Source organism: Anas platyrhynchos, chromosome 1 (assembly GCF_047663525.1).
Source record: "Anas platyrhynchos isolate ZD024472 breed Pekin duck chromosome 1, IASCAAS_PekinDuck_T2T, whole genome shotgun sequence".
In the NCBI taxonomy this organism is placed as follows: domain Eukaryota; kingdom Metazoa; phylum Chordata; class Aves; order Anseriformes; family Anatidae; genus Anas; species Anas platyrhynchos.
Genome location: NC_092587.1, coordinates 54,825,982 through 54,892,307, shown reverse-complemented (window position 1 = coordinate 54,892,307; position 66,326 = coordinate 54,825,982). Strand labels below are relative to the sequence as shown.

The following is a 66,326-nucleotide window of genomic DNA, read 5'->3' as shown; positions in this document are numbered from 1 at the left end:
CCACTGAGCGCAGAAGGACGGAGGAGGAGGTGACATTGGGGTCCCTTTTTTTTTTTTTCCTCTTCCTTTTCTTTTTTAAACAGAGTGCCTTCGTTGTGGGAGGGACTGTCATTCTTCTCTCCTTGGATTTTTTTTTTTTCCTTCCCCCTATTTCTATATATTTCCTAGGATACAAGAGAGGCTTTGTTTTCTCCAAGGACAAACAGCGGTGATGGATGGGGGAGCAGACTCCACCTCCCTAGGGAAAGCGGGATAGGGCCGGGGCTGTGCTCGGGGCCCTGCCTTTAGCGGGGTTGAGCTGGGAGGATGGGGCTGGGAAAGCCTCGTGTAGCACAGGTTTAAACCCGGTAGCCTGTTTTACACGGGTCAAATGCGGTCCCATCAATGCACAACTCTTTATGAGAGACAACAACGTGCTGGTTGCGCGATCTTCTGCAACTGGCGTCTCTTTATTTCTGCTTAACTGATGGAAGAGAGAAAAGCCCCTTCTTGTTTCCAGTGGAGACGCCTCCAGCCTGACCCGACGTCCTCATCCACCTCCCTTTGCCAGGCTCAGCATCCGTGCGATCTGCAGAGGAGCCGGGCTTCCCTCTCCACGCCTTCTTCGCTTTCCTACGACCCTCTTGCAAGCCCCTCGCTGATGTTCCCTCTCCCTTGGAGCCCCAGCGCCTCGTTTCAGGTCCCTACAACCAGGGGTGGCTGCTGCCCATCCGCCGGGCGAGTCGTATTTCGGTGTCAGCCCCGCTGTGCTGACCACGCATCGATTTTGGAGGGCTGCCCCCGCCAGCAACACAAGCCCTTAGCAGACTCCTCCTGCGCGCAAGGGGCCTGAGCGTGGAAAGAAACGAGTGAGAGGTGCCAAAAAAAACAAAACCCGCTTTGAGGACAGCCAGCAGCCTTCTAGAAGCTCTGAACCTCCAAGCTTTAGTCAAGGCTGGTATGTTATTCAGATAGAAAAGGCGTTTCACGAATCGGCAGCTTCACGGCCGACCCTTCGCCTTTTTTCCGTCATCCCTCCGAGATGAGTGACGCCTCTTTCTTTCTTGCTGAGGTTTTGCCAATTTTGCTGCCGGAACTATTTGCAAAATCGACACCGTGGATTCCCAAGTTGACTGCACAGAAGCTTTCATGTAGCTCAGCTTCCCCTTCCACTAGAGCCAGAACGCTGGTACTCATACCAAGTAAACCATCATGGAAATGAAGGAGAAATCAATCCCCCCTCGTCCAAAGCAAGCGAGTCGGGGAGAGTGAAATGAACGGCAAGAAGCCCCCACGCCAAAGTTCAAGCTGCAGACAAGCAGAAAGCCGGGAGTTCTTTGCAAAGAGGGCGGCACGTCTCTTTAATTTTCCTAATGAGCACATCAAGGAGAGCAAATCCATCCCATCGCTTACGGCAAAGAGCCACTTCCTTTCTGCCACGTGCTTTGGAGCTTTTTTTTTTTTTTGTCTTTTTTACCTGTGGTGTATGACAGTATGAGCATTTCAATAAATCCCGTATAAAGCCCTCGAGTTCACTTTCTCCCCTCCTTTTCCTCTGTTGTTATTTCCGTTTTCTCACTTTCTCCCTGCTTTTTCTCCTCGCTCCCTCTCCACTCGGTCACCCATTTCCCCCTCCTAATAGCCCTTTCTTCTCGGTTGGAGTCTTCTCTGCGGGAAGCCACTCCTCTGTGTTTGGAAGATTTGCACCTCTTTGTCTCTCGGGTTTTGGTTGTGGGAAGGGCTCTAGGGCCGGAGGGATGGAGGCAAAGGTCCTGGGCTCCTGCCGGGAGCGGGCGAATCCACGTTGGCTATGGAAGTCTGAACGTTTTCTTGCTACTTACCTTTCAGGTCTCTCCCAAGGAGGCTTGAACAGGTTGTTAGGTATGGAGGTGGTCAAAAAGAGGTGAAACTCGGGGTGGGAACCCCCCTTATATAACCTCTCTCGCTCCTTCTATTTTCGGCAGGTGATACCCACTCCTCAGTGGTATCAGGTATTCAGGGATTTTGGTGACGGTGTCACATTTATCTTTCCCTTAAGTAATGAAAGAACACTATTAATAATCCTTGGCACTCACCTTCCCCTGGCTGTGAAAACCTGTTACCTCGGCAAACCGACGAGGGAACTTTATTGATAAGGGGAGAGGCAGGAGGGCCCTTGAGCTCCCATCAGATGAGGGCTGCCTCCGCACCTAAGGCTGCAACATTCAGTTCTCTCTCCTGGCCTTGGCAGAAGGCAGGAATACTTTCATTTTTAATTTTATTTATTTATTTATTCTTGTACAGGCCACAGTCAAGATGTGGTCATCTTTACCACAGGGTGTTCAGGGAGATGCTTCCTGAAGGCAGCAGCAAGCTCCGTTTGGGTAGTGCTGGTTGTTCATCCTCCCAGGGGCATCCAAAATCTCTGATCTGGGCCTTATTGGACAAGAAATCTAAAAAAAATTTACAACCTGAGCTTACCTAGGAGAGGCCGAGGGCTGTAAATGAAGAGTCACAATCTATACAGGCATAATAAGTTTACTGCGACCTTTTCAGCATATGAATTCTCTTTATGCCGAATTGCTTATTTGGGGGAAACATACCTTTGAAGATGCTTCTATTTTCTACTCTATCAAGCAATAATAACAACAATAAAAATGCCATTGAGACCTATTCGCCGCTCTGTAATCCACCTGGGGACACTTTTCTTGATCTTTAATGTCTTTTTTTCTGGCAAGGGGAAACGTTTTACAAAGGACTGTGAATCACATTTATCTGGAGTATATTCTTAAGTAACAAAATATCTTTTCAGTTGCAGGATGCAAACCCAACAGCTGGTAGGTTAAAAAGTGACCACGGCTATTGTGATACAACTGAAATTATTTTGCAGGAAAGGCAGGTGCTGAAAAACTGAGATTTGACTTTTCTATCTTGATTAATTGATCCTAGAAGGGAGGAAAGACAATTGAGGTAAGTATGGGATAAGAATATTTACAGATATTTTGCTAATGCCAGCATCATTTTGATGCCGAGTTCTGTGAAAAATTGGAAATTCTCCAGGAGCTTTGGATAATTTCAGAAGAAGGAAGCTTTATTGAATCAAATATGACAAAGGTTAATTTAATCAGCTTAATATTCTCTCTCCCATATATGTGTATTACATTTCCTTTAGTGGTCTTCGATTTTTGCTTGTGCTACAGTTAGTGGGGAAAGCGATATTACATTTCAGGTAGCCTCCTTTCTTCCTCACTTTGACAAACACTGTCTCTGTGCCCTAGCTTACAGCAGGTGAGACTTTGTATTTAATTACCTTGAGAAATCCCTGACTCTTGTGGTTCCACAAACGGCGTGCTGCCTTTGGAGCAGTATGATTCATAGTGCGCTCTTTGCTATGTTCAGTGATGTGGAGTTTGCATTACACTTTCACACATCATACACCTTTGATGTAGTACCACGATTAGATTCTGGTTTAGAGATACCAGCGTCTCGTGGTTATTAGCAGGATGCTGCATTTCCATGTGGTAACAGGCATAGCAATGTTTCCCTCTTATCTTCTTTTGGCAGCTTAGAGGGGATATGGATTGTAGGACTGTCTTTTCGTCCACCGGAGTGTGACTTCCATTTCTGTCTGATCCATTGGAATTAGTGCATTTGTCCACTGGTGAAAGGAGAGCAAGTGCAGAGCCAGCATGATTCCTCTGTGTAATTCAGCTGTGCGAAAGGATTTCCACTAATCAGGATAGCTTTCTTTAGCTTTCTTATCCATTTACTTAGTTCCCGCTAATGCTTATTTACAAAGAGAGAAGCAGACTTATGACCTCCTTGGGCAGATAGTGAGGTCTGTGTTATATGTCAAGTAACTCATTAATTATTTTATTTTATTATTATTATTACTATTATTATTTTTGGTGAGAAAAATACAATCAAAATCTGATCCTTCTAGGTTATTATTACAAATTTAGCTGAAGCTGAAAGACAGCATCGTGGCAACAGGGCATATGATCACTGAGAGTTCACCTATGTGAAGTGATAGAATTTAGGGAGGATGTTTGTCTTACAGCAGTCATCATCTCAGGATTAATTCAGGAAAAAAAAAAAAAAACAAACCAGAACTGTGCTTCCCCTTTGAGATACTTATCTACTGCAGAGCTAATTGGACTCTCATCCATTTTCACTTATTTTTTTCACTTCTGCCACACATAAACAACTGTAATCTGAGGAATAAGGTGCTTCAAGTCCATATCAGACAATGTACATGAAAGTTTTGATGTTAGCGTCATGGTGCATTACTAGCACTTTAAAAGTAAGGATAAAAAGTAAGGATATGCTTAAAAGTAAGCAAATCCTGCTTCTACCTTCTGTGTCTAGTACATGTAAGCCATATGACATCGCTTATTTGAAAGCATATTCTAAAATTCAGAGGTTTCATTGATAAATAACAGGTCTTGGTTGCCAGTTAACATTTCTCCTACATTTTTAGCTTACCAGTCTTTCATATAAATTTCTGTATTAGTCTTCTTTTTGTACTGACCTTTTCACTGTTCATGCCTTCCATTTGATTTTACAGTTTTAATATCCTCTGGTCCTTGGGTTAGGTAGCCTATGCCCTCTATACAGAATTATCTGTTTTACATCTTTCCTCATGAATCAGTCTCTCTAAACCTGTAATATTTTTTTTCCTGTTTCTTTTTGGTATTCTCACAGTTCTGCTGACATTTTTGTGGTAGTGTGGTGCCCAGCATAATACAGAGTTACTTTGCTGTCTGATCTTGTAAAATATTCTAAAATATCTGTTATAGTCTCTAACCTGTTCCTAGGATATAAGCCAAGAATGATAAATCTGGTTGAATTTGCTGCAGCCCAAGACACATACATGCCCATCCACATTGTATTTAGATTTGGAAAACAATTCCCACAACCATTTAAAATCTTAAAATAAATAAATAAACAAATATTGCATGCCTGCTGTATATTTTGGTTAAAGAACATTGAAGCATTTATAGTCATCATTCATTATATGGGAAACCCTTCACCTTCCTCAAAACTTAGCAAACCTCACCTATATTTAGAGGAAGCATAGGAATCTTTACATTGGCATTATTTTCTTTGGTGTTTTCCTTGTACATTAAGATGTAAGTGGATGCTTTTTCCTCCTGCTCTTGCTGTTAGACTTGCTCCTTCTTACAGTATCCCTGGTATATAGTCCTCTTTCGTTTTCTAAATAAAGGAAGGAAGAAGTGTCATAGTGCTGTTTTTCTTAATTGAAATGAGATACTTTAGCTGCTCCATATAACCACAAACCATACAGTATTGGGGTTCTGGATTCTAGAAATGCTTTACCAAAAGTCTTTTGGAGAAGTGGGAGTGAATATCAGTTTTAATTAATATAACATAACTGGGAGTTATTAGAAGTTGTCCACAATTTTAAGGCAAACCTCTCCTGGAAAAAGGAACACTAAACCTTTCATATTGGTGAGTACAACTTGCAACTTTTTCAAAGGATGCATATACACAGTAAAGGATGTAGCACCTATTAAATGTATTCTGGCAAACTGTTTGCCAAGGATTCTGTGGTGCTGAGAGCTTTAATGTGTTGAAGAGGGGGATAGTCAGATTTGTGGAAGAGAGCTCCAGTGAAGGTTACCAATCTTATATAGGCCACATCCAGCCTGGGAAGTTCCCGAGCAAATGTGTTTGGGATTTGGAATAGAATTAGGGAAAAGTTTCATAATGTGTTTGCCTTTTGCTTACATTGTTCCAAAGGTTTTTGTATATGTTCATGGTTAGGGACACAATTCTGGGCTAGAGGAATCCCTTCCCTTCCCTTCCCTTCCCTTCCCTTCCCTTCCCTTCCCTTCCCTTCCCTTCCCTTCCCTTCCCTTCCCTTCCCTTCCCTTCCCTTCCCTTCCCTTCCCTTCCCTTCCCTTCCCTTCCCTTCCCTTCCCTTCCCTTCCCTTCCCTTCCCTTCCCTTCCCTTCCCTTCCCTTCCCTTCCCTTCCCTTCCCTTCCCTTCCCTTCCCTTCCCTTCCCTTCCCTTCCCTTCGTTCGTAACTTATTTTCCTTGGTGTAGTTTATGACAACCACTTGTGTGAAAAGTGGAAGGTTCAGGTGGAAATATGTATGTGAGAAATACATCAGATAAAAGAATGACAGTATCCATAGGAAAAAAATGTTTGCTTCCTAATAAAAAACCAGGAAACTTCAGTCCTTTTTTACTGTGACTTTTTGCTTATATGCTGCTTTTTGCTTCTTATCCGTGTTCTTTAGGCTGCATATGAGCATACCTGTTCAGGTACACATATATTTTATGATACTACTCTGTGATTGAAAATGCCAGTTGTTTTGTATACTAATTATCACTTTGTCCTGCCAGATGTAGCATATCAGAGTGCTTCAAGCTTTTTTTAGCTTCTATTACTTCTTAATAGTCCTTGCAATGGACTGTTCTTTGGTTTGCCTGATAGAAGTTTGTACTCCTAGGATTCAGGTTTAGTGGTTCTGTTTTTACATGACTCCTCTGATAATTGGCTCAAAAGCTGAAAATAGCAAATGGCTACAATAGACACCCCAGAGGCTAGAAGTAGGTCACTAATAGTCCATGCCACCATTGAGTTTTGGGAAATCCATAGCTTGTACTGCAAATGATGTGGAAAAGAAAGTGAGATGTCATGAGCTGTATCACCCAAAGGAGATAATGCAAATAAAAACCAGTGATGGGTGTTTCTATGTAAACCCCCAATGAGAGCTAGGCTCAGATTACCAAACAAGAAAAAGCTGGTGCTGAAAGAGCAGGTCTGTGCATCGTAACACCTTCTAGCAACTCTCAAATGGATATTTACAGCAGGAAAAAAAGCTGTTAGTCCCAGTGGGAAACCCTGACCCCAGGTTAAGAGAATGGAAACAGTTGGTTTTCTTTACAAGACACTCGTGGGTATCAGACATTTGTCATAATTGACACTGGTGTTGTTCACACTGGGATGGATAAGCCCATGTAATTATTACCACAGGGGTTATATTCTAGGAAAAGTAGCACAGCAGAAAGATGGCTTCATTACTTATTCCCATTTATAATAGGCTGCTGGTAGGAGAGCAGTCAAAGCATTTAGATCAGGGTAAACAGCTTTTGGGGGAAATATGACTTCACTTTTAGCAATTGGAATCCTGTGGTAAGCCAAATTTTGTTAGTTATTTTCTAATGAATCTGCTGGTTTTTGTTGGTGTTTGTTTTTGTTTTTCTCTCATGCTTTTATAATTTGTTTCAGAGTTATTAGTGCACAGTGAGATGTATTTAAAAGTCAGAAATTTGTAAAGGATTTGTATATTTCTGGGTAAACTGAGTAGAAATAATTCCATAGCAGTGATGCTTAAATGGCAAGTTTGGGCTTTCCCTGCCAACCTCTCAAGTGGAAAGTGCTGGCTAAGAAAGTCTATAACTAACATCAGAAAAGGAGCACAGTTGAGTCAGCTGTTTGTTTATTGTCAATATTTCATTAGAAAAACAATTCTTCCATTTACAGAATTGGTAAATGGGATATCTTCTCAGCTTTAGGTCATGATTTCAATCCAGCCAAGGAGAATATCAGTAAATAAAAGTAATTATTCTGTAATATTGTTCTAGTCACCCTGCTGAAATGAATTCAGCAATCCCACTTCAGTTGTTAATATACAGATGCACACAAAACAAACTTACTGGCACTGAAGAAATATCTCCATGTAGTTTGCAGATTGAATCAGACTCAGACACACAATTCTTCTATACTTTCTCTATCTCTTTAGGTTGCCTAAGGGGAAGACTGCAGGAAGAAAATCTCTGGTTTTACTACCTGTCCTAAACTTCTCACATGAATGGACCTGCACTGGTGTTACTGATCCAGCAGCATTCTCTTCTGCTGAATCTGGGATTCCCTTGGTTATATTTCAAACTGAAAATTTGAGTTTATCTTTTGTAACGTCCTCTGTCTTCTCAGAAGAAAATTTATCAAAGAAAGGCTCACCAGCATATTCCTAGAGGTTAATGGCATCTTCCCTGCCATTACCAGTGCACCACAACTTCTTACAATTCTTTTTTAGACATTTCTTTTGCTAATAATTTCATCACCTTGTTCATAATCTTATGTGGGGGGATTTCATTTTTTCCTAGATGATGCAAAAAAGTTTATCTCCTTGATTTAAAATAGTATTTGAAAAAAAAATTACTGGACTAAACTATGTTATAAAAACTCACATTGCCTGTTTTTTTTGGTATTCTCCACATCTGAATTGATGCTCATTATGGGCACATATTTTGTTCTTTAATGTTAGTATTTTTTTTTCCAAAAGTGGTTCATGGTGGCCATCACTTATATAAATTATTGCTAGGCCTTCTTGCACCTCACCTTTCACAACGTTAGTCTTCCATGTTTAGGGAAAAAAAAAAAAAGTAATCTAGAAGTGGAGCATCAAATGTAGCATGCGGTACAGACTTGACTGATATACAACAGAGCTTTTAGCTTGTGTTGTGGTGTTTTCACAGCCATTTGTAACAGGCAGTAGCTCCTAGGCCCTTTGAGTTTTGATCTCAGTGGGACACAGAAGCTGTTGTGTCGAAGAAGAGTGAGATATTTTCAGTAAAGGGATCATTAATATCTTGCTTTTGGATCAAGCAGAGGCTTGCAAGATAAAAGTGATGTGCTGTTTGGCAGCATTTTGCCTCTTTGAAATGTATCATCTCTGCTATTTTTCTGCACTTCTGTTGACATTTCTCCCCCCTACTCTGGGAAAGAAAAAAGGAAGTAGCAGGTCATACTGAAAACCCCGCTGATCTCTGAGCTAGTGTACCTCCATATCTTCCTTTACTGTTGTTTGACTGTCTTGGATTTATTTTTCTAACACTTTCTCCTGTTAAAGGGCAGAAAACAGAAACTCCAACAGATTAACTGATTGCATGAAACAACACAGTATAGTGGTCTCATGCAAGGAATTGCATGTTCCATCCTTTCTTCTGACAGTATCTTCAATAATGAAGCATCCTTTACTTTCTTTGTTGCTTTGGCTCTTTATCATGAAAAGTACAGCCCATCAAGTTTCACTTGGGTGGACGAAGGGTATCCTCTTTCACAGAGAGGATCTGTTTGCTACTCAACTTCTTCTCTGCTACCAAGTTCACCCTGTGTACCACACAGAATATGGTTTCTTTTCGATGGGGCTTCCCTTGCCTTTTCTTAATAGAGCTGGATTTTTTTTTCTAACCATTAACATTAGTCATAAGCATGTATAGTATAAAAAAGCTTAAAGCTGTAATCTCAAGAAGCAGGGGAAGGAAAGTGACTCTTCTTTATCTCAGGAGAGAGAAAGTTTGCTAATGCCCTGTGAGGGAATGACAGATGATTTCTCTCTCAGGTTACACACGCTCTAAATCCTCTTCACCATTTCTCTCCAGCAATGGGGAGACCAGATGCTACTGTAACAGCACAGAGCTTGTGCGAATCCCTTACAAGGACCTTTTATTACTGCTATGAGTAAAAACAAGTGACTTGCATAGCTGTTCTCTATTTTTAGAGGGGTTTATGTTTCTGAAGGACATATTTGGTCCCCTTACGTGGCTTTGGCTAGTTTTCTGTTGTTGACTTCTCTTTTTTTTCGTTCTTTTAGTGATATGGGAGGACGAAGGTGGGAGAAAGCTAGCGTCTGTTTCTGAGCTGTTGTGATGGAATTTGTTAACCTGACATTTTGTATGCTGTGATGTGCCCAATTCCCTTTCTAGCTGTTTCTAGTAGCTATGGGGATACAGACAGCAGAAATCACACTTCTCACACACACTTTCTCTGCTGAAAAAAAAAACTGATGAAAATGATAGACAAATGATTTTGGAAACAAATCTTTGATGTATCCTCAGAGTAAATGCTATGAAGTTTTTAGATATGAAGTTTGTCTTTATTGCATCAGTATACTATTACTTGGTGTGCAAGAATTGCTTTTACATCTAAAGAGCTGTAGTATCTATTCAAATGTCTTTTTTGGACTTGAGCCGTCTTCCACAGTTGTCACTGGAACTCTTTATGGTGTTTTTAGTGGAGACTTGACCAGGCCTCTCTTCTAGACTTCTAGAGATTTTTACAGAAATTGCAGTGAGATAGGGATCAATTAGTAGCACTGAATAATTACTTTGTGGAGAGAGGAACACTTTGTTATGAATTTGATTGAGACTATCAGTCTATGTTGGTACTGATCTCTTGTTAGATACTGGTGACTTATGAAAATTACTGGCAGTTTAGATCACAATTAGTCTTAGAGGTGAAAAATCACTGTCTTATGCTAATTCCTCTTAAGCATTCATTTTTTTTCTATATACTTTTTTATTTTCTTAGAAAGAGCAAGTCCTTTTGTCCCTTTCTATGTTTTGTTGGATTTTGTTCTTGCAAGGATACTTAATAGTCCCACTTTTGCTGAAAGTACCATAGAAGTGAAAAGTTCTGCAGTAATAGGGGAATGTGATGTCTTGTCATGAAAACTAACCAAGTATTGATGTTGACATGCAAATTATTTAAGACTGTATTTTCCTATTCATCATAAGAGCAGGAAAGAGAGCAGGCGGGGTATCGGTTCTGATAAATACTTCAGAGTATGAGTAAGAGAACAAGCAAGGGAATGATTGATTGGGTGAGGACAAGGACTGGGAACAGACACATAAACACACACACAGATAAATACATATTCACCGCATGTATGGGTTGTAACAAATGTCTCAAGCATGCATGCAGCCTTAACCTAAGCGTGTACACATACCTTTTTGATATACGAAGTACACACTTGTAGAGGAAAATGTGTACATCTGCAAAAATTTAGGCACGTGTGACATGCACACACCTGATACAGAGGTAAATGACAAGTTGTTTCAGTAATTCATTTCTTGCTTTTATAAAATCAGGGAAATTATGGTGATCTTGAAAAATCTGAGGAAGCTTCAAGAAATGATGAGAGAAAAACATGGTTCTCATGTCTCTTCGTAAGTAGAACATTCGGAGCTTTCTGTTCCACCTCCCCTACCAGAAGTGCATCTGATACATTGTACAGAGATTTCAAAGTTTAATTTAGCTTAACTCTTGGCTGCAATCAACTGCTGATAAATTTAGTTGGGGGATTAGGGAACCCAAAAGTCTAATAGCTCCTTAAAAGGAGCCTGAGAATGAGAAAGCAAAACAAAAACATCTGCTAAGAGTCTCCCTTAAAATGGTGGCACACCATACAGTAACAGCTTACAGAAATAAGTAGTTCATTTTATGGAGAGAAGGGATTTTTGCAGATACAGATGCTTGGAGGAAGAAATCCAAAGGTGTAAATATCTAAGAGAGCTGTTTCTTTTGAAAAGCCAAGGGATATCCTGATTGGATCAATAGCATGTAGCAAATATTCTTCTGTAGTTCTAGATAATTTGCTACTGCAGGAAAAAAAAAAAGAAAAAAAAAAGTGGGAAAAAAAATATCCGTTGTTAAATTGTTAAATTCTTTTGCCTGTTACATCTTTTGTGTAGACTGTCATGTTTAAGATAAGGTCTTTGCACTTGTGTGGCAGCATTAATTCAAACGTGAATTCTTAACCATAACTACCTCATCTTCTTAACACAGTCTGTGGATAGTAAAGTAGATGTTTTGACCAGAATTTTACATATACAGTCAAAAATGCAGACTCAGACTAAATCAATCCAAGAAAACAAAGTCAGATATTTATTTGAAGGATAGATTTATTATAAAAGACCAGATGTTTCTTTTCCTAGATACTTCTTTCTCATTTGTTTTTATACTACCTCAGTTTTTGTAGATTCAGCTGTAACTAGGGCCTTTCGTAAGTATTGCACTTACATATCTCATAGCAAGAAATAACTCTTGTGCCAAAGACACTGTGATCTTTCACAGCCTTATGCATATGTTTTACTTTTCAACTATGAATAGTCCCTCTGAAGCCAGATCTATGGCCTAAATGAGAATCTTCAGTAACCATTTCTTGCCTACCCCCCTTCTTTTGCTATATCAGTTACATTTCAAGTTGTTCCATTGTCCTAGGGCTCAGGAAAGGACTTAGGTGAGAAGAGGTTAAAAAAAAAGCATTTGAATAATTATTATTTAAATTAAGATGGAGTAATCATTTGATAAAAATTAAATCTGCTGAAAAAAAAAGAAATGTCCCTTCACACAACGTTTAATTATCTTGTGGGTTTAGCAGCTGGATGGCTATTATTTCAACAAAGAGTTTATTGAGATTTGAAAAAGGATTATATGTAAAAGTAGAGTATCTGGTGTTAGCCTCGCTAAATCTGGTAGGCTTTGAAGCATAAGACAATCATCAGAAGGAGTAAGTATGTGAACTATATTGCCAAAGCAGGCAAATGCATTCTGAATTCATTTTTTTTCTACAACATATGAATTAAGGAACTATTGGAAAGAAAGTATTCAGAGCAGGATTACAGGTTTGCTTTGAGGAATCAAGAGAGGAATTCAAGAGTGGGAGAAACTAAATATTTTTCCGTGTAAAATTTTCTGATGTTCATAAACTCTTAATATAGTTACATCATGACATAGGTGGACTGGTAAGTATTATGTCTGCCATTCAAACGTGTGAACAGTGGGTTCTGCAGCTGAGAACAAAATTATACCAAAGTTTCAAATGATGTCTCTGAAATACTAATTAGATGTATTTAGTTATATGGTGAAAGTGTTAACCTTATCTGATTCTTGTTGTCTGAACCAGTTATATGTGTAAAACTCTGCAGCCTTTCTGCTTGGTTGCTAGTCAATGGCTGTAAGAGTTCAATTTCAAGTTGTATAAATTTTTCTTTATCCTTTTTTTTTCATCATGCCAGATATATGGACAGACATACTAAGTTTATATAAATTATTTTATTTTTTACATTAAGTATCTTAAGCTCTAAGGGCCTCAGCACTAACAGGAATAAAGAAATGTGAACCAAACTTCTAAGACAAAAGAATAACTGAAGAAATACATTTATTGCTAATAAAACTAGTGCAGGTCTAGTGCTTGTGCAGTGCCTAAGTTTAGTCACTGTTCATTTTCATGGTGGCTATCTTCCCCTCCTCCTCTAGTTTCAAGCAGCTTTCTGTTCAGGTTGTCAATATTTCTGTTATTTTGGGGGCTTGAAAACTAGCAATAGTATTCCAGGAGAGCACTATAAGCATTTACTAGAGAAGAAAATTAATTTCTCATGACCTACTCATGTTCAGTTTGTTCTCCACCAGGACCTTCCAGGTCCTATTTTGGCTACTTAGCCAACCCATCCCCACACTCCTTCTAACCTAGGTGCAAAACTTTACATTTGCTGAATTTCATGATTTTACTGTTGGCCTATTTCTCTAGCTTGCCAAGGGCCTTCTGAGTGGCAGCCCTGCCCTCCAGTATATCAAGTGGATACTGAAAAAAAAAAGTGTTTTAATCAAAAGTCAGGTAAGAAACAAGATATAGATCTTAATACCTCAGGAAAATGCTAAACCCAACAAACAGAAGTGCAGGCATTTCCTACAGGTACAGTCCATGCAGCCTTTAACATCCCCTGGTCCTGGCAAATCCTTTTTTTTGTCAGCTAGCCAAATGCCCTCATAATGATTCTTTTTCTCTAACAGTACTCCTCTTAGTACTTTTCTTAGTAAAGAAATACTTAATACTTTTCTTAGTAAAGAAATAGTCTTTCTCCAGTAAGGTACATAAAGAACATGTGAGAAATCAAAATGGAGAACAGTAAGAAGAATGGAAACAAGCAGATCAAAAGCAACAGAATAAGAATACATTTCAAAACTGGTTTTAGATTCTCTCTTTGGGGCAGAGATGGTCTTGCACTCTATTTGCAGCAGACCGTGCAGATTGGAGTTCTGATGCCTGTTAGGTCTCTCAATAAAATTTCTATACAGAGAATAATAAAATAAAACAAGAAAAAAAAAGTGCATGTACGGAGAGAAATAAGATAAGCAAGAAAGGTATATGAAAGAAGAGGAAAATGAAAGGACTTGAGCAAAGCCTGGTCAGCAAAATTGCTGGTAACATGGAGCTGAAAGTGTAGTTGCTCCATGCATCCATGCTGTCAGGCAGTAGAAAAAGGCTCTGATCTATTAGTTTTTATAACAGACAGGTCTTGGCAAGAAGTATAATCACCTCAGGATACCTGCAGATTTTTAGAGGCCAACAGAGTATATCTCAGGCAGTGGCCAAAGAAAGAGGGCAAGGGGCATGGTTCTTACTCCTTAGTCTTCTCTTCCTCTCTCCTAATGTAAATCATCCTGTCTTATCTAAGAGAAGTAATTTATGGCCAGCCTGCTGGCTGGTCAGCTTCATGTCTCTCATAAATTAGATAGTCAGACACATGTGGGTCAAGTTTGGAAATGCAATGCGTGTCTTCAGAGGACGGATGGATTCTTCCCAATCCTTCCTTACCTTTGGTTGTTCTTACACATCCCAATTTATTCCCTTTACTAATTTATGTTCCTCTTTCTGCCCACTTTCCATTGCCTGTATCTTTCCTCTTTTTCTTCAGTGAGCGTGACAACTATACTAGAATAATATAAGGAATTAGATTACTTCTTTGCCTTATCTTTTGTTTATCTCACATTGTAGATACGGAATAAAGGATTATGTTTCTCTTCCTGGTCTTTCCTCCTTTGTTCTCTCTACGTAGGCACATATTTCATGCTGAGAGGAACTGCAAAGAAAATTGTCTGGACATCAAAGCTCATTATGTTCTATTGCAGCTGAACACCAGTAAATATCTCAATTCTTCTAAAATTCTCAAGAAAGATTTTATTTTGTCTCAGCTAGAGCTAGATCTCTGGGCTATAATAGCACTTGCTGTGCAGATCTGCTGTACAGGTCTGAGATTTTTTTTTTTTAACTTCTTAAAACCAGGTCTGTAGTTAATACTGCTGTTCAATGTAATTATACCAGGAGAAACATTAGTGAGGATGATATCATGCCATCCAAAGAAGTCTTTACACAATGGAATTAATTTTGTTCTGGCAAAAAGTGTTTTCAGTGAAGTTATTGATATAACTGTTATCAAGGATGGCTTTTTTTTTTTTTTTTTTTTTTTTTTTTTAGCTTAGCTTTTTAGTTTCTTTGTTCTTTCTAACCTGTAGTTCCCTTTGGTGTCTATTGGTTGATACAGTCAAGAGAAAGGAAAAAATGCAGCTGGGAGAAGACAGTGGTATGGGGTATTCTCCTTCTGGCACTATCAGCACCAGGGTAGAAGTAAGTAGTATTGAAAATGTGTCTAATTCAATACTTTCTCTGCTGTGGGAGGTGATAATTCCACTAAATAGCTCCAGCAAAAGTTGGTCCAGTTAGCTGGAAGCATGGAGGGGTATCTGGCACAGATGCTTTTCTAGTCTGTTAACAGGAACACATCCAGTACAATCCCCTTTTGAGTATGACCAGGCCAGGTTTTAAAGGTTATTTGACCATTCTCATTTTGTTAGAGCCTTGTATAGTAGAGAATTTGTCTTTGAGATGCAGAGATATCAAATAAGGTGCAGAAAAAGAGATACCAGCTTCACTTTTAAAACCTGATTATGATCTTACAGTAATCGCTTCTTCTTCTGTATCATTGTAGTATTAAATACGCCTTGTGGCCAGCAGCCTGATGTAGTATTACAGCAGCCAGACAGAATCTATATGGGAAAAAAGGGGAGAAGTGAGAGCCTTGAGTTCAGTGAATCTTTGTAACTGCTGTCAGATCCACTGGACTAGACTGTTGACAAACAACACAGGGAGAGCTGAAGAAAGATCCCTGGTAGATCTGGGAGCCAAAAATCAGCTAAACACCTCTGAGAAGTTTAGGAGCTTGTTGCTTGTTTGGCTCGTTTCCACCTGCCTTTCCCCATTTCTCTGCAGCAGAAGCAATGTTGGAGGGTGCGTACTCTGGCTGGCAGGCTGTTGGAGGAGACTCTGGCCTCAAATTACACAGCATGAGAGCTCTGTGCATAAAATTAGCAGCAGAGTTCTGTGTATTAGGCGCCAGGGAAAAATGTCACATTCAGCAGAACTCAGAGGCGAGAGGTGGAACGGAACGAACTGGAACAGGACATCAATCCCCCTCCACTTCTGACTGGTTTGCAGCAGACATATCTGAGGGTGTCCTAACCAGCTAGCTTGGAACAAAGTTGTTTAGATAGGAAATGTATTTTATGTCTTAGTAATAAGATAGCTTTTTTTTTTTTTTTTTTTTTTTTTTTTTTTTTTTTTCCCATCCTTTCCCCCCTTTCACTTGCTCTTTCTCCTTTTATCTGAAAATGTCTTCCTTGTGTCTGTTCACAAGGAAATCCCCCTTTAGTCATGAGGAAGTGCTATTGACATAAAGTTTTCTGCCCTCCTTTCCACGCTTCTGTTGTCTGATTCCCAGTGAGAAACATACTGTGGTGGCATTACATTCAAATTTTATAGTGGATTCCACGAGCTGTTTGTAGTGAAGTCTGGAAAATTAAGTAAAGGGCTGGCAGACAGGGCAAAGGGACTAAAGCAGAGAGACAGCTATTCAAGGACTGGATTCTTCAGATACTAACTTAGTAGCAGATATGTCATTCAGAAAAACTATTACAGAAAAGGTCATGGCTAAGGGTGTGTTTTGGCTCCTTCCTTACATCATAAAACCAGGAAAATCCTTGCTGTGCCAGTCCTAGGTTGCCCTGAAGCACATGTGTTGGAGACTGCATTGCCGTCTTTATGTAGAGATGAATTGCCAAGAGACATAAGTGTACACTTGCCTGATTGTTTGGAGATGTACGTGTACACATCCACATCCACTCTGTACTCAGAGTGTGTTTTCATAAGACAGAGTTATCTGGCAGCAATGCTGGTTTGATGCATTCTTCCCCATTTGTTCTCTATATTGATGTCTGTACTGTGAGCTGGGCTGGGAAATCGTTCTGTGGTTTAAAAAGAGTTTTAACAGCTGGATCAGTCAGCTGATGTATTTTGCAGCACAGCCTCATGTGTGCCTTCCTGTGGTGCAGGAAAGAGCGGGATTATGTGTGGACAGGGAATATCCTGAAATACATCACTGTGTGATCACAACTTCAAAGTCCCCCATTGCTTTTGTTGGGCTCCGATTATTGAAGCAATCCACAACCAGGGTGATGCATTCCCTGATTAGATAGCATTCTTGGGCAGAAAACTGTTCTTCATTTAATGTTCTTGTTCTCCTTTTCAGTAGTAGAGCAGGCCCATTGGCTTCTGCTGTTTAAGATATGTGATAGTTTAGCAACTATATTCTTTTGGAATGGATTGGGAATAAGTTCTGATGCCTGGCATCAGAGCATACATTACTGGCATGTTTTTATGTTCTTATATTTTCAATTTGAACTGTAGGCAGTTTTGAGTGCAGGTGGGTTGCTAAGGATGATAGATGTAATTTATCACTTTTCACCTGACTTTCCCAAAGAGTTATTGCTCTATTAAGCCTTTTTCTTCCTCACTATCTCCCTATGCTAAAAAAAAAAAAAAAGTATTATTGTCAGCCCCATTTTGCAGATGGCAATGCTGAGGAATTAAGGAATCACATAGCAAGCCAGTGGCTGAACTGAACACAGTTAATTGAGAGCTCTCTTATTTAGACCCAGCTTTATGTTACAAGGCAGCTTTCTGCCTGTTGAGGTGTGAGACACACAAACTCTCCACTAGAAATGGACAGACTGGCAGGTGGTTTGCGATCAGATTACTTATTTGTACAGTTACTGCTGGGCTCAGTCTGCGGGTTTATCTTTCAAGGAATAAAGGCTGAGTTAATGGCAGCAGGTGAGGCAGCTGTAAGTGTACACTAGGAGGAATACTGGCAGAGCAGAACTTTGAAATTCATAGCATTTTGATATTTATTTTCTCTGCGTTTTCCACTCACCTTTCTATCTTAATCTCTAACCCCCTTACCCCCCGGTTTTATTAGGGGATATTGTCCCAGTTTATGAATCATTAGTAAATGAGCCTTAAACTCTCTGTAATAAGCAAACTGGATATGTCTGCACCAGAAAATTGTGCTTCTTTGACTATATCAGTGTTGCTAAAGTAGTACAACTCCCCTAGGGTAAAGACAATTATACCAGTGTAAAAGTGCATATCCAAATATAACTGAGTCCCTAATGGGAAGGCACCTCTATACCAGTAATAACTAGGTCCACAGCAAGGCACAGATTTATATTCCTAGCCTTAGGAACCTGAGGTGACCAAATCAGGAATGTAGCTACTTTATAATTTACGTATAGTCCAAGGAGACAGATACAACCTTTAGAGGTGGAGTTGGCCCACTTGAGGCCTGATTTACTGACCAGAGGTGCCAGTCTCTCTTCATTGTCTATTCAGAGAACTTCCACTTAACTAAAAACACTTATCTGAGGTTTCTAAATTAAGTCAGAGAGATTTGGTCACAGGATTTAATCAAATGGATGGGGAAATTATTAGGAACTGTGTAGGATGGTTTGAATGTAGCTCTGCACAAATTTTAGCAAATCCTAACCCTGTTTTGAGATTTGGGAAAGTTCAGTGAAAAAAAAAATTTGAGTAATTTTGACAGGTCTTTGAACTTGTGAAACAGATGAAGCAGAAATTTCTTTGCCTTGAATAGCAATAGCTGTGACTGACAGATTTCTGACTATCTAGAGATTAGGAGTCTAAAACACAGAGAATCTCTTGCCACAAAGGGTCACTGCTGCTGTGCACTTAGAACTATGTTTGAAGGTTTTGGAGGAATGGCTGTAGGCATGTAATTCTTTCAGAGCTTCTCGAATGGAGCCATTCTGCTTCTGTGTCTGCAATAGCTGGTTACCAGGCTTTGACGTTGGTAGTTAACTATTCCATATTGGTCCACCTCCAGCCCACGACTGTCATACACAGTAGTAGTGACAGTGTCTGCCCTCTTTCTTCCTTCTTTGCCTCTTTTATCCTGGAAATCATATGCTAGCTGGTTAAAGAAATGTTCTGTTGCTGTTTCTGAGCTTCCATTTCTCTCCGTTATCCTAGTCTTGGGCATGAGTATCCACCTGAGCTCTGCAAGAGCAAAAAAAAACATTGCTCAGGAAGAAGTTACTATTGTTATGGTAAGACTTAGTCAATTTCTTCTTATCTCAAGTGATCATGCTATATCCAAGAGAAATCTTGCATCTTTTTAAATATTTATAGTAAAGGCATAATTGTTTTCCATAGAGAGGAAGACCATAATATTACATGTGATACTGCTCTGCATAAGAAAAGCTGTGAAGATCTGGCTATAGCACCCTGAATTAACAACACACAGAATGATACTGTTGAGTGCAATTAGCTGAGAAAGACTAAGCAAAAAACTCATTTTGGGGGGGTTATTTTTTTGTCTTTCAATATTCATTCCTTCATGAGTGGTTTTACTCAAGCAATTAAGGTGCAAAGAACAGATTTAATTATAGGATTTAATTTGTTATTCCAAGAAAAATTCAATTTAAAAAGAAGGCTACTGTTTCTTTCATTTTTGGCTCTGTAAAACCTATTCATGTTGAGTACTAATTTATTATATAAATGACATGATTATGTTCACTGCCAGGGAAGAGTGGTAGATGCTGACCTTTAAATTTTTTTCCAGTTCAGGATAGATTATGTAGTCATGTTTATGTCAGCAGCACACAATCATAGTCTTTTTTTGCAAATTCCTACCAGTTACTTTTCACCCTTAACAAGTAGTCACAGAAACTACATCCAGCTTTAAATCAAGGAAAATTTTCAAAGTTTTACTTATCCATAATCCTGTGCTTTTTTTCCCCTCCCAACTCAAAGTGTGACAGGAAGAGTATCTGTGCACTCAGCTGGTATGGATTGAGCAATACCTGCAAAAGAGCAACGAAGATTACAAGGCAGACACGAGTAGCTTATTTTATGTAACTTTTACAAAAAAGTTTTGTAGAGCCATAATTCAATATTAATGTGCTATCATGATACAGAGTTTAAGCATGACTCTATTTGAAAATGTAGTAAATGTGTATCAAAGCTGTACAGAAGTACAGCTGATGGTAGCCATAAAAGCAAAATCTGTACAGGTGTGTAATATGAATGGAAAATGGAATATAGATCCAAATCACTTTTTCCCAAATCAGTGTGATCAGTTACAGCCCAGCATCAATCAACCATAGAAGAAAAGGCATTCAACAGCTAATGCTGCATGTACTATAGAAACAAATATTCCACATATCCTCTGAAAATAGTAGGTTTAATGAAAGTGTTGTGCAAGCCAACTCTGCTGCTTGTGTTTCTGTTTGATGTTCAGCTCCCTTGCAGTGTTTGGTACAATATACTTTCCTTTACAGATTGTTACGTGATGAGACTAGACATCTTTTAGCAATATTATTCTTGTTCATTTTATTCAGTTACTTAACAAATTCACTCTATGACTAGTGATTGAATGTAATTATGCAGTACTTTTCTAGGAATGGGAACATCAGACAGAAGTTATTTTTCTAGAGCTTACTGGTGTGCACAGTCAAAATTATACAGTAGCTGCTGCTCTAATAGACGTGATATGTAGTGCTGTCATCAGAATTAATTCAGCTGAGGAATTTTACTATGTTCCTTTGATTAGTGGTTCACATATCTTTAGTGATTTGGAACTACCTCCCCATATTCCATGCTTGTTCTGGGTGCTTGGTTATGGGTGATAATCTTGGATTTCCAAGGTGTTTATGTATCCTTACAGAATTATATTCTAACAACATGTACATCAGACAGAAGACCACAATTCCACAGTTCACAGACATGCACAGCCAAAATAATATAGTAGGTGCTGAACTGGGAAAAATATATGTAATGATGTCAGCATAAGCTTGTAATTCAGTCATCTGAAGATTTTCTTAGTAGTCTCCCATAATTAATTAATTGATTAGTATTTCTTGCACATATTTCCTCTTACACATGGATAAATCAGCTATCCAGTCTCCTGAGGTGGTAATCTGCCTTTATTCAGAAAACAAGGTCTTTGACTTGTTTTAGTTCAAAACAAGAAAATATTTGCAAAATCAGGAACTTTCATAGCAAGTTTACCATTATTCTGTCAGATCAGTGTTATTACTGGTTACAGTCTCTAGTAAACAGAAGTGTGATGGAAGAACTTCAATCAATTTTTCTTTTACTCAGCCTACAGCAAAGCAGTTGCATAGACAATTTATCTATGAGGTTGTCTATCAACCTGCTCTTTGAAAACCATGTCTTGGAAAGAGAAATAAACAGTGGGAAAATATTTTTGCACTGTCTCTTAAAAGATGTATCTGCATCATATCTAGGTTATCTTCCAAGAGATTTGAAAAGATTAGGATATCCTTTTTATGATTTTCTTATCAAAACTATGATATCCATCTAATATAAATAGTGATCTTAAAAGCATCAATCCCACCTTTCTCTTCTGTTAAAGTTTACCTGGTTCTTGTGCCTTCACAATCTTTTTGCACACCAGGAGGGCCCCTCTGAATTTTCATGAGTACATATATATTGATCTTGTGATGAAGAGTTCTGGTGAATCTTTTATAATATTGTATTATTTCTTTCCAAACGTCAAGAGAAAGCAAGAAGATTGCAGTTAGAAAACTTTGTTATGGTCACACTCATTCAAGGCAAAGGAAAGAGAATAATGAGTCTGCCTTCAGGTTACATGAGAACTGCCCATTTAGCAGGCCTCATCAAGAAAATGAAAAACACAGTGGAGTGTGAAGATCTAGGGAGATACTTATATCCAACATCACCATCTTGAAACTACTCTGCTAAATCTTCATGGATAGCACAGGGTAGCAAATCACTCAGAAAATACAGTACAGAAATTTGTGACTTCTGTTCCCTTTGATCAAGAGACACTATACCCCCTCTCAAATTCTGTAATGCCTTCCACTCTCCATAGGAACAAGATAGGTGAAGAATTTTCTTCATTAAAATGCAGTAAAATGAAGTTTACTCTTAAGTTTGATTATTACAATTGTCAATAGAAATGGTGAAGGATGCTAGTTGACTTTTGCTTCATTCAGATAAGATTTTTTTTTTTTTTTGGTGCTTGACAGCAGAAGGATGAGAAGGAATGAAACCTGTACCAAACATGAAAATGAAAGAGAGTTAAAGACGGAAATGTGGAGGCAAAGATACTGCACATGACAGCTTTTTGACTAAAGCGGATGAGATATGCTGCAACTTATCCACAGTGTTAGGAAATGATGGTTTTCTTGTCACTTTATCCCTTTTGTATTCTTCTTGAAAGATTTTCAACTGATGTTACACAAGTGCTATATCACAACCCTTTGAGTACAGGGCAGAGCAGTTAGGATTCTCCTTGGCTGAACCATTACCTTGTCTTTGTGGGTGGCAAATGTGGATTGTTTGGAGCATATGAAACTGAGAAGACCTCTGCTCTTTGAAGGACTCATGTTTTACTTGTATTGTTACATCCTTCAGAACTCACTTCTTAACCTCTTGTACATGATTTCCTGGTACCCATGTGACTGACAAGGTTGAATTTCCTGACCATCCTTTCTGTTCCCTAATGAAAGTTTATTCTTTAGCTTCACCTCCTCACTCTTGGTCCATGGAAGGGAGGATCCTTGGGAATCACAAAGGCTTAAGAAGGCATCAGAGGTATTCATCCTAGCTTACAAGCACTGTTAGTGTAGATGTGTACTTAGAGTCATTAAAGCTGCGGCAAAACAGAATTTGTTGAGTCCACTCATACTGGCTTTCCAGAGGCAAGTGTTTCTCTGCAGGGGAAGACAATGGCTCACAGTTTCTGCTTTTTGTTGGACTTTTGGTTTCTCAACTGTGGCAGTTCCGATACATGACAGACATCACAAAACAGCCTTTCTCTATGACTTTTTTCTTTAGTACTTCCTCAATTTCTTGGGGGAGGGGAAGTACAGAAGAAACTGGCACTGAAAGATCGGAAAAAAAGATCTCTGAGGCCTTGCAGAGGAGTTTTGATTCACACAGGGAGAAATGCTTTGACCAGGCTCATCCCATTCAGTCAAGAACTGCCTAAGAAGCAGAGGAACAGAGCTTAGCCATCTGGATTTAGGAAGCTGAAAAGCATGTCTCTTCCCCGACAGCTGCGAGAAAAGAGGTAATATGTCTGTCCCTCCTCCCACAGGCCTCCATGTAACTGCTACGATCTGTGCATTTCATTTTGATGGTTCTAACAGGCTGCTTCTTATCATAGCTTCCAGACTATTAGGTTTCTTAGTGTGGAGCAGAACATTTGTTAAGTTGGAGTGGATTTTCTTTCATCTTTTCTGAGCAATATTTACTACCTAGGACAATAATGAGTCGTTGTCCTCTTTATGGCTGCCAACAGATTCCCTCTCGCTGTTTTTTTTTGGTGCTGCTAGGAGTGTTTGTGATATGACTAGTTGTATTTCTTGATCTCCATAACCACATCCCTCTTCACTGTAAGTGGTGGTATTTAGGGTATTGTGGGTGGTGCTGATTCATGCTATTCTCCTCCTAGAGCAAGTGATTGCAAGACTTTATATCATTACATCAGCCCTTCTGATAGGCTACACTTTGTGGAAACCCCTGCTTGGGATATTCTTACAGCAGAATAAATTAAGCCAACTGCTGTGTTTTTTTGTAGGATCATAAAAATGTAATGTTACTTCAGCTTGGCATTCCTTAGGGGATCCTTTTTGCAGTTTCTTTTTCTCTCTATCTCATTCTTAATCCTTTTTACTTAAATGTTAATCTAAGTAGCACTCTAACATGGCATAAGATTGAAGCAAAGGTGAATGTCTTCTGTTTGTCAAAGAAATTGTGCCAAGGAGGAGGTCCCAGAGGAAACAGCATCTGCCAATCCGTGCTGTTTTATTGCATGGATGATATGGACAAGAAATACAAGAGCCTGGTCATATGGCTACTCTTTCAGTGTTCCTTCAGGGATCCTTCCTTCTCTTTTCCTTCAGATGCAATCTGTTCATATTCACTTTTAAGAATCTGAAAAGCTCATTCTAAGCCTGCTCACTTTCATGTGTTTCTCCAAGCACTTTTGACGTTTCCAAACTTGTATCTTTGTGCTTCTTTCAGGTTATCTACTGTGGCTGGAAGGTCTACTTTTAAATATTTGCTAGGCTACTCCTTCTTCTTCCAAAACAACTTTAAGGTCTACCTTACCATGAAGTTTACAAGAAAACTTGGTAACATTTTGACAGCTGGTGCAGGAACCATTAGTTATGATGTAGAACAGTATTATATCTTTGTTTCTTTCTTTTTATTTTTTATTTTTTTTCTGTTTGTGCTTATCCTTCTGTTGTTTCTTATTTTATATTTACAAACTATATTGTATGCGTTTTACACATAAAATATAATGTTTTTACGAATTGCCTTTATGCTGACAGTATCTACAGCATGTAACACAACAAACTCTTTTCTCAGATCTGTTTTCTATTCCCTAATGTAATGCAGTAATAGTAACAGCATAACTCACGGTATATAAAAATCTTAAGAACAAAAAACAGTACTGCTGAATTGTAATTGTAAGCCTATTAAATGCTGTAGGAAGGATTAAGAATGCATAAATGGTTGATCACATATATCAGGAAAGGCTTTTGTTTTGTAGTCCTGCTACTCGAGCAAGCCCAGCAGCAGTAGGGCTGTTTTTCAGGCTCATTGAGTTCCCACGAAGTTTGCTGACTTGTGCTGAAGTTACAGAACTCAGCGTCCTGCAAAGGAAGAGAAGGACACCACGGGTTTCTCTTGGTTTTGACACTAGATAACGTGATGTTGCCACCTAACCTTTGTTATGTATGGCATAGATACCTCCAAAGGCTAACAGTATGAGTAACTTAAATCTTTTGTTTTTGCTTCACAGTGATTTTGACCAGCTTCCAGATGATGTACCTGTTTCAGCTAACATTGCAGATATAGAAGAAAAGAAAGGCTTTACTAATTATTATGTAAGAAAGGAGACTTATCTTGTCTTTATATGCTCTCAACTGGTTTGGTTGTGGGAAGCAAGATGCAGTTAAACTGGTGCAGCTGCTTTTTGTAATGAGTAGTTCCATGCTGAAAGCTTCTCAGTGCTTAACTTTTCTGAAATGGAGGTTAGTCTATCACAAACTTAGTATAAACATTTATTTTACTTGGTGAAACCTGACAGAGGTGTCCTCTAATATTGCTCGGTTTCTAAATTCTTGACTAACTTCTGATTTATTTCCTGTTAGAGAGCTATAAGCTTGGTGAAGAGAGTGGGTAAATGAATTCAAAGAGGGTAGAAGGGCAGGGTCTTGGCTTAATTTTTCTATGGTACTGTCAAGTTAGGATGGTGCCATTTCCACAAAAGGTAGTGTGTCTTTGATATCATATTTAGATCTTACAATGAGTTATTGAAAAGCACACAGGAAGGGAATAGAAGGGAAAAGCAATATGAGATTTTCTGAAGAGGGGTTTTGGATGAGCCCAGCTCAATCCAACTTCTACAGACTATGCTTCTTTTGCTGGAGACTTTGCTCATAAAAGTTTCCCACTGAAGTATGCAGGTTTTACTTTGGAATGTAGTGAAGTTTTGTTGCTCTGCCTTTATGTTTCCAAAGGACGTGGCTGCAACATGACTCAGAGTTCAGTGCCTGGAAATCAGGGGCTACTTTAGGGCCAAGCAATTTTGGTGAGAGATAACAAATACTATCAGGGTTGGAGGGAGATCATTAGAAGTGAAAGGACTATGTTGTTATTGTTATTGTTGTTATTATTATTATTATTATTATTATTATTATTATTATTACTAATATGGTTTTACTTTTGGTCATATTACATTTACCATAATTTCTGAAATTGTGTGCTTAAAAGTCAAAGAGAAGTATGAATGCTTTCTCATCTGAAAATCTGAAAAAAAAAAGACATTTAGACTTCCGTCAATAGATTTGGACGTTCAAAGCATCTTACTATACGAAATATTGGCTTTGATTCTTTAGTGTCTTCATTCTATTTCAAATGGCAGTATTTATATTTACCTCCTTAATATGTTTTGCCCCTCTCTGAGGGAAGGTATGTAAGCACAAAGTAACATCTAGTCCTTCCAGGTTTTCTTTTAGGATCAGGTAATAGAAAGCAGCCACAGGGACATGATCCGTGGGAAAGCTGGACCCATACATATACCACACTGTCTGGTGCTAACTTGTTATTTTCTAGTACTTGACTGTGCAGATGCTTAACTGAAGCATTGCTTTTCACTTTGCCCCTAAAACAACATTCCCACCACTGGAGCAGTGCCTGCTGTATGCCTCATTTTTGTCTTGTAAGTATTTATAAGTCTGAATGTCAGCCTGAGTCCCCCTTCTCTGTTTCAGTTGTTTGTCATCGAAGTAAAGATTAAAAGTGGTGGCAGATACCTGATTTTCCGACGCTATCGTCAGTTCTATGCCCTGCACACCAAACTAGAGGAGAGATATGGGGCAGAGAGCAAAAACAGCCCTTTTACCTGCACACTCCCCATATTGCCAGGTAAGCTGCGAGTACCAAATCTATGTGATTAATAGCTTTGTCAGTCCCAGGCTGTCCTTAAGAGGAGTGCATTGTATGGAAGTACACAGGATTTCTAGCTGTGACAGGAATTAGTTCCCAGCAGTGGAAGCTGGAGAAATCAAGCTCCATGCGTGGTAAAATTCATTTAGAAAGCTAAAATCCTTTAGATAATACCTATTTTCTTGGAGATCCTACTTTCTCTTGATTGCCTCATTTCTGTGATAGCCTCAGTTATTTTTTCTTTAATAACTTTCACTTGTTTTCCAGGGAAGGTTTATGTTGGGGCCAAAAAAGAAATCGCAGAGAGCAGGATTCCTATCCTAAATGTCTACATGAAGGTAAAGCTTCCTTCCTGGGGGTAGAGATTGCACTGAGCACTGTAGAAAATCACCCCTTGCAATCAGCTGAGAGAGACATTACTGACGTAGTCCTAGGTACATGCTTCTCTCTGTACCATTTTTCTGGAAGACACAGTGTCCGCACTGTGGGACAATCTGCAGTCCTAGTCGCCAGATTGTTCAGACTGTAGGGATCTTCTGGAGTACAGTGTTCACAAAGGCTGACTCCCTGCCTTCGTGTTCGGATAGATAGCCTTACAAACAAACAAAACCAAGACGTGTGAGAAAATGGTGAATCTTAGAGTGTTGTGTGAATAAGGAGTTAAGTAAATGTGGAATACGGAGTTTGGAAAGTGCACCTAAGAGACTAGCAAAGCAGGATGGACTTCTGAATTTACCTGCTCCACGGTGAAGACAGCCAGCAACATCAAGGAGAGAAATTATTTGTGTGCAGGGGTTAACTGAAACCCTGATGTTAAATCAGTAATGGTCTGAAGCACAGGTCAAGTCTTCCAGTACTTAAGATTGCCCTCTTTCCACAGTCATTCATGTTCTGAAGGGAAACGCCAGGAATAATTTACTCCTGCAGTAAATCAGGCGCACAAAGAGTGAAGTGATACATTGGCCAACTCCAAGAGTAAACAGGAGAAACTGTCAGCTGTTCAGCCTTGTCCTGCTGAGTGAGAAGGGAGAGGAGGGAGATTTCTGGCAGTAATGAATATCCTTCATGATCCTGTAGGTCAAAGATGCATATTTGGTACTTGTAAATAAATAGAGAATTGATCTTTCCCACTGTGATTACTCTGTTTCCTACTTGCTCTTGGCACAGAACCTACTCTGCCTACCCGCTTGGGTGTTGATGGATGAAGAGGTACGGCTGTTCTTCTACCACTCAGATTTTGATAGTGAACAGGTGCCTAGAAGATTGAGACGGCTTCGCCCACGGACACGCCGAGTGTAAGCGATTGACATGTTTTTTTTCAGCATTGCTTGATGTAAGAGATGCTGTCCAGTTTTGTGAGAAAAGAGAGCTGACAATCACTACTGTGTTTCCCGAGTGAATCCATGAAATCCTAATATGAGCATCTCTGGGGGAGAGTGAAAACATGCTATTTCTTGCTTACAAAAATCTAAAATTTTTAAAGCGTAGTTGGTATTTGCATCAAAAGGAAAATTCCAAATTGAGGAATTATGGCCTGCTTTTTTTAAAAAAATGCTCTTTAACTCTATCTGTTGATAATCCTTGAATGGTAATATCTATTATAATCTGAAGAATATGCAAGCCAAACTTAAGGACACAGGCTTGCATCACTAAAGTCAACATGAGTTTTGGCACTGAATCAATGAGATCTGGTTCAGACACTAAATGAAACTGAATATTTAATTTGTTCCTGTCCTTTGTGTAAACAAGGGCCTATCCTACATACCAGCACTGGCACCTCTCTGCTAAGTAGATGTTTTACTTCATTACCCTTCAGAGAAATTAATTCTCCTTTCAGCACATCAAAGATGGACATGATTCCTTTTCAGTTATCACAAGCTGTGCAAAACCTGCATGTGTGCATGCATTCCTGGGTGTATATATGATGGCAGATTTTGAACAGAGCGCCATAAATGCTAGAAACAGAAATGCCCAGAAGGTAGAGTAAAGGGACTGAGCAACGCTGTGGAAGAGGCATACTGGCTGTATTGAAAATTGCATCTGTTCTCAGCAGCAGACATCATCAGATTGCTGCTGCTCTGCACTGAAACAGAGAACTAGGGCAATGCTGTTGCATCCATATCTATTTACTTCAAGGCTGCACACACTCATGCAGTGATCCTCCAGTGATCTGAGGCTTGCCTGCCTTGTATATAATGAAAACGTGAATGCTGATCATGTAGTATTTCTGATGACTAGAAAGACAAATATACCTCCCTGTTGTCTTCGTCTTTAGTAAAAGCATTTTACCCGAACTGCCTGTTTTGGACCGGATGGCAACTCCTCGGGCTGAGGTGAGTATTCTGCACAACCTGTCACAGGGTAGGAGAGAAAATTCTGTTTAGCTCTGGTATCTCTTTGATCAAGATGTCTTTTCTAATTAGAGCTTGGGGAAGAAAGGGAAAGTGAAATCAGCACAGGAAACCAATTGTCTTTCACAATAGGGAATGAAATAAGGGATGGAAAGAAGTGTTCTGTTCCTCCTTAAATGAATAAGAAGGAGTCATTGTGAAGTCAGAATGACAGGAGGTTCAAAATTGAAAGACATGTACAACTCACTGCCAAATGGTCGACATATACATAGTGATACCCATAAAGTAAATTTAAAGCAAGCAGAAGCTTCAGTCTCATTGACTTTAGCACATGTATTAAAGCTCTGCAGGTGAGGCATCTTAGTAATTTCTGTAACATAAGGATTCTACTGAAAAGTACCTATAACCGTCTTTTGCTGTAAATTGTATTTCTATTAAGCATGTGGAACTGCCTTGTAACCACTACACTTGTCTGAGCATAGGCTCACTTTCTGGAACACATGACATTTTCATGTAAAGTTAATAAACAACATGCATTTGCCTTGATGTTGTTTTGTTTTTACACTGATGATAGCAGCTCTTGGATCAGGCATATCTCTTGGGTTTTATGTATTCTTTTGTTAATATTTAATCTACCCACCAAAACTTTTCTGTAGATGAAAGAAAGGTTTTTGAAAGGGCTATTAAATAGACATACGAACTACTTGCTTGATAGCTGTTTTTTTTTTTTTTTTTTTTAACTAGGAGAGCTATAAAGAGAGCCCTACTAGGCTCTGAAATTTGGCATTGACAAGACCAAAAGAGCCATCGCAACACAGAACGATAAGGAACAGCTTTTCATTTTTGCTTTTATAAGAGCATTCAAATGGTTGCTGTGTTCCTGATGGACAATGGGGGGAATGTTTTTGATAACTCAGCAATTTTAATTTTTCAAGAACATCTTGTTAAGGTGGTTGTATGCGCTTACCTCCATTTCATTATTATTAATATTTATTTATTTATTTATTTATTTTCCTGAAGGGGGCACCTAAGTTCCATTTTAACTACGCACGAGTTTCCCAGACTTCCCCAAAGCGCTCAGTTCAGCGCACGGGCCTGAACACTAGATGTAAAAAGAGCAGTTAGACTTGCGGCTCTTTGTGGCATTTTGCAGCAAATCAGAAAGCTGTAACACTGCAACCAGAAATAATACACATTTTTTCAATTCTCAGGAGTTCAAGTTGTCATGTTTTCAAGTTGCCAGTTGTCTTCAGCTCTCTTGGCTTACTTGCTCTTACATGTTTTCAATGTCTTTATTTCTCTGGTGCTCTATGTCTTGCCACTACTAGGTGTAGCCCTTTCAGAGCCATGCTTATCCTACTGCTTTCACTACTACCACAAAGCAATTTTGTTTGTGCTGAGTAGGAAAAGAAATTGTGAGAACTGTAGACTCCAGTCATGTATATGACCTTACCCCAGAAATAAATCTGTGATGACAAAGTGCATATTATCTTGCTGGTTTATACTCCGTGCATCTCAAGAACAAAATAGAAAGAAAGATTCACATTTATAATTCTATGAATTAATAATTTGTGTTGCTGTTCTCCATAGGCACTATTTGATTTTTCTGGAACCAATAAACTAGAGCTCAGCTTTAAGAAGGGAGACTTGATCTATCTTCTCAGCAGAGTAAACAAAGACTGGTTGGAGGTAAGACTGTGATAGTGGTACTGAATTATTTACATACCTTGAAATACATGAGCAGGAAGGGCTATCCTAATCCTTGGGACCTTTCTCCTTCTTTCAAGAGGAGACTGTATCACAATCAGGTGTCACTGTCAGGAATAAATCCTTGACTCCAAACTTGAAGTTGTTTCATTCCATGATGGTTTTAGCTTACAAACTTCCTGCCTGTTAGACTTCAGTTTTCTTTTGCATTTGCTTGCACTGGAATGTTTCTGAATTCTTTAGAAGTGATTAGAACACAAAAACAAAAAGCCTCAGAAAGGAGATGGAAACTCCATTTCAGTGATTAATTGGTTTCTTGCCTCAGGGTGAGTTGCTGCATACTTCATGCTTCATACCACAACACACGTCAGCCTGATTACAGAGAGCATAGGAAATGCAGCAGTGTTCTGAAAAAGGATGAGGAAAACATACTGTGTGTTTGCTGATATGATATCTCTGCTTGCTCACACACCACAGCCTTTCTTAGTAACCATCTGACTTTCATTTTTTACACACAGTTTCACTCCTATGCCTTGTATTTATTTGGCTACACAATTGTATAATCTTTCTATGGAGGTGACATCAGGTCACTTCCATAGCCTTTATATTCTTGCATACAACAAAAATAAATAAATAAAAATACTGTTGTTTCCATGGAAATTAATTGAATTCCAGAACGTATAATTTGTGGCCAAAATGGTGTGGCATTCTTCATTCCAACCCTTCCTGTCTTTCCAGGGAACAGTTAATGATACCACTGGGATTTTCCCATGTGCTTTTGTGAAAATCATAAAAGATTTACCACAGCAGGAAGACACAGTGAATAAAGTACGCTGTTATTACCATGATGAGACAGTAAGCACTATCAGGTAATAAAATAGTCTTCCAGGTTACTGCTGAAGACATGCCAGTAGTTCTCTATCCATGATATGCCATGATTAGATTTGTTCTTGTTACAGGGATATCTCAGTGGAAGAGGATCTGAGCAGCATTCCATTATTCAACGATCTCATGGAATTGATAAGGTAAGTGCAAGCAGGTAGTTGTACATTTAATATCATTTAAACATTTTTCAAGTTCCTTTCAGTCCTAGCTTTTGTACATTCTACTTGGCCATCACCCTGTTTTGAATGTGAAACACTTCTGAAGCGTTCTAAAGAATTTGTAATTTGTCTTTGCCAAGAGCCGTCTGGGATTGTCAGCAAGTACCGTATGCTATATACTTCCAACTCAGTTGTGCTGCATAGAAATTTCTATTTCTTGTTCTAAGATCAGAACCATGCTCCCAAGCAAGGAACTTTTGTCTAATACACTTCTTCAGGATGCAGGACAGCATCTTATAACACCTGTTAAACTAGTGTTGAATTAGATTGAGCTAGTGTTGAACATCAAAACGTTAGAACATCAAATAGTAGTAATAGAACACCTGTGTCAGTATTTTTCCATTTCTTAACCTACGCTCCCCTCAAAAAAGGCAACCATAAGTAGGCAAAATTGGGGAGTAACTATAGTGAACTTGTATACATGGGGATTTTATCATACAGAGTAATTACGCTATGTGTATGGAGTTACTGAAGATAGTTCTGACAGGCTTCTTAGCTTAAATACAACACAGCATGAATGCAGCTGTATGATTTCTGGTACTAGCTGTATCAAGAATGCCAAAACACCCAAGGCTTAATGTGACTTTTAGCAGAATTAATTAGATTGCCAGTATATTGTTCATCAGGCGTCACCTCCCAGGCATTCCTTGATTTTGGGATCAATGAATTTTTCTTCTACCAGGCGGGAGTTTGACCAAGATGACATTGTTCTGAATTACCGGGACCTTGATGGCGATCTGATCCGGCTGCTCTCCGATCAGGACATTGAGCTCATGGTGTCTCAGAGCAGGAACAAGCCCTCTGAGAAGCATATGTTCCCTTGGAAGTTGCACATCACTCACAAAGATGACTTCAGTGTCTACAACACAAGTCCAGAAATGGGTGCTATTCACACAGTTAGAGCAACATGACTGCTGTAGAGTAGAAGTTCCTGCAGGTAGCTATGTTGTCCTTCAGTAATTCTTCTCAGCAGACAGTTTCCTTTAGCAAGACTTTGAAGTGAGCTTGAAAAGAGTAACAGTAGTATATTATCTTTCAGCCATCCTTGTTCCCAGAGCCAATTCCTTGCCTAGAATGTCTTCATAAGCTTTTTTTTTTTTTTTCTTTTTCTTTTTTTTTCCTTCAGACCACCATCACTTTCTTTTCACTTGCTGGTATGAATACTTGTGTGTCATTGCTAATGAATGCAGTAATTATTTCTGTCTCATGAGAGTCTGACTGGACAGAGAGAGTTTGTTTTGGAGGCATCAAGAAAACTTGTTTTTAATTTCAGTGAAGAAATTACAGCCCACTTTTGCTTTCTTCTTTCCACTGGCCAATATTTTGAATTCTGTGAATCAAATCTAGTACATTTTCAGTGCTACTTACAGACTTCTCAGACTTCTTGTAATTGTACAGTCTATTTGCTTCCATATTTTGGGATAATTTCTGTGATCCCTATCCAAATAGTAATTTATTCTCTGCCTCTTTTCTCCTGCTTTCTAACACCTCACTGCAAAACAGAATGAACAAGAAATTGCTGTGTTGAATTCTTCAACAAATAAAGTTGCGTATGTGTTTATTTTATCAGTTTTCATTAGAGTGTTTTTTGGGGGTGTATGTGAAATAATTCTTTTTTTTTTTTTTTCCCTTGAAAGAGAGAGAATTTGGAAGAGTTCAAATGTTTCTTATTCAGATTTTCTTAAGCAGGGGTTCATTAATGAAATAAAAAAAGAAAGCCTTTCCACCTTTTCTTTAATGGTCATGCAATTAATTTTTTTTTTTTTTGAACAAATTTACCTCTGCTTGTTAGAATCATATATATTTTATGTAAATTGTATGAAATCTAAAATACTCTATTTTAAAAACACCATGCAGTCATGGTGTAAAAGGATATCATCCTGTATAGATACAATCAGTAAAAAATAAGAAGTAAAAAGGGTTTTCAAATATTTTGCTTTGGATTAATATGTTAGTTTCTGTCGTATAAAACTGCACTTCTAAAAGAAATGTTTGACCTTGAACTGCTCTTATGAATTGTACAGAAAAAAGGTAAGACTGGTAATTATCCGGAAGTACTGGTGAACAGTTACATAACCATATATGAATAATCAACCTACCCCTGCAAAAACTGTCAAAATTATGTTTTCTCCTTTTCTTAGATGTTACCTGTAATGCTGTCAGGTAACAAAATCTTCACCGATAACAGAAGTATTTAAGGTGACTTATCCCTTACTTTTTTTTTTCCCTTTCTTTTTATTATTCTTCCTGATATATATGCATAAACTTATTTATTATACATAATCTTTAATATTCTATTACCTGTAGTCCTGTATTCATGCATTTATTTGTGTTTGTAATAATGGAAGTAATTTATATTTACAAATAAGCATATAATTTACTATACTAGGATCCATAAATCATTTCTGACTTGACACTTCATTAAGTGCAGAGTTCTAGCAGTATACCAATACTGTACAGACTTGAATAAGAAAATGCTCCTTCAAAGAGTTGTAGCATGCTGCAGGACACATCTGTTTTCCAGGTACAAAGGTTCTGCCTGAATAATCCACATATATTAAATTTCAAAGCTAGATAATTTATACTCACGAGAGACATAGGTTGTCTTCCTTTTTCCAATGATGGAAGGCTCTAGTGGACATTATTTTACTTAAATGTTATAAAACGTAACTTCCCACTTTAAAAGCATTTTAGCAATATGTTTTAGGATAGAGATGGAATGATATATTAATACACATATGATATGTCTATACATATGATAACAATGTGATAATAACACAATAATAATGTTAGTAATCTTGCATCATGTGATATGCAGGAGACCTCACTGTACATCCGAAAACTAATTGGCACATATGCACGCAAAGCTTCTGGTGTGCAGGATTGCCTGGCACCTCTTCCTGGAGTTCAACAGAGCAACTATCATCTGAAGATTTTCACTGACAGCTAGATCCTCTGATGGAACCAGCAGCTTAGCAAGTCTCTTGTAAGATGGAGGAGCTGTTTGGGTGAAGAAGGAAAGGGAATGAAAATGTTTGCTGGGAAAAAAGGAGGAAGAATAAATATAAACTTACTAGCCTTTTAAAGTCGGAGCAGGAGAATTTTTGTCTGCCCTTATACTGTAATGAAAAGTAAATTCTGCTCATGCAGTAAATTCACGTATTTACCCCCTTGTTTACAGGTTTTATATGCACACCTCCTGATAGTCCCAATGACACATAGTTTCCTCAGGTACTCCCAGATCCTCCTTCTTGCTCCATAAATGCTTTCCTTATTCACAAAATACTCTTTTTTTTTTTTTTTTCTTTCCTTTTTATATCGATGTAGCTTTTGTGAGAAACTAATTGTGCTAACTATGGTTTTGGTCAGTAATATAAGGATTTAGAGAAGTTCTAGTATGGGGATTTAGAGAAGTTCTAGTAGCAGTCTCTCTTGTTCTCGGGAGCCCCAAACTGGATGCATGTAGAGTACCATGAGCCTTCTTAGCTGCAAGGGCACGTTGCAGGGTCATGTTCAACTTTGTGTCTACCAGGATCCCCAGTTCCTTTTCTGCAGAGCTGCTTTCCAGTTGAGTGGCCCCCAGCATGTACTGGTTCCTCAGGCTGTTTATCCCCAGGTGCAGGATTTTCCCTTAGGGCTACCTAATTTTCATATAGAACTTATAATGAAAGGCTACTGGTTTAAGCTTTGAAGCTGGTTTTAAAACAGTGTAGCTGCTTTGGATATAGGATAACTTCAGATCAACTCTTCTCATGAGTTTTCTTTTGTTTCCTCTATGTACTATAAAATTATAATCAAGTATTGATTGTTGAAATCAGTAAAACCTAAAGGGTTTTAAAATATTACTCAAATTAGGAGATTACAGAGATAAAGGTATTCTCTCCCCCTCTAATTATACATATGTATACAAACAAAAAGTACAAAATGATCCCAGCCTTGAAGATTGTCTAGACCACAATAAAGCAAGAAACAACACTAGAGTAAAAAACAGGGAAATACTTGCTATTCTTTCTCCTTTCTGTTTCAGTCAATCTTCCCATTTCCAGCTCTTTTTTTCTGAAAATACACTAGCACCATTATCAGCTAATTGTTAGCATGCAGATTACCAATGGCATACTTCCTTCCCCTTTCTTCCCAGTTAAACATCCTATCTGAGTGGGGTTAAAATAGGAAGTACAGGCTATGCAATTACATACGCAACTCCTTTCCTTGAAAGGGTGTGGTCTACTTCTATAAAACTGACATTTGAAGGTATAGAAGGTACAACACTTATTTTAAAGATGTATTCGCCAGGAAAATCCTGTAATTGTTTATAGCTTCCGTCTCCAATTCTAAGGAAGCGTGTTTTTGCTGATTTCTTCATCAGAAGATTCTGATGCTGTTGGGGAAAGCTGGACAGGGAGACTTACCATTAAGTTTTATCATCGCCTAACAGACAGCTCCGGATCCAGGTAAAGGAATTATGCTTCTTTCTGGGGAAAGCAAAATAGAAGGGTCTGCTCTCATTCAAAGACTTGGAAGATGTTAAGGGGTCTCTTAACTGTGATGATTCTTTAAGGGTTCAGCCACCTGTTTCTGGTGTCAAAAAGCAGCATTCAGGAATCTGAAAGTCAGTAAGAATTTAAAAGGAGCTCTCTCCACGCTCCCCTAAAGTAGAAATTAGCTAGGGACTGCATGTTCCCTGAGTACAAGAGTGTCAGCTTTGCGAGCTGATTATACTTTTGAAAAAGCAATGTGAGACAGCCAAAAGTGCTCAAATTTCAGTATTAAAGAATGTGGTCCATGGTCTTTCAACCACTCAATCTACTCTGGATCTTGGCAATCACCAAAGCAAGAGAAATAGCTTATTTTGATGTATTTGTACAATTTGCAGCTTGTTTGGGGAGTAGCTGAAACAGTAGCATACTGAAGAGAAACCTGAAAGTGAATTAATATGGAATTTCAACTCCTATATGTGGTATGCAGTTGGAAAATGTTTTTTTTTTTTAAAGAAAAGTAAGAAAGCAGAGCAACATTGGGGTTCATTATGAAGGCTCTAAGCATGAAGAGCAGGATGAATGAATTTGAAGGCTGAGTTCTTTTCACAGATTAGGACTGTTTCTGGCTAATAGTCTTAGCTGAAAAAATCCCTGCACTTCCTTGGAAATGCACATTTACCTTTTCATTCTCTGGTCATTTTTCAGGTTCACAAAATAAGACAAGGTTTTTGTCCTAAAGTAAAGACTTTAAAAAGCTCCTTCTGATTTTTTTTTTTTCACAATAACTGTGTTGTAGTTCTTTCTGAATGTCACTTCAGCACAGCGTAATGACTAAAGTTCCCTAATTCAGTTTTACTTCTCTTTACATGAAATGAAAACGAGAAGCTCCACAATAAGCTGAAAAAGAGAGTTTGCAATTAAATCATTTATATTCTGAATTAGGATCAAACTTATGTGCAAAGAACATTATGAACATGAAAGAGATTTTCATCATTTTGCTGAATCTGTCTTTGGTCTTCAGTGACCAAGCCGTTACTGGTGAGTTTCAAATTTATATTTTCTTTTATTCTGCTTTTATTCCCTCTCTTTTTATATCTGTCTCCTTTCAGCTGAAAGTGTTCCTCATTTTCTACTTCTGCTACTGTCTTGTGTGCTGTAGGAGAACAGGTGTCTTGCTCAAATGCAGACAGTCTGCAGACAGATAGGTTATATTGTGGCTGGAGATATGAACAGGTGAAATGCTGAACAAACAGAGAAAATGAACAAGTTTGTTGCTTAATGAGTGAATAAGAAGGAGGACTAGACCGTGAGGGTACATAGTTCAGATGGTAGAGAATGAGAATAGACACAAGTGGGCAGGAACAGGGTGTGGGTGCATGGGCTACCAACAGCAACATCCGAAAGACTGGATCTTCCTGTGGAACTGCTGGTACTTCCTGCTTTCTCTCACTATTTCTATTTGTAATCAGTGGTATTTTTTTTTCCTGGATTCCTTTCTCAGGTAGTGTCTCAATGAAGAGCTTGAGCTGCGACAATGACTACAGCTCACACATGACGTGCAAATGGAAAGAGCATAAAGAGGCTCATGACCTCCTTCGTATAACTCTTTACCAAAATGATGGCATTCAGAAGTAAGTACCTGAAATGTACTGTGCTGGATAAAAGTCTAGTGAGAACTCGGACACAACTTGGAATCCCAGGGGTTGGCAGTCAGATTTTTGGAAAGTGGCCTCACCTCTTCCTGTCATTGAGTTGAAGTAAAAGTCCTGCTTGCTATTGTCTTCTGAAAGAGAAGAAATTATTAGGTTGTGATAAGAGAGCAATTTTTATCATATTTTCAATTATTTCTCCATGATTTTGTTGTGGAACATGGATAGAAAATATGATGGGGTGTATATGTTGCTATTCATGGGGTGGGGAAGGTCGTATCAGAACAAGAGTGGGCTTGAGGGTTGTTCATGAAACTAGCAGGGAGGAGACATTTCCCCAGTTGCTTTGCCTACTTAGGAGCATCACCGAGTATATTTTTGATCAGTTCTGAAGAACTTGAATAGACTGTGTTTGTGAAACAGCAAAAACTGATAAGTTCATCTGTGCTATCAATCTTCCTCCCAGAGATACTGGTCTGTTTATAACAGTATCTCTCTACTACATCTGTTTCCTTATGAAAAGGGAACTGAATCACCAGACTCAATCAATTGTGAGGATAAGAAAGGATAGAGAGGGAGGAGTAGTCAAGGAACAGAGGAAGATAAAGATGGAAAGCTGAGAAGAAAATGAATTAGCATCTGTGGATACAGGAGGGAAATGGGAAGGAAAGAACTCTTGATTTTGTTGTAAGTAAGAGAGAATTCATATACCTAAAAGAGCTGAAATCAGTTGAAGGCTTTGGAACAGGACCTTGAAGCTAATATTTCTGAAAGAAAAAGATGATACAACATTCTTGTACCTTTGGGAAATGCTCTGTAATGCTTATATGATAGAATGTTTTGTGTGGATCATACAGGAAACATGACTGAAGTGAACTAATCAGATAAGCAGCTATTAATTGTGGACAGCTGAAATCAAAACGGCCAATGATTAAACACGGTCAACTCACAGATGAACAGTAGTTGACTAAATCTCAAACTATAAGCTGGTGCTGATGGGCAGATAGAAATATCATCAAGGCTTCACATCCCTTGGGCTGACTTTCTTGTTTAAGGGGACAGACATGTATGGTTGATCCCATCCATACTTCAGGAATATCCCTAGTTTCCTTGCCAATACCCAACTTTTCAAGATATCAATACTGTTGGATAATCCTTGTTGGCATATAGTTGTGTAGGAGATTCCATCCTATCCTTCAAAACAGTATTTGAGCTCAGTTATACACGATATTTCTCATCTGAATGGGAACAATGTAATATACTGCATATGAAGCCATAGGCTCAAGCAAAATTCCAGAGGGCATGAAGAGAAGCAACACATCTCTCCAGCAGCTCAGCTTATTGTGAGCACACAAAGCTTATCCTCTTCTGACTAGTTTAAAGTATTGTTTTTAATCTTTATGATGCTCCTTGTCCTGAAAAAAGGCTATCTAAATTGACACCTAATATTCGGGATGAAATCTGTAACGAATGCATAAGGTCCCTTGACAAAACTGAACAGGATATAGAAGTACATTTTGGTTGTAGAAAAAAAATTATGTGTCTTTCAAGGACTGCAGAATGAATTTCTTCAAGGAGCTAAGGATCTTTGGAAACTTTATTACATTTCATTCTAAGTAAAAATGCATTTTCATGATACTATTTTTCATCATATTATTTCTCACGTAAAAATATGAGATTATTAAGAGTTAGGCTAAAAACCCCACAAAAGTAGACCCATACCAAAATATAAGATTTTACTACATATTTTGAAATGTGAAGGCATTTGAGAAAAATCCTGGTGTTAAAAATGTTAGTCATATTAATTGATGCAAAACAAGAATAATAGATACAGTGATAATGAGGATATAAGTGTCTAAGTAAATTAGAACAACAGAATGGGATGGAATTGGTTTCAGACATTTAATTTTGCATGAATAATATGTTTCCAAATCAGATCTTCATAGATCACTTCCTCTTTACACAGTGAGAACAAGATGCCTTGCGTACGTGATCCAGAACGTGCCTTACCTGAGACTTCAGACCCCTACATCTTCTGGGTTTGTCGGAAAAATATAGAATATTTTGGAATAGGGATAAACCATATTTACAGCTTCAAACATAACAAGACTCTTGAAACACAACTAAATGTTCATCTTTTCCAAAATGGTAAGGAATTAATGCCAAGTTCTATTTTCCAATGAATATTTGAGATCTTTGAGAACGTTTTTGCAGATCAGTCAGGAAGTGAATTGCAATTAGACTGTGAAAACGGCCAAACAGTTCTACATTGAGAGGATGTGGCAGGGAGGGGAAAGGGCAAGACTCTGGGAGCTGCCAGACGTGGAAGGGGCTCTCAACAAGCAACTACTTGCTGTAAAATATGATAAGATACTGTGAAAATGGGGAAGCTTATCTAGATGTTTTCTTCCTCCCTTCATGTCCCTGTCTCAATTCACATGTTGCACTTTCACCTTCCAGTTCAGCCCCTTCCGCCGCAAAACCTTGAAGTTCAAGAGAGTTCAGGAGACTTCTTCCTGACCTGGACAGCAGCTGAAGGAAGCCAGTGGCTGGGCAATGCACTGGAGTATGAAGTCACTTACAAGCGGGACTGGGAGTCCTGGGAGGTAAGAGCAGATGAGCTGGGCTGTCCTGACTTGGGTGGCACCCTTCAGGGCAGTTGAGGGCTTGTGGTAAAAGCTGTGCAAATGAGTTGGAATTTATTTTACCCTGAACCCCTCCCAAATGAAAGTAAAGCGTGTTTCATGCGTAGCCCATGGAAGGTCTCATGTGGGAGAAAGGCAAAATACATTTGAAACCACGACAAGTGTCTTGGGCAGACTCCACACAGTTCTGAGCTGGGCAGTGCTGTGACTCTTGTGCAGCTGGTGCTGGAGTCAGTCAAAGCTCTGCAAGCTGCAGGAGCTGGTCCATCTGCTGGGCTGGAGCTGCCTCATGCTCTTTCCCTGCCTTCCCTCCACCTCTTCTCTGTTCCCCATTTGTCCTCCCTGCTAACAGAAGGATGCATTGCGCTTGCTCTCCAACACCACACGTTGCCACCTCAGCCACCTCATGATGGGGAGCCGATACGTTGCCCGTGTGCGAGCCAGAGTGCAGCAGGCCAAAGGCTTCTCTGGGACATTCAGCGAGTGGAGCACGGATGTGTCCTGGGAGACTCCTGAAGGTAGCGTGGAGTGGGACCATGCAAGGATGGGAGGGCTGGCAGAGAAGCCAGGGCTGGGGAACGTAGTTTTGCACAATGCTGGAAGAGCGTATGGGCCCAGGAGAACTGAGGCATCTGCTGAGAAGGATGCAGATGGTACTTTGTTTTATCTTTTCCCCCATTACAGTCCATTTAATTTGTTCACTTCAACTCAGCTTGGCAACAGTGAAATGATTCATGTAAGCAGCAAAGGAGACTTTTTGTTGGGCCTTGTGGTCTTTGTGGGTCCCTTCAAACTTGAGTATTCTGTCATTCTGTGACTGTTCTTTGTTTAACCTTACTTACAAGGAATAGGAATGGCACCAGAAGTCACAGGGGTGGTCCCTTCTAGTCATTGCTTTCTTTCAGGAAGCCTCAAAATTTGTTTCAATTGGTTCTGCCTAGCGATAATGAAATGGCCGTGCCCCTCCATGGGTCTACTGCTCTCTGTGGGGACTGATTGTGTTTTGGGTTTGTATTTTGGTTTGTGGAGATATCCCCTGATAGTCTCCTGTTGTGTCAGTCCTGTTTCTACTTGGATGGACATGTATACATGTATTATTCCAGAAGACTGTGGAGAATTTTGAAAAGGAAATAAGAGCGAGTCTCCATCTTGCCTCTTCCAGAGTGTTTGGCATTTCCATCCCATTGGACAGACCTTGTTCACGCAGACCCAGACAAAGGCTGTCACTGCGCTTTTTCTGTCACTTAGCTTACTCTGATCTTCTGTGTAGGTCAGGAACCCATTCAGCCCAGGAACCTTCGCTGCCTCTTCAATGGTGTAAATCTGACGTGCAGCTGGGAAGTGAAGAAAGTGATCACCACCTCTGTCATCTTTGGCTTGTTCTTCAGGGCCACTCCAGCATCTGCGTATGTGATCTGCCAATGGCAGAGTGCCCACGCCTCTCCCATTGAGCTTCTGCTCTGTCCCGTTCCCACTGATCTCAGCACAGCCTCCTTTCTCCCCCCAGGGAAGAGGAGTGCTCTCCCGTGTACGAGAAGACCTTTCCCCACATCCCCTATGTGGTGCAGAGCTGTGCGATCCCTGTTAGCAACATCAGCAGTCAGAGCCGGTACCATGTGTCTGTCCGGACCAAGACGGAGGAGAAAGTGATTGAAGCCTACAAGAACAGTGAGCTGCTGTGTTGTGTCTCGCTTCTGCTGGGAGTTTTCTGGGAGGGGTGGCTGTGTGGGCAAGTGGTGGTGAGGAAAGGAGAAGAGCTGAGCTGGTGAAGAGAAGGTCTGGGAGATGTGGCTTGCAGGTGTGCAGTTTCTCAGTGTCACTTGCTGCTCTCAGGATGGTGGCGATAGTAGAAACTGCTGTGCAGAAATCCCAGAGCTCTTCTGGGAACAATCGTTGCCACACTGAGTTCACTGTAATCACAATGTCATTGTCCTTTGCCATTGTCCCAGGTGTGAGGGAGCTGTAGTGAGAGGTGTTTTGTGGAAGTGTGTGTGTGGAAGGGTGCAGTGTCCCCGGGAGCACTGGATGAGGTAGGGTTGCTCTGCTGAGTGAGGTGTGCCAGGTGATCATCTCTGCCTGCATGCATCTGGAGGTACCAGTGCTGTTCTTTACAGACCAGAACTGCGGAGAGCCCCTGCAGTGTTGAAGATAGCAGTTAATAGCTCCAAGAGAGCTGAAAATCTCTGGGAACACGGTGGATGAGTATGGACTTTTGAAATATCATTTCACTGCTTTTCTACATTTAGAGATTACTGTCAGCATTAATGGATATGGATCTTCTGTTATTTAATGGATGCACTGGTTTATGATATTTGGCTTAAAAATGGAGATATGGGGAATTAAGAAGTGTTAGAAAGCTGAGACTTATTGCATTCCACGACACAACCTGGTTTTCAGTCTCTGCATACTACTCACAGTGGTGAAAGGGAGTGCAGGATCTGGATGTTGATTTGTATTCTGAGATCTCTTCTGTGTTACAGTTAAGGTCTTACCACCTACAAATGTGTCTGTGAAAGCGACAGAGGACCAAGAGTATGAACTAAGGTGGAAAAAACACACTTTTCAGTACAACTTCATAAAACAGAAATACCAAGTCCAGTACTGGAAACACAACCAGTATAATGAGGTAAGTCACAGGAAGTGCAGTAGTCCTGGATTTCTCCTTGCTGGATGAATGGGAATGACAGTTCCTCTCACCTCTGTCATTTGTGTTTCTTTCTTCTCCCCAGACCTTGCAGACATTAGATATCAGCAATGATGAACCTCCCTTCATCTTCACCCTGCAGATGCTGTCACCATCTACAAAATATAGGGGAAAAATGCGTGCAATGGTGAATAGTGCAGACTACCAGAGCAGTTGGAGTGAATGGAGTGAGGAGTTCAGTTGGGAAACTGCGAATGGTACTTCTCATATGCCCTGGTTTTGTAAGGTTTTCTGCACTCATAGTTGATGAAATGTCTCTATAGAAATATATGATTCTCTCAGTGGATGTTGAAGTTAGACCCAGCCATGAAATAGGTATGCTTGCTAAACGAGATAGCTTTCCTGCGTGCAGCCTTACAGAACAGCAGCAATGCTAATGAACACAGTGAGCAGAATTGACCTTGTAATCATCTTTCCTACTTCTCTTCACAAAACCAATACAGCCAGCTGTAACGTTTTCCAGACTGAGAATCAAATAAAGATCCTGCACAAAAGATCATCCTTGTTTCTTGATTGCAATAGTCCATTCTGCTATCAGGGACTGAAGAGCCTGCAATTGCAAGAAGACAGAGGGATGAAAATCATCAGCCTTTTCTATTTACAGAGTGAATATGGGGTTGTGTAAAACACCTAGTACAGTGTGCTGGAGATACAGACCTTAACATGTTTTTTGTAGTTTGTCAACTTAAAAGCAGGATGGCTGCTATCAGAATGGTCTTGTGCCCAAGTTATAGGATCTTATGTATTTTGTCCTGATGAAGCTTGAAGTAGTAAGAAAGCAGCTGGGGCAAAGTCTACTACTTTTGAAGAAATTGGTGTCTTGTTGATGTTCAGCTATAGCTATTAGCAGAGGAAGCTCAGGAGAATCTGAGACTCCCATCTCTCCAGCACTGAACACAATAAGGCAGACCTAAGATGTCTGAAGATCTGCCTACTGTTCATAGTGCAGTAAGGTACCTAACTAGCTTTTTATTAGCATAAATTGTTTTCTCAGATGTCAGTAACAAATAAAATAGAATCAATAAGGAAACAATGAACTTCTGTGGTCATCAGTAAGGTGTTCAGGCCACATTTGGTCTCTCCCACCTGTCAGGGGATCCCAACAGTTAAAAGGCCTGTTTGCATCCTGTGCTGTGCCACTTGCATTTCTCTGATGTGTTTGTGTGGAGACTGACCAAAATGCAAAACCTGTTATGGGAAGCAGCCCCTCTGTTGGTGGCTCCCTATTTCTCTTTCCTCTCTTTCAGTTATGTCACCAGTGCTTCTACCAGTGATGCTGCCAGTTCTCATCATCACTTTGCTAATCATTGCTTCCTTCAGCTATAAGTATTTCCTCAGGTAGGTTTGCATCGTGAGGAGGAGATTTAGCAGCGTGTTGGCCATGTGAGTGGAATAAAGTTGTGAGGCATTGCTTGTGCGACACGAGAGTGGTTTGTGTGGAGGTGAGCCTTGGTGTGCAATGGGCAGCCTGATGAGTGTCTGTGTGCAGGTGAGAATTGGGTGGTGGCCTGCCAGAGTGTGGTGATTTTACCCAGCTGGGCAGCTGAGCTCCACCACAACCACTCTCTCACTCCCCCTCCTCAAAGGGAAAGGGGGAGAAAATACGATGAAAATGCGTCAACGGTTGAGATAAGGACAGGGAGATTGCTCAACAATTGTCATGAGCAAAACAGACTCAGCACAATGAGATTAATGAAATTTATTACCTATTGCTAACAAGCAAGAGCAGTGAGAAACTAAATATATATATATATATAACTAAACCCACCTTCCCCCCATTCACCCTTTTCCATCTCCTCCCCACTGAGGGTTGCAGAGGAATGGGGATTGAGGGCTGCGGTCAGTCCCTGACACTGTCTCTGCTGCTCCTTCATGGTCCCTCTCTGCCCCTGTTCCCCATGGGGTCCCTCCCACGGGATGCGGCCCTAACTGAGCCTGCGAGGGCTGCCCACAGGCAGCAGCTCTTCAAGCACTGCTCCCACACGGCTCCGTACCACGGGGTCCATCCATCCCCCAGGAGCAAGCTGCTCCTCCATGGGTGGGCGGCAGCTCCCCCAGGCCCTGCTCCTGCGTGGGCTCCTCTCCACGGGCTGCGGCTCCGGCCCGGGGCCTGCTCCTGCGGGGGCTCTCCATGGGCCGCAGCCTCCTCCAGGCTACAGCCACCTGCTCCACTAGGAGCTCCTCCACGGGCCGCAGCGTGGAGATCTGCTCCATGGGGGACCCATGGGCTGCAGGGGGACAGCCTGCTCCACCAGGGGCCTCTCCACAGGCTGCGGGGGAACTGCTGCTGTGTGCCTGGAGCACCTCTTGCCCTCCTGCTGCATGACCTTGGGGGCTGCAGGGCTGCTTCTCACTCCGCTCTGCTCAGAGAGGCCAGCCCCTGCAGCCTCCCACTGCCAAAACCTTGCCATGCAAACCGAATACACAGACCCTTGGTGGTGCCTTGCTGAACAGAGCAGCATGCTGTACGGGGCACAGTTTCTTCCCATTGCAGTCACATTGAGAAAACCTGTGTTGTTGTTTTTCTTGCAGGCAGAAGAAACTGTGGGAGGAAAAGATTCCAAACCCCAGCAAGAGTCTGCTGATCCAGAGCTACTTGGAGGTAAGAGGGACCCGTACCTTTAAAGGTTTGCTATTTCTCTCTTTTATTCATGACTCCCAGTAATCTTAAGAGCTCTTCTTTGTCTCCTCACTTATAATGAACAAATACTTTGATTAGTCTCTTCATTATTTAGGAGAAGTTCAGACCCTATTTAACATGTGTAATCATACATCATTAGTAGTAGTCATGTGTTTGTTAAACATTGCACATTTGTTATTTTGCTATAAAATGGAATTAGACATTGCAGTGGTCTAATACATCATTGCAGTATAATGGTTCAACACATCATTTTCAAACAGATGGGAAAAAACTAGACATGGATGCTCCTGTGTATGCTTTTTATATATCCAGATAAAATGGATATGTTTATGCTGAAGTCTCGTGTTAATTTCTTTTGCCTGATAATTCAATAGAAATGGATTTTTTTCCCCCACTCTATGAAGCACTTAAATAGTTTTTTCTTCTATTTCTTACCTGTTTCTTGATCTACAAGCACTCACTGCCTTAGTTTCACAGTTTTGAAACTTTTCATCCCTGCACTGAATCACCTTATCCTAAATTTTGCAAACATCTCAATTATTCTGTTTCTCTGGTCAGCCAATACAGATGACAGACACTAAACCCCTATAGATGAAATACTGCCCGGAGTGTCACATATGATGCTGTAGAGCAGACACTAGGCAAAACAATAGCTTTGATGTTTATTGTGGAGAGAAACTGTGACATTCTATGAGTTCTTTAAGGGAACAGCTTCATACCCCTAAGCTGTGTAAAGTTAAGTCAGTGGCAAGGCCTTCAAAGTGGGTTTTAAGCAACATTCTTCTGGAAAACAGAAAGCACCTGCTAGTCGTATTACAGCATCTTGCCGGATGCTGTAGGCTCTGCTACTTGTTTTTGTTGTCCATGAGAACTGTATGTTTCTTGACTCAGCTGCTGGTGAGACACTTCTTTTTCCTCATGTCTGCTTTCTCTTTTTTTTCAGAAAGTGAATCTAGGAAACTGGGTGGCAAACAGCCAGCTGGACTTCAAATACAACCTTGCAGAGAAGATGGATCAGCCTAGCTTCCTTCAAGTTGTGGACAGGTGAATGAACAGCACATTATAGTGACACTGTGAATGAGACTCTCAAAGAGCTCTCTAATTCATGGGAAGATATAATTAAGTGTTCTGTCATCAAAAAGCCTGTGCCAGTTGCTTTTCAGCTTGGGATACCATTTTTTGCTATCTAGTTTAGTCAAGATAGAAGCCAAGTCAACCAAGAAAGATTATTCTAACCATATGTGTAGCTACTTAAAATTTTGACTAAGCTTGTGTTTATATTTAATGTTTACCACAGGAATATCTCTCATGAGAAACTTTTAACTCTCCCATTCAGGCAGATGAAGACTTCGGCAGAGTCTCCTGAGGGGCAGGCTGGAAAGACAGAAGTTTCACCTACTGCACTGGACGTACAGAACCAATACCATGCTTTAAATGTGACAGAGCGTGCCCCAGTTGTCTGCCTAAGTCGGACTGCCGGTCGTTCCTTTCCTGTTTCAAGGAGAAACAGTGCTGATGCACGTACTGCTTCCCAGACAGCAGTCACTTCCTTCGCTTTCAATGGTCCATACTTGTACAGCCCAGTGATGTCCTCCCAGCCTGAGATTCATCGTCCCCTGGATGTGACCCTGAATCCAGTGGGAAACCAAGAGAAATCAGTGTCGCTACAGTATGTGACCCTCCCAAATGAAGTCTGTTCTCAGGCTCCACGAAGACAAGAGCAGCCAGGAGCAGGTCCTCAGCAGCCTTTCCAGCTCCCAGATCAGAAGGAAACGATGCAGCACCTCAACGATAAGAAAGAAGTCTCACCACTCCCCCCAGCCAGTGGACAAGGCACGAATGTGAAACCAGAAGAGAAGAAAGCTCCAAAGGCTCTTGGCTGTGCCACATCCCTTCAGCAGTGCCCCTCAGAGTATATCGCCACAGACAGCCTCTTACTGCCATCAGCCAGTGACTCCACACACCTGCCACTTGCCACTGCTGGGAAGTTGCCTTGTGACCCACAGGAGCCCCAGCTCCCCAGTGACCGCTCTTGCCATGAGTTTGCTCCTGGGAAATCTGGTGTCATGGTCCCAGTTTCAGGTCAAGCCCCAGTCTTTTTTCCTGAATCTCACCCGAATGCATTTGGGGACTACCTTGTTGTCCCTTCAGGTCCCCATGGACCTTCAGAACCCATAAAGATTTCTTTGCCTGTCCTACAGAAGGGAAGTACTCTTCCTAATGAGCTGCCTTTGTCGGAGGGTAATTTGGTGGTGTTAAACCCTGACAGCACCGAGCCAGTTTTCCTTTGCCAGGTTGGTGACTATTGCTTCCACAGCCTGAAATCCAGCGAGAAGGTGAATATGAGCCAGGAAGACCCCCAAGTCAAGAAAACTGATGAAGCCAGGACAGCACCCGGGAAACCTCTATCTGGTGATGAATCCAACACTGGCAAGAAGGAAGATGTATCAAAAATGCAGGCTATTCAGCTTTTCAAAAGCCTGAAATCAGATGATTACTTTTCCTGGCAACAATCTCTGAGGATCAGAGAAATCTGTTAAAGGAGCAAATATCAATAAATACCAAGGCTACATGCAACTAAAAGAGATTGCAACTATCTGATAAAAAGGAACCCTCCAAGCTAGGAGCAAATACACAGCAGTTATTTCTTCCAGCCTCCAATCCAATGTGTTGGAAATGACTTTCATTCATTTCAGTGAATTTCAGCTTGATCTCATTCTCAATGTCCATCACAGTTTTGGCACAAAAAACAACCCAGATATTTGCATTTTGAGATAGTTGGTGTTTTTTGAACTTTTTGGCTTATACACAATGAATACATTAGCCTCCTCCTGGTCCTGTGACAGGTCACAATCATTTTACCATAATACCAGATTACCTGGAGCAAAACTCATGGCAAGAAATGCAGACTTTACAGCATGAAATGCTATTAGCTTAAGATTGGTCTGGAAACTTTGTAAAGAAAACTTATATTCTTTCGAGCAATGTTGTTATCTTTTGTGTGAAATAGATCTAAAAGTCATCAAGGAGCTTTCATTATCTCTACCTTCCCACTGGTGGCATGGAATAAGTATTATCCAAGATGAAAAAACAACGGACAGCAATAGAAGCGTAAGTCAAAAATGAGAAAAAATTGTTGAAGTCCAGGAAAACTATCTTAAAGCTAAGGTGCAATGTATTGCAGTGTATTCTAAGAATAAGAAGGAGACATTATTGAGATACATTAAAATGGCTCTAGAGAATCATGGGGAAGATATATTACTTGAGAAAACCCCAGGATGCTACAATACAATGCAAGGAAGGGAGTGAGTCAATAACAGAGAATGACAGTGGAGAAAAGTTGTAAGCTTGAGTCTGATTCAGCTTTTCAATTTTTAAATGTTAAAGTACTATACACGTATTATTTTCTTTTATTTGTTGTTTATGCATGATATAGTTAATCTTAACTATGTGATGTCTTTTTTTTTTTTTTCTAATAAACCGTACTGAGAAAGAGGAGACTTTTTTTTTTCTTCTTCTTTTTTCTTTTTTTTTTCTCCAGTAAGTGTTGCATGATAGGGGCATAGAAGTGCCACTCTGTGATAGGTAAAAGGCTTTAGTTTCAGAACTAACGTGGGCTTGCATTCTAAAAAATATATCTGTTTTTCAAATATATAACTTGAACTAATAAAAAACTGTATTACTTCCTACTATTTTTTTCCTTTCATACCTTAAGAATGTTGTGCATACAATATCATTACTATTAGCTCATCTGAACAGGCCTTCAAAAATTCTGTTGGTTCAGATATGTCCCCTGTGAGGTAGGATGTTTTCCTCCTGACCTTGCTATGTTATTTGACAGAGCTAATGAGAGGTGGTTCTTTGAGCCAGCTGATTCCTCCTGCTGGTTTAATGGATCAATGCTGATCAGAAATTGCAGAGAAATGCATTATTTTTTCATAATTTAAACCTTTACAAATACTATTCTAAATCTGAAAGATGCACAAATTCAATTTGATATTCTTAATGGCAGAAGGCAGACAGTTGCAGCCTCTGATAGAGAATACTGAGGAGCACCCTAAGGGGTTTTCATTTTTTTTTGGTAGTCTCTTTGGCCTTTTATGAGTAGCAAAACCAATTTCTTCTAAGCCATATGACTGTGCTTTATATAGGAGGGTACTAAAAAGAGATGTTCTGTGCAGGTTTGGTATCTGGGTTTGGATCTCAGATATGCATCCCCTTGCTGGGCCTTGAATGGCTGTGGTTTTAATAACCAAGAACAATAGACAGTGGGAGAACTTCTGCGCTGCTCAGACCTTTTGGATGAAGTTCATTTACACTGTGATCAGTACTCTGAATGCTATCTGTTCTTTCTGTCCTTATGCACTTCATTGGGCATTCCCAGAGGCTGCTCTTGGAGGCAGGATTTATAAACACAAGGACATTTATAGATTCAAGAACATGACCCCACAGAGCAACATTTATGATCTGAAGATTACTACAGGAGCTTGGAACTTGTAGAGTAACATGCCATTTTCAGGCTAGGGGAGCTGAACAGTATTTTTCATCAGCAACTATAAAGATTAATTTAGAACAGAATGGATTTCTGCTTTAGGAACTCTTCGTGCAATATCCACCTAAGCACCATTAAATTAAATATGTAACAGCCAACGGAAGCAGAACCTATGGCTACCCTGTGCTAGGGGAGTTCATTTATTACTGGGTTACAGAATTAAAGCTTCCATAAACTTTAGCTGTTGATCATATGAATCTTACATTTCCTTTCTGCACAAGGCCTAGCTGCAGTGAGGGTGATAAAAAAGCATTTTGCAATCCTGCAGCCTGGTGGTTTAGGAGCTGTTGCGAGTCCTCAGTCTTAAACTTCCTGATCAGTAGCTGAAGCCACAAAGTTACTGTGCAATGGGAGGCTGCTGCTGCCTTCTGTGATGCTAGGTACTGATATGAGGGAGAGGAATCACCATTCTGATGACTCAGGAGCCAATTACAACATGCTTCTCTGTTCAGGGTTTCCCACTAAGAAGTTCCAGAGGGGCTCCTCACCCTGTATATCTGAGAGGCAATTCACTTATGTTTCTTATATAGCCAAAGAAGGAGAGGTAAGCATCTCAATTAATACTGTAAATCACCTTTTACAACTCTTTGACTATTTACACTGAATATATAGTCACGAAATCATTGCCATCCTTTCCTTACTGTATGCTCAAGCATCAAAGATTCTGCCTGTGTTTTAACAGCAGGCAATTTTCTCTTTGTTGCTTTCAAGTAATTAGTTTATTATTCCTTTTTTTCAGAATCTTTGTCAACTGAAAATGTATTACTTGTATTACTTGGAAATGTATTACAAATCGCATGTATTTGCATGAGATTAGGGTAGTAAGTATATTGTGACCTCAATAGTTCTAACTAAGGTCCATGCTGAACTAGTCTGTTCTGTTTCTGCTAGTCTGGGTGTTGCCTTTTATGTAAGGAAGGAAAATGAGGGTGAATGGTTTACTAGAAAAGGAAACTACACTGGAAAGCCCTTCATGGCCTCAAAGAACAATAGCTAGAGAATTTCTGAGAAACCTGTATTTCTACAGGGTAATGGGAAACAAATCCAACCCATCCCACCAATCCTTGTATAGTTTCTTATTCATACACTGTCAAACACATTTGTACACGCAGTCTTATTCCTGTACAATTCCCATGAGCAGTCTCTTCCTCTTCTCCTCACTCCCCACATGCTCCCTCTGTTCTCACTACAGAGTGGAAATTTCCATGAAAAGAAATCTTCAGAGTCACGTTCTGTAACTGGAGAATATCTAGCACAATGATTTCAGTGATGTTTTTGGCCCTTTTTACCTCCTTCTTAGTTGCTGGCAGGATTTGGTATTCTCCAACCTCAATCATAACTTCTCCTCATATTACACTGTGGATGCTTCACCGTGGGGTTAAGTGGGTGGACCCAAACTCTGCACACTTGCTACCCATGAGACATGTTTAGGTCAAAAGCTTTGTGTCCTATACAGTTTTTTGATAGAGGAATGTACAGTCCTCATTGTTGAAGGCTAAATTTTTTTTTGTTTAAAAAAGTAGGTGTAAAACTATCTGAAATAATTGGCTGACTACTTCCTATTGTTCTTTTTACAAATGTTCCAGCTTTACGTCCGTAATGTGCACTTTTTGAGCTGAGTACTTTCTGCATCTGCCGCAGTGTACTTCTAACCTGTTTGTCTTTCTTCTGCATTCAGAAGTCCATTGGATGTTGATGAACATCAATAAATTTTCAAATTTATTTCATTCACAGAATCATAGAATCCGAGAATGGCTCAGGTTGGGAAGGACCTTAAGGATCACCTAGTTCCAACCCCCCTGCCATAGGCAGGGATGCCACCCACTAGATCAGTTTGCCCAGAGCCAAGACTCATTGGAGATTCATGATGGATTCATGATCCTGTTTCAGCATCTAAAGCCATACGGTTCTTCCCTTCTACATGGAGCAAAGGTTGTAGTATAGGAACAAATGATGAACACACTGGGTCTAAACAGTCATTACATCTTGCTGTAGTCTGTCTTTGCCAATAGTTTACAGTGGATGCTTAACACAAGGGTATAGTAGCCACAAAAAAGTATACAGAAAATCATTAAATCCTTAAATGATATCTTTACCTGTTGTCTGGCCCAGAACCTTCTTGAGATGGAGGTTACATCTAAGCTGTTGAAGATAGTATGTACTTATGGCTCTGGCCTTTAGAGATTGAGCTAACCACTTTGTAAAACCACTTAATTTTTGGCTTCATAATGTCTATTCATAAAGCTTTCATCAATTTCTTTATAAATAAAAACATTTAAACAAACAAAACAACAACCTCTTCTTTTTTTTTTTTTCTTTTTCTTTTTGATTCGTTTTGTGCCAGTTGCATGGTAAATTGTTCCTTTGTTCTTGTTCTATAAGAATCAGTGAATGATCATTCCTTATTTACTATCTCACTCCTGTTTGTGATGGTATAACCTTCTGTCTTATCACCTTTCACTTTTTTTTTTCCAAGCCAAAGAATTACAGAGTAATTCTTTCTTCATATTAAACCCATATTCCTGATAACACTACTTGCCCTTCTGCACCTTTTCTGTTTCTACAGAGTATTTTACAATATTCTGTCAGAGATGAGATGACAAGAACTGAGTATGGTATTCAAAAAACATGTTATTTAACCAGTCAATGATAATTGGACTCTCTCATTACTATTATTACTCTGCTCTTACACGGTCTTTGATCTTGTTGTAAAGTTAGAATTATTTTTCTGTCACATGAATTACTATGCATTTATTAACACTGAATTTCATACCCTTTTTATACCTAGTAACTCAGTTTCTCTATCATCATTAGATTTGAGTACCCTAGATAAATCTTTCAGTAAACCTTTCAGTAACCCTGTCTTACAGATCATTTATAATTATGCTGAAGATTAAAAATTCCTGGAAGAACTCACTTAAAGCTTTTCTCCAAAATGAAAACTAACCATTAATTTCTCTCACTTGTTTTCTGTCTTTGTTTGACTTTAATCCACGTGGGAGCCTTTCTTTTATCCCTTAGTTTCTTGCAACAGCATTTTTGAGGGCCTTTGTGATGCTTTTTAGAAATCTAATATACTAACTGCATAACCTTGTGTTTGTTTGCTCCTGGAGTTCTTCCAAGAGCTCTTCTAGTTTTGTGAAACATCTCTACAAAAGCCATGTTAACTCCTCCCAGATGATTTCTGTCTACTATTTCTATTTTATATCATGGTTTATATCAGGTATCCAGTACAAAATCTAGACAGATTGGTCAGTAGTTCCCTGGATTCACCTCTGAGTGCTTCTCAAAAACTTTCATTTGGTGCTTCTTTTTCTCTGATACTGAGACCTACTTCTGGAGGTTTTACTCAGCTGGGTAGCTGAGCCCCACCACAACTGATCTCTTTTTCCCCCCTCCTCAAAGGGAAAGGGGAAGAAAATATAATGAAAATGCCTCAAGGGATGAGATAAAGACAGGGAGATCACTCAACAATTATTGCCATGGGCAAAACAGACTCAGCATAAGGAGATTAATGTAATTTATTACCTATTACTAACAGGCTAGAGCAGGGAGAAATAAAAAGCAAACCGAAAACACCTTCCCACCATCCACCCTCTTCTACGTCCTCCCCCTGAGTGGCTCAGGGGAACGGGGGCTGCAGTCAGTCCCTGACACTTCAACTCTGCCACTCTTTCATGGTCACTCTCTGCCCCTACTCCACTTGACCTTCATGGCAGTTTCTCACTCTCCCAGCTGCTTTTGCACAGTGGTTTTTTTTTTCCATTTCTTAAGTCTGTTCTCCCAGAGGTGCAAACACCATCACTCACTGGCTCAGTGGTAGTCCCTTTGGAGCTGGCTGAAACGGGCCCTTATCTAGTAAGGGGCAGCTGCTGGACTCCTCTCATAGAGGCCAGCTCTACAGACCCGACTACCAAAAGCTTAACATGTAAACCCATTGCACTACTAAAGCCTTTGATTTTTTTGCTGCAATTACGTGTTCAGCAATTGCATTTTAAATTTCCTTATAGATTTTAATATAAGAAAGCAAATTGGTAGGACTGTAGGTTATGCAAGGCTTGTAAAGAAAGTAATTATGTCTTATTAAACCAATATATTTAGTTGGAAATAATCTTGAAGTTATCATTTTTCTTTACCTGTCTTGCCTCATTTACCTTTTCAGAAGATTGAGGCTACAATAACCCTGCCTTTATAGTGTAGCTTGATTTTCAAAAGGCCTAAGTTCATTTTTGAGTTTTTAAATGATTCTTTTAACAGATCCTTTGTCACTGCAAACATTTGACCTGTTTTACAGCTTCCTGGGCCTATTTTTTGCCAGTTCCATTATTCTCACGTATGCCCTCAAAATATTATTGTAGTAAACTTATGTCATTTTTTGTTTCAACTTGTACTAGGTCTTGTATATTGTTCAGGAAGCAATCATTTATAGTGGCTGATCTGTGCCTACATCCATTCTTGGAAATAAACTGTGATAAGGCTGATTTCTGGTCATAAGGGCAAATGACATGGAGTAGTCATGGGACATCAATGTATACAGCCTCTTTTCTCTTGTAGTAGGAGGTGACCTTTTCCACACCATGTGTGAAAACTATCCTTGACTTGCTCACTGACATGGATAAAAGAGGTACTAAAGGGTTTGACAACTGAGTGGAGCCTGTGATCTCATTCCAGAGCTCAAGCCTTTGCCTTGACCAGGCTTAGTCAACCAGTGCAGACAAAGCCTGCGCCGTGGTGCACTATGATATTTACCTAGTCTTGTGTGATTGCGTTGTCCGTTGCTATTGCTGGTCTGTCCTTCAAGCTCTTTGTCTTTGGCATTTCACTCATCTCATTTTGGTCAGGTGACTGATAGCATACTGTTCCTTTTAATGTGGAATGAAATTCCACAGACATTGAAGTTCTGTAGTAGAACACACAACTGTAGACATCTATTCTATTAGACACAGTGTTTTCTTTAGCATTTGTGTGTAAATTAAAATGAGTCTTCTTGTACAAAGTGTATTTTCTTGTATTAATGTTTGATTGAATGTCTTCCGTCTATCAAACTTCCACAATCAAAGTTTTGTTTTAAAACAAAAAATGGGTATTCCCCAATGGTTCTGCCATTTAAACCATACTTTAAAATTGAAACATCTGTATGAAGGTATTTGGACATTTGTCTTGATCCAGTTGCTTGTTTTTATATGCTCTGCTTACCTGGAATATTAGCTGTTTTATTTTGTGTGTGTGTGTGTGTGTGTGTGTGTGTGTGTGTATGTGTGTTTTTTACCCATTACACTCTGTTTTGTTCATATGAACAATTTACTTTTCACAACTAACATGTTTTTATTGGTTCTCAGTTTAAAATTTTCTCCTAGCATTTTTAATCTTAAATGTCAGCAGCACTGATTCTATCTTGATTGGAAGGAACCCATCTTCCATAAGCTCAATCTATTTCAAAAATCTACCAGATACTAGTAAATATAATTCCCTTTTCCCTACACAGTTTAATCAATCATGCATTGAGCCCCTGCTGTCTGACACAGACTATGTGACTAGGACCATTTTGAAAAATGCTTCTTTGTAGGTCTGCGTTTTTAGACTCTTGATTTAAGCTTTGCTTTCAGGACCTCTCACCTGCTCATCCTCTGTTGCTAGAGTGGATTTGGGCCATAACCATTGCTTTTTTCTCAGCACAGAAAATGTCTAAATTCCTCATGATAAGTGCCATCTTTTCAACTGTGTAGACTTTTTCCTAAGTAAATTGTTTGTGCACATTTTTAATTTACTTTGTCATGATCCTGCTTAAATTTGTTAGCAATGAAGGAGATATTTTCCTTTTTCTCCCACGGAAGGGAGCCCTTCTAAGTAAAGACACCCATCAACCTCCGCACCATGATACCTGTTGGGTAACCTGTGGCTAGCACTCATATCCAACAGAATCACTTTTTGATAGAGACCTGTTTCCTGCAGGTGAAGACCAGTTCCAGTGGGTTAGGTCCACTCTACGCACCCAGAGATATCCGGCTACTGCCCTGCCTGTGATATCACATGCCAGACAGAACTTCCTTTGAGTGCAAGGTAAGCTATGGAGGACCTACAGAGATATGACAATACCCATGCAGTATCTAAAGGATGATCTGGTTTCTTTCCCATCTAAAGGATGTCCTGACTTGGAGCTGAAAGGCCTTGACTTGGCTATCCAATTAGTCAAGGTATATCTTATTTTGGGTTAAAAGGTTTTAACTGACTAGCAAATGTCCTTTTGGTGTCTTAATAGTTCATGGTCTTGCGTTTTCTGAAAGAATTAATTAAAATATTTTCTTTCATTCTCAACGTCACCAAGCATTGCAGAAGCCTTGATAGGCATCCATTTGACGGGGAGATCCTTCATGCCTAGGGAGGCCAAAATCTAATTTGGAGTAAATTAAGTGAGAGGAATAATGAAGTATTGCTTGGAATCACACACAGTGTGAATAAAAAGCATGCAAATAATAAAAAAAAGCAATTACTTGTGAATGACCAGAACCTCAAGAGACATAGTCCATGGGCATTCATTTTCAATCCTTATTTTTCTCCACTGAAGTTTCTGCACGTAAGTGGGATAATTCTTCTACCCACTAAGAAAAAAACATGAAGGGATAAGCTTACATCTCTTTTTCATCTGCAAAAAGACCATAAAGGGAAGTAGAGTACATGTGGGACTGCAAAGATAAAACATCTCCAGTCTCAAGTTCATGCATATAGACTGTGTGCAATGTTCACCTTTTCAGCATATCCTGAGAATTACTGCCATGTAGTTTCTGCTTCTCTTTGGCTTACTCTGTTTTGTTTTGTGTTTTTCTGTTTGTTTATTTGCTTGTGTTGTGTTTTTCCCTATCTCTTTTTTAGTTTTGTATTTTAATGTGCTTTCAGCTGCCACTGATTCATAAGAAATTGTATATGCTGCTGAGTACATAATCTAAAATTGCCTGAACTCTGATACTTTCAGTGGATAAAGGTAATGTGAAAAACTTTCCCTTCCCAGAGACTGCACAGTCTAGCTAAGAGAAAGCAATAAAAAACTTCCCTTCCTTCCACTTCTTTAGATGCTACAACTCTTCTTCATAAGATCAAAAAGATCTGAATATATGTTAAACTACATTGTCTCCATATGAGTGTATTTTCTTCACTTCTACCGATGCAGTATGATATTATCACTTAAATTACAGTATGCAAGCAGAGCATGGCTTGAATTTTAATTCCTTAACTGTGGTTCTCATTTAAACATAATTCACACTTCTCATGCTATTATTTGGATGGAGAAAGCTTTACGCAGGTCAGGCTTAGCAGCAGCAATGCATCGTTAAGACTTTATTCACAACGTAAACTATTTTATTTAATTACTGTTTGATTTGATGGCAATGAATTTTCCTCGCCTTTCCTCGAGAATGGTGATTTAAAGGAGAGGTTTCGAGTACAGCTCAGCAGAAGACAGAACAAACAGCAAAGTTCAGAATCTATTGAAGAGATCATCGTATCCTATTTGCTGAAAAATTGGTGTCATTTCTTGGAAAGTGTTTAAGCAAAATGTAACAATGAAAAGTACTTCCTTCCCTCTTCCTCTTAACTGCATGATGTCTGATCAGGTGCCTAGTTGTTTAACTTATGCTATAAATGGGAAAGTCACAGATATCAAGTCACACACGTGCCTCACACACTAAAGATTTTAACAACACAACTGTGAGAAAAACAGAGCACAGGCTTATTTGGAGGGCTAAGACTGTGGGTGTCCCACTAGCAGTTGCATTTGCACCAGCTTCCTGTGAGTGATAAATGAAAAATCCACTTTCTCTGAAGTACCTGCCTTGAAGACTACTCAGTATTCAGGTAAGGCAAGTGTATTACTGCAGAGAAGGAATTGGCAATGAACCCGCTCCCCTCAAACAAACAAAGTTTGCACATCACTCACAAAGATGACTTCAGTGTCTACAACACAAGTCCAGAAATGGGTGCTATTCACACAGTTAGAGCAACATGACTGCTGTAGAGTAGAAGTTCCTGCAGGTAGCTATGTTGTCCTTCAGTAATTCTTCTCAGCAGACAGTTTCCTTTAGCAAGACTTTGAAGTGAGCTTGAAAAGAGTAACAGTAGTATATTATCTTTCAGTCATCCTTGTTCCCAGAGCCAATTCCTTGCCTAGAATGTCTTCATAAGCTTTTTTTTTTTCTTTTCTTTTTTTTTCCTTCAGACCACCATCACTTTCTTTTCACTTGCTGGTATGAATATTTGTGTGCCATTGCTAATGAATGCAGTAATTATTTCTGTCTCATGAGAGTCTGACTGGACAGAGAGAGTTTGTTTTGGAGGCATCAAGAAAACTTGTTTTTAATTTCAGTGAAGAAATTACAGCCCACTTTTGCTTTCTTCTTTCCACTGGCCAATATTTTGAATTCTGTGAATCAAATCTAGTACATTTTCAGTGCTACTTACAGACTTCTCAGACTTCTTGTAATTGTACAGTCTATTTGCTTCCATATTTTGGGATAATTTCTGTGATCCCTATCCAAATAGTAATTTATTCTCTGTCTCTCTTCTCCTGCTTACTAACACCTCACTGCAAAACAGAATGAACAAGAAATTGCTGTGTTGAATTCTTCAACAAATAAAGTTGCGTATGTGTTTATTTTATCAGTTTTCATTAGAGTGTTTTTTGGGGGTGTATGTGAAATAATTCTTTTTTTTTTTTTTTTTTTCCCTTGAAAGAGAGAGAATTTGGAAGAGTTTAAATGTTACTTATTCAGATTTTCTTAAGCAGGGGTTCATTAATGAAATAAAAAAAGAAAGCCTTTCCACCTTTTATTTAATAGTCATGCAATTAACTTTTTTTTTTTTTTGAACAAATTTACCTCTGCTTGTTAGAATTACAAATCATATATATTTTATGTAAATTGTATGAAATCTAAAATACTCTATTTTAAAAACACCATGCAGTCATGGTGTAAAAGGATATCATTCTGTATAGATACAATCAGTAAAAAATAAGAAGTAAAAAGGGTTTTCAAATATTTTGCTTTGGATTAATATGTTAGTTTCTGTGGTATAAAACTGCACTTCTAAAAGAAATGTTTGACCTTGAACTGCTCTTATAATTTGTACAGACAAAAGGTAAGACTGGTAATTATCCGGAAGTACTGGTGAACAGTTACATAACCATATATGAAAAATCAACCTACCCCTCCAAAAACTGTCAAAATTATGTTTTCTCCTTTTCTTAGATGTTACCTGTAATGCTGTCAGGTAACAAAATCTTCACCGATAACAGAAGTATTTAAGGTGACTTATCCCTTACTTTTTTTTTTCCCTTTCTTTTTATTATTCTTCCTGATATATATGCATAAACTTATTTATTATACATAATCTTTAATATTCTATTACCTGTAGTCCTGTATTCATGCATATATTTGTGTTTGTAATAATGGAAGTAATTTATATTTACAAATAAGCATATAATTTACTATACTCGGATCCATAAATCATTTCTGACTTGACACTTCATTAAGTGCAGAGTTCTAGCAGTATACCAATACTGTACAGACTTGAATAAGAAAATGCTCCTTCAAAGAGTTGTAGCATGCTGCAGGACACATCTGTTTTCCAGGTACAAAGTTCTGCCTGAATAATCCACATATATTAAATTTCAAAGCTAGATAACGCATACTCATGAGAGACATAGGTTGTCTTCCTTTTTCCAATGATGGAAGGCTCTAGTGGACATTATTTTACTTAAATGTTATAAAATGTAACTTCCCACTTTAAAAGCATTTTAGCAATATGTTTTAGGATAGAGATAGAATGATATATTAATACACATATGATATGTCTATACATATGATAACAATGTGATAATAATACAATAATAATGTTAGCAATCTTGCATCATGTGATATGCAAGAGACCTCACTGTACATCTGAAAACTAATTGGCACATATGCACGCAAAGCTTCTGGTTGCAGGACTGCCTGGCACCTCTTCCTGGAGTTCAACAGAGCAACTATCATCTGAAGATTTTCACTGACAGCTAGATCCTCTGATGGAACCAGCAGCTTAGCAAGTCTCTTGTAAGATGGAGGAGCTGTTTGGGTGAAGAAGGAAAGGGAATGAAAATGTTTGCTGGGAAAAAAGGAGGAAGAATAAATATAAACTTACTAGCCTTTTAAAGTCCGAGCAGGAGAATTCTTGTCTGCCCTTATACTGTAATGAAAAGTAAATTCTGCTCATGCAGTAAATTCACGTATTTACCCCCTTGTTTACAGGTTTTATATGCACACCTCCTGATAGTCCCATTGACACATAGTTTCCTCAGGTACCCCCAGATCCTCCTTCTTGCTCCATAAATGCTTTCCTAATTCACAAAATACTTTTTTTTTTTTTTCTTTCCTTTTTATATCGATGTAGCTTTTGTGAGAAACTAGCTGTGCTAACTATGGTTTTGGTCAGTAATATAAGGATTTAGAGAAGTTCTAGTATGGGGATTTAGAGAAGTTCTAGTGCAGTCTCTCTTGTTCTCGGGAGCCCCAAACTGGATGCATGTAGAGTACCATGAGCCTTCTTAGCTGCAAGGGCACGTTGCAGGGTCATGTTCAACTTGGTGTCTACCGGGATCCCCAGCTCCTTTTCTGCAGAGCTGCTTTCCAGTTGAGTGGCCCCCAGCGTGTACTGGTTCCTCAGGCTGTTTATCCCCAGGTGCAGGACTTTCCCTTAGGGCTACCTAATTTTCATATAGAACTTATAATTAAAGGCTACTGGTTTAAGCTTTGAAGCTGGTTTTAAAACAGTGTAGCTGCTTTGGATATAGGATAACTTCAGATCAACTCTTCTCATGAGTTTTCTTTTGTTTCCTCTATGTACTATAAAATCAAGTATTGATTGTTGAAATCAGTAAAACCTAAAGGGTTTTAAAATATTACTTAAATTAGAAGATTACAGAGATAAAGGTATTCTCTCCCCCTCTAATTATACATATGCATACAAACAAAAAGTACAAAATGATCCCAGCCTTGAAGATTGTCTAGACCACAATAAAGCAAGAAACAACACTAGAGTAAAAAACAGGGAAATATTTGCTATTCTTTCTCCTTTCTGTTTCAGTCAATCTTCCCATTTCCAGCTCTTTTTTCTGAAAATACACTAGCACCATGATCAGCTAATTGTTAGCATGCAGATTACCAATGGCATACTTCCTTCCCCTTTCTTCCCAGTTAAACATCCTATCTGAGTGGGGTTAAAATAGGAAGTACAGGCTATGCAATTACATACGCAACTCCTTTCCTTGAAAGGGTGTGGTCTACTTCTATAAAACTGACATTTGAAGGTATAGAAGGTACAACACTTATTTTAAAGATGTATTCGCCAGGAAAATCCTGCAATTGTTTATAGCTTCCGTCTCCAATTCTAAGGAAGCGTGTTTTTGCTGATTTCTTCATCAGAAGATTCTGATGCTGTTGGGGAAAGCTGGACAGGGAGACTTACCATTAAGTTTTATCATCGCCTAACAGACAGCTCCGGATCCAGGTAAAGGAATTATGCTTCTTTCTGGGGAAAGCAAAATAGAAGGGTCTGCTCTCATTCAAAGACTTGGAAGATGTTAAGGGGTCTCTTAACTGTGATGATTCTTTAAGGGCTCAGCCACCTGTTTCTGGTGTCAAAAAGCAGCATTCAGGAATCTGAAAGTCAGTAAGAATTTAAAAGGAGCTCTCTCCACGCTCCCCTAAAGTAGAAATTAGCTAGGGACTGCATGTTCCCTGAGTACAAGAGTGTCAGCTTTGCGAGCTGATTATACTTTTGAAAAAGCAATGTGAGACAGCCAAAAGTGCTCAAATTTCAGTATTAAAGAATGTGGTCCATGGTCTTTCAACCACTAAATCTGCTCTGGATCTTGGCAAACACCAAAGCAAGAGAAATAGCTTATTTTGATGTATTTGTACAATTTGCAGCTTGTTTGAAACAGTAGCATACTGAAGAGAAACCTGAAAGTGAATTAATATGGAATTTCAACTCCTATATGTGGTATGCAGTTGGAAAATGTTTTTTTTTTTTTTTTTTTAAAGAAAAGTAAGAAAGCAGAGCAACATTGGGGTTCATTATGAAGGCTCTAAGCATGAAGAGCAGGATGAATGAATTTGAAGGCTGAGTTCTTTTCACAGATTAGGATTGTTTCTGGCTAATAGTCTTAGCTGAAAGAATCCCTGCACTTCCTTGGAAATGCACATTTACCTTTTCATTCTCTGGTTGTTTTTCAGGTTCACAAAATAAGACAAGGTTTTTGTCCTAAAGTAAAGACTTTAAAAATGAAAACGAGAAGCTCCACAAAGAGAATTTGCAATTAAATCATTTATATTCTGAATTAGGATCAAACTCATGTGCAAAGAACATTATGAACATGAAAGAGATTTTCATCATTTTGCTGAATCTGTCTTTGGTCTTCAGTGACCAAGCCATTAATGGTGAGTTTCAAATTTATATTTTCTTTTATTCTGCTTTTATTCCCTCTCTTTTTATATCTGTCTCCTTTCAGCTGAAAGTGTTCCTCATTTTCTACTTGCTTCTGCTACTGTCTTGTGTGCTGTAGGAGAACAGGTGTCTTGCCCAAATGCAGACAGTCTGCAGACAGATAGGTTATATTGTGGCTGGAGATATGAACAGGTGAAATGCTGAACAAACAGAGAAAATGAACAAGTTTGTTGCTTAATGAGAAGGAGGACTAGACCGTGACATAAGGGTACATAGATCAGATGGTAGAGTATGAGAATAGACACAAGTGGGTAGGAACAGGGTGTGGGTGCATGGGCTACCAACAGCAACATCTGAAAGACTGGATCTTCCTGTGGAACTGCTGGTACTTCCTGCTTTCTCTCACTATTTCTATTTGTAATCGGTGGTATTTTTTTTTCCTGGATTCCTTTCTCAGGTAGTGTCTCAATGAAGAGCTTGAGCTGCGACAATGACTACAGCTCGCACGTGACGTGCAAATGGAAAGAGCATAAAGAGGCTCATGACCTCCTTCGTATAACTCTTTACCAAAATGATGGCATTCAGAAGTAAGTACCTGAAATGTACTGTGCTGGATAAAAGTCCAGTGAGAACTCGGACACAACTTGGAATCCCAGGGGTTGGCAGTCAGATTTTTGGAAAGTGGCCTCACCTCTTCCTGTCATTGAGTTGAAGTAAAAGTCGTGCTTGCTATTGTCTTCTAAAAGAGAAGAAATTATTAGGTTGTGATAGGAGAGCAATTTTTATCATATTTTCAATTATTTCTCCATGATTTTGTTGTGGAACATGGATAGAAAATATGATGGGGTATATGTTGCTATTCATGGGGTGGGGAAGGTCGTGTCAGAACAAGAGTGGGCTTGAGGGTTGTTCATGAAACTAGCAGGGAGGAGACATTTCCCCAGTTGCTTTGCCTACTTAGGAGCATCATCGAGTATATTTTTGATCAGTTCTGAAGAACTTGAATAGACTGTGTTTGTGAGACAGCAAAAACTGATAAGTTCATCTGTGCTATCAATCTTCCTCCCAGAGATACTGGTCTGTTTATAACAGTATCTCTCTACTACATCTGTTTCCTTATGAAAAGGGAACTGAATCACCAGACTCAATCAATTGTGAGGATAAGAAAGGACAGAGAGGCAGGAATAGTCAAGGAAGAGAGGAAGATAAAGATGGAAAGCTGAGAAGAAAACAAATTAGCATCTGCAGATACAGGAAGGAAAGAGAAAGGAAAGAACTCTTGATTTTGTTGTAAGTAAGAGAGAATTCATATACCTAAAAGAGCTGAAATCAGTTGAAGGCTTTGGAACAGGACCTTGAAGCTAATATTTCTGAAAGAAAAAGAAGATATAACATTCTTGTACCTTTGGGAAATGCTCTGTAATGCTTATATGATAGAATGTTTTGTGTGGATCATACAGGAAACATGACTGAAGTGAACTAATCAGATAAGCAGCTATTAATTGTGGACAGCTGAAATCAAAATGGCCAATGATTAAACACGGTCAACTCACAGATGAACAGTAGTTGACTAAATCTCAAACTATAAGCTGGTGCTGATGGGCAGATAGAAATATCATCAAGGCTTCACATCCCTTGGGCTGACTTTCTTGTTTAAGGGGACAGACATGTATGGTTGATCCCATCCATACTTCAGGAATATCCCTAGTTTCCTTGCCAATACCCAACTTTTCAAGATATCAACTGTTGGATAATCCTTGTTGGCATATAGTTGTGTAGGAGATTCCATCCTATCCTTCAAAACAGTATTTGAGCTCAGTTATACACAGTATTTCTCATTTGAATGGGAACAATGTAATATACTGCACATGAAGCCATAGGCTCAAGCAAAATTCCAGAGGGTATGAAGAGAAGCAACACATCTCTCCAGCAGCTCAGCTTATTGCAAGCACACAAAGCTTATCCTTTTCTGACTAGTTTAAAGTATTGTTTTTAATCTTTATGATGCTCCTTGTCCTGAAAAAATGCTATCTAAATTGACACCTAATATTTGGGATGAAATCTGTAACGAATGCATAAGGTCCCTTGACAGAACTGAACAGGATATAGAAGTACATTTTGGTTGTAGAAAAAAAAATTATGTGTCTTTCTGGGACTGCAAAATGAATTTCTTCAAGTAGCTAAGGATCTTTGGAAACTTTATTACATTTCACTCTAAGTAAAAATGCATTTTCATGATACTATTTTTCATCATATTATTTCTCACGTAAAAATATGAGATTATTGAGTTAGGCTAAAAACCCCACAAAAGTAGACCCATACCAAAATATAAGATTTTACTACATATTTTGAAATGTGAAGGCATTTGAGAAAAATCCTGGTGTTAAAAATGTTAGTCATATTAATTGATGCAAAACAAGAATAATAGATACAGTGATAATGAGGATATAAGTGTCTAAGTAAATTAGAACAACAGAATGGGATGGAATTGGTTTCAGACATTTAATTTTGCATGAATAATATGTTTCCAAATCAGATCTTCATAGATCACTTCCTCTTTACACAGTGAGAGCGAGATGCCTTGCGTACGTGATCCAGAAAGTGCCTTATCTGAGACTTCAGACCCCTACATCTTCTGGGTTTGTCGGAAAAATATAAAAAATTTTGTAATAGTGTTAAACCATATTTACAGCTTCAAACATAACAAGACTCTTGAAACACAACTAAATGTTCATCTTTTCCAAAGCGGTAAGGAATTAATGCCAAGTTCTATTTTCCAATGAATATTTGAGATCTTTGAGAATGTTTTTGCAGATCAGTCAGGAAGTGAATTGCAATTAGACTGTGAAAACAGCCAAACAGTTCTACATTGAGAGGATGTGGCAGGGAGGGGAAAGGGCAAGACTCTGGGAGCAGCCAGACATGGAAGGGGCTCTCAACAAGCAACTACTTGCTGTAAAATATGATAAGATACTGTGAAAATGGGGAAGCTTATCTAGATGTTTTCTTCCTCCCTTCATGTCCCTGTCTCAATTCACATGTTGCACTTTCACCTTCCAGTTCAGCCCCTTCCGCCGCAAAACCTCAAAGTTCAAAATAGTTCAGGAGACTTCTTCCTGACCTGGACAGCAGCTGAAGGAAGCCAGTGGCTGGGCAATGCACTGGAGTATGAAGTCACTTACAAGCGGGACTGGGAGTCCTGGGAGGTAAGAGCAGATGAGCTGGGCTGTCCTGACTTGGGTGGCACCCTTCGGGGCAGTTGAGGGCTTGTGGTAAAAGCTGTGCAAATGAGTTGGAATTTATTTTGCCCTGAACCCCTCCCAAATGAAAGTAAAGCGTGTTTCATGTGTAGCCCATGGAAGGGCTCATGTGGGAGAAAGGCAAAATACATTTGAAACCATGACACGTGTCTTGGGCAGACTCCACACAGTTCTGAGCTGGGCAGTGCTGTGACTCTTGTGCAGCTGGTGCTGGAGTCAGTCAAAGCTCTGCAAGCTGCAGGAGCTGGTCCATCTGCTGGGCTGGAGCTGCCTCATGCTCTTTCCCTGCCTTCCCTCCACCTCTTCTCTGTTCCCTATTTGTACTCCCTGCTACCAGAAGGATGCAT

General features: G+C 39.4%; 3 protein-coding genes across 6 annotated transcripts in view; all 3 read left to right on the top strand.

The window, feature by feature from the left end:
- Positions 1-6,837: 6,837 nt before the first annotated feature.
- On the top strand, positions 6,838-33,145 carry NCF4 (neutrophil cytosolic factor 4). 2 transcript variants are annotated; one of them, XM_021269885.4, is made up of 10 exons: positions 6,838-7,124; positions 24,770-24,854; positions 26,244-26,397; positions 26,686-26,756; positions 27,586-27,713; positions 28,694-28,751; positions 30,360-30,458; positions 31,215-31,345; positions 31,436-31,501; positions 32,262-33,145. In XM_021269885.4, exons 1-10 carry the CDS (start codon positions 7,093-7,095, stop codon positions 32,488-32,490), a joined length of 1,053 nt encoding a protein of 350 aa, XP_021125560.2. In that variant the 5' UTR covers positions 6,838-7,092; the 3' UTR covers positions 32,491-33,145. The 2 variants fall into 2 exon arrangements, with proteins under 2 accessions (XP_021125560.2, XP_005016050.2); XM_005015993.6 differs by lacking the exon at positions 6,838-7,124 and adding an exon at positions 22,569-23,029.
- Positions 33,146-35,746: 2,601 nt separating this feature from the next.
- LOC101793887 (cytokine receptor common subunit beta) lies at positions 35,747-49,196 on the top strand. 3 transcript variants are annotated; one of them, XM_005015990.6, is made up of 14 exons: positions 35,747-36,030; positions 37,000-37,095; positions 37,559-37,688; positions 39,673-39,854; positions 40,167-40,312; positions 40,704-40,869; positions 41,622-41,757; positions 41,859-42,019; positions 42,832-42,977; positions 43,081-43,252; positions 44,303-44,393; positions 45,588-45,657; positions 46,640-46,740; positions 47,033-49,196. In XM_005015990.6, the coding sequence occupies exons 2-14, from the start codon at positions 37,026-37,028 to the stop codon at positions 48,234-48,236; spliced, it is 2,775 nt and encodes a 924-aa protein (XP_005016047.4). In that variant the 5' UTR covers positions 35,747-36,030; positions 37,000-37,025; the 3' UTR covers positions 48,237-49,196. The 3 variants fall into 3 exon arrangements, with proteins under 3 accessions (XP_005016047.4, XP_005016046.4, XP_021125558.4); XM_005015989.6 differs by having other exon boundaries at positions 36,943-37,095; XM_021269883.4 differs by having other exon boundaries at positions 35,748-36,030; positions 36,908-37,095.
- Positions 49,197-61,499: 12,303 nt separating this feature from the next.
- Positions 61,500-66,326, top strand: part of LOC140002520 (cytokine receptor common subunit beta-like) — a 15,892-nt gene continuing 11,065 nt past the window's right edge. Inside the window, exons 1-6 of the mRNA XM_072037908.1 lie at positions 61,500-61,780; positions 62,509-62,712; positions 63,177-63,306; positions 65,286-65,467; positions 65,780-65,925; positions 66,317-66,326. The exon at positions 66,317-66,326 is cut by the window's right edge and continues 156 nt beyond it. Of these exons, the coding sequence (XP_071894009.1) occupies positions 62,643-62,712; positions 63,177-63,306; positions 65,286-65,467; positions 65,780-65,925; positions 66,317-66,326 (538 nt within the window). The 5' untranslated portion in view covers positions 61,500-61,780; positions 62,509-62,642. The remainder of the gene's footprint in view (positions 61,781-62,508; positions 62,713-63,176; positions 63,307-65,285; positions 65,468-65,779; positions 65,926-66,316) is intronic.

Bases quoted from the DNA above. Each gene is read 5' to 3' on its own strand.
- NCF4 (XM_021269885.4), top strand. From the start codon at position 7,093: ATGACTTCACTTTTAGCAATTGGAATCCTGTG. The intron at 30,459-31,214 runs GTAAGACTGTGA...CTGTCTTTCCAG, and splicing joins TAAACAAAGACTGGTTGGAG to GGAACAGTTAATGATACCAC. The intron at 31,502-32,261 runs GTAAGTGCAAGC...TTCTTCTACCAG, and splicing joins GATCTCATGGAATTGATAAG to GCGGGAGTTTGACCAAGATG.
- LOC101793887 (XM_005015990.6), top strand. From the start codon at position 37,026: ATGAACATGAAAGAGATTTTCATCATTTTGCTGAATCTGTCTTTGGTC. The intron at 37,689-39,672 runs GTAAGTACCTGA...CTCTTTACACAG, and splicing joins CAAAATGATGGCATTCAGAA to TGAGAACAAGATGCCTTGCG. The intron at 42,020-42,831 runs GTGAGCTGCTGT...TCTGTGTTACAG, and splicing joins GATTGAAGCCTACAAGAACA to TTAAGGTCTTACCACCTACA.